Raw genomic sequence first — 72,089 nt, forward strand, 5'->3', positions numbered from 1 at the left:
CCAATTTAGGCGTATGCCGTACGGTCTTACGAATGCCCCTGCGACGTTCCAGCGAATGATGGACCAATTAATCCCGCCTGAATTCGATCCATACGTGTTTGTCTATCTGGACGATATAATAATCGTAACGAACACGTTCGCGGAACACCTAGGATGGTTAGAGCGTGTGTTGAATATTATTCGATTCGCGGGTCTAGAAATCAATCGCGAGAAAAGTAAATTTTGCAGGTCGGAGGTGCGGTTCCTTGGGTATCTGATAAATCGTAATGGTTTAGCCCCAGATCCCGAGCGAACCGCGCCATTAATGAATTATCCGCCGCCAAAAGACTTAAAAACACTACGCCGATTCCTAGGGATGGTTGGTTGGTATACACGCTTCTTACCCAACCTGTCGAAGGACAAAATTCCACTCGTCTTGTTATTGCATAAAGGCGTGCGCTGGCATTAGGATCAAGAGCAACAGACTTCCTTTGAGCGATTGAAGGAAGCGCTGTGCTCGGCCCCGGTCTTGGCAAGGCCCGATTTTTCGAGACCTTTCCAAGTACAGACAGATGCTAGCGACTATGCAATAGGAGCAGTATTAACTCAGCGACACGGAACTGAAGAGCATCCGATTGTATTCGCTAATCGAGTACTATCCAAAGAGGAGCGGAATTACACGACGACCGAGAAGGAGTGTCTCGCTGTCGTGTGGGCAATTCGGAAACTAAGACCGTATTTAGAAGGCTATCATTTTACGGTTGTCACGGATCACAGTAGTTTGCGTTGGCTACACAACTTGAAAGATCCAGTCGGGAGATTAGGTCGATGGGCCCTCGAATTACAACATCATTCGTTCGATGTGGTTCATCGTAAAGGCGCATTGCATCACGTACCCGATGCATTATCACGCGCCCTCCCAGTAGGCACCGAAAATGAATGCGTCTCCGCGGTTAACGAAGAAAATAGCGAAAATTCGAGCGAAAATTTGGTCACACAGTCGCGTATCGACTTCGAGAGCGACCCGTGGTATACAGCACGACGCGGAAAAGTAATTCAGCGACCGCGGGCTTACCCAGACTGGAAAGTTGAGGGAAACCGGCTGTATTGCCATCGGCCGGACGTGATACTCGAATCGATAGGTCGCGATTATGATGCGTGGAAGTTAGTCCTCCCGCGAGAGGCTCGACTTTTAGCCCTACAGGAAGCTCACAATAACACTTCCGCAGGACATGCTGGCGTTCAGAAAACTCACGCTAGAATCTGTAAAGATTACTATTGGCCGGGAGTTTTCAAAGACGCCGTAGCATTCGTCCGCGGGTGCAAAGTCTGTCAGTAACATAAAGCTGTACAGCTTGCCCCTGTAGGACTTATGGGAACTCGGGTAGTGGAGCGACCATGGACTGTGGTTGCGGGAGACATAATGGGCCCCTTTCCACCGAGTAAGGCCCAACAGCGTTACGTAGTAGTCTTCCTCGACAACTTCAGTCGTTACGTGGAAATGCGAGCGATCCGCACAGCTGACGCCAAAAGCATCTTGAAAGCTTTTAGCGAGCTGGTTATTTACCGTTGGGGATCACCGGAAATATTTCTTTGCGATAACGGTACCGAGTTCGTAAATAAGGAAGTGACCAAATTTCTAAATGAGCATCAGATTAGGCAATTTACTATTCCGCCGTATCACGCGCAAGCTAACCCGGTAGAACGCGTGAATCGGGTAATTAAAACGATGATTAGGATATTCGTAGAGAGCGACCACCGAGACTGGGACGTTCATCTTGCAGAATTCCGTTTCGCGATTAATTCCGCGATGCATTCGTCGACTGGAGTATCTCCCGCGTTACTTAACCTCGGTCGAGACCCAGTAATTACTCCGAATCTACGGCGAGAGATTGAGGGTTCTCGTACGATACTTAGGAGCGACCCCGAAAATTGGGTGGCGCGACTAAAACGTCTTCCTTTGATTCATGATATCGTGCAGGTAGAGATAGAAAAAGCGAGTGCTCGTCAAGCCCGCTATTACAATCGTGGCCGGCGCGATATCAGGTATCGGGTAGGAGACGTGGTATCGCGGCGCGGCAGACCATTATCGTCATCTGCTGATAATTTTGCTGCGAAGCTAGCACCATCGTACGAGGGCCCGTTTAAAGTAGTTCGCGTAATATCGCCGGTCGTCTACGAGCTAGAAAATCAAGGCCGTAGTAATCCGAAGGTCCACGTTTCGGATCTAAAACCGTTTGTCGCGTCGTTTTGCGTTCCGGACGTCGATGAACCGGGTGAGGAAACCGTTGCGGGGGAAGGGGACGACGACCCTGCACCTTCCCCAAAACCGACCGGTAAACGGAAAGGGACTCCGGGAAAACGGAAAATGTCGATCGTGAGCGATTCGTCGGATTCCGCCCCGTCTACGTGGACGGCACGCCTGCGTCCACGTCGAGACCCAACCTAACCCTCGCGAACCTGAGTGCGGACTTGTGTGTGTGAATGGATGAACGTGTGTGTCGCGTGATTTTTTATTTTTTTTGCGGAGAGATGACGGATGCCTCCTCCTGTTCCAGAAGATGGATCCGTACCTGCAGCAGGTGGTGACCCACTGCTGGCTTCAGGGGATTCCCCTGCCGGGCACCCTACCAGCAGTGGGCCCACCCACCGCCTACCCGCCACCCTCCCACCACCACCAGCCGGGGTACCCTCTCCCTCCGCCCCGCTATCCCGAGCGGGGTACCCCCTACCCTCCGGCCTACCCCGCAGCCCAGGCCTCTGGGTACACCGGTCCGCAGCCCGCCGGCTGGGAGGCGGAGATGAGCCGTCTGCGTAGGGAGAACGAGATGCTCCGGTGGGGAGCGGGCTACTCCCGCACCCGTTCGGACACTCGTCCTCCCGCGCAGGGGGCCTCTCGGCCACCAGCGACGGGAGTCGGACTGGCTGTACCCAAGCCTAAGAAAAAGGCGCATAGGGGCAGTCGGGGTGGCCGGAAGGGCCAGGGAAGGGCCCAGCAAAGGAGGCGGGCGGAGGAGAGAAAAAAGAAGGAGGAGGAAGAGGACGAGGCTCGACGACAACGCATCTGCGTTGCCGTCGAGCAACGAAAAAAGGAGGAGAGGGAGAAAAGGAGAAAGGAGGAGAAGGAGAAGAGGGAGAAGGAGACGAAGGAGAAGGAGCAGAAGGAGAAGAAGAGAGAGGAAGAGATGAGGGCGTGGAGGAAGGAGAAGGCGGAATGGGAGCAGGAGAGGAAAAGGAGGGAGGAGGCGATGGAGGAGGAGCTCCTCCAGTTATATTAATGTCCGTGTCCGCGTCTAGTGTTTAAGTTTTGTTTTGTATAGAGTCTTCTTTTTTTTTATTTTTTTTATATATTATATGTAGGCCGAATTGTTTTTTTTGTAATAAATGGATGTGTGTGTGAAGCGAGCGTTATTTTTTTTATTATTGTAGTATTGTAGGATTGCGCGCACCAGGAGGAATTAGATGGAGATAGGAACACCCCAGGGTCGACTTCAACCGGGAGGAAGTTGACCAACCCCCAAGTTGGTCCTAACGAGGGGGGAGTTGTAACGTTGCGTTCTCGCAACGTTACTATAGCTGCCATCTAGCGCTTTGCTAATCTCAAGCGCTAGATAGGCGGGTCGCGCACGAACTAGGGAGTCATCAACCGATAAGTATTGATCTAGGATCGATAACTTGTCGGCTCCCTAGTGCCGCGCGATGGGTGTAGTGGGGCAGCGGCGGGACAGGCGCAGGGCCTGACCTGCTCCCGCGGACTGCCCCGACACACGTAATTTAGATGTCAAAGGTGACACAGAGTGTACAAAAGTGCCCCGCCGCCGATATAGTGCGACCCCACTGACAGCCGCCACGCAAACGAGAGGGAAGAAAAAGGTGCAGCGACTGCCAGGGAGCCGCGAACCCATATCGGACGACAGGACATCCCAGCCCTTCGGGCCTGCCACCAAGGGCGAGAGCGAGAGAAGGAGAGAGAGAGAGAGAGAGAGAGAGAGAGCGGAGAGGAGAGCGAGATAGAGAGAGAGAGCCGAGAGGAGAGCGAGATAGAGAGAGAGGGAGATAGAAGAGAGCCAGCCCTTGTGAGCCGAAATTAGGGTGATTATTCGTGTATTGTTAAAGTCCTGTGACGTCCCGGGGTGTGCTAGAGCTTTAGGGCTCGTAGCACCGAACGGTTTTATAGGGAACCGCTGGCCCGGCTCACCTGTCAAGGGTAAGCGGGCAACTTAGCGGAGTGGTCATCCCGTCGGACCGATAACGCATGTCCTAAATTGTAAAAGCGCGACAGAGTAAAAGTGTTCGCGATTACTTCAATTCGTCGTGCGTTAGACCGTTGACAGGGACGTTCCCTTCAGTTAGTTCAAGGCCGCGGACTTAGTATCCTTATCGTGAGGACTCGCGACCTTAGGTTCGAGAGTAAACAAGCCGGGTCGTTGTTGTGTTCGAGTACGCGGGAACGGAGTGAGTGCGAATAACCGTCGCGTGACGCGCACGCGCGGGACGAGGGACTTATCCGCGTAGCGTCGCGCGGTAGTTAACTTAGGAATCCGCCGGTGGCGCGCGAGTACCGCGCGACTCGGTGGGATCGCCGCGAACGCCACTAGTGGCTCGAGCGCGAGGTTCTCTCGTACGTCATCGGGACTTCAGCCGCGTTCGCACCACTTAGGCCGCGTCCACACGTAGGACCTAGCGTGACTCCCCAATACCGTGTAACGCGAAGCGGAGAGTGTATTGAGAAGTAATTTTATAATAAAGAGAGTTTAATCAAAAATTAGCGAGTTATTATATTAGCACCCCATTCCCCACATTCGCGTACGAGGGTTAGAACCCCCTCTGGATAAATAAATATTCGGGTATTATCAAAAGTACATCGAAGGGGCCCGGGTCTAATAGGAAGTCGCCTATTGGGACGCGAACGCGATCGGTGAGGGATCACTCCTCCCTCCCCTTCTATACTATCCCTAGGGATAGCCAGTAGCGTCACAAGGTGTAGCATGGTAAATGGACCCGATACAGGAAGCATGGAAGGAAAGCAGAACTTGGGAAGAACCGTCTAGCACGTGGCAGTCCTTATAAAGGCCCCTGCATGGATCCCCATTTTGTCTGCATATATAGTTGATTCCAGGTAAAGCTGACTTCGAACTTGCGAAGTCAGGTTTCCTTAATCTTATACTCCTCTTTCCTTGAGTTTCGTCCGGCATTATTACTCGTATGATTCTTCTTATATTTGTATTCAGCGTATATCAGGTATTTTCTAATTAATTAATTTGGATATTGCTCCTTTTTATTAATTGTTACGTTTTCGGGAGCGGTTTAAGAGCAGTGGGCTAATGGACGGGTCGCGAATCGCGTAGGGATTGCCTGTATTCTAGGAATACGTTGTAGGACGGGGTGTAATCCCTCGTCGGAGAAAGGCGATCCAGAGCCTTCTCGAAGTTTTCCCGACGCGAGCCCGTTCGAATATCCTTGCCCTAGCCGTTTCCCCGTTATTTTAAGTAAAATTTACAAAGCGTCTTGGTTCCCGCATGAGACGAGTCTCAAGCCGGTCAGCCGCGGAGGGTCATATTAGCGGATTTAGCAAGCTGGCGCCCAACACCTTGTAAACGGTTTATTGTACGTGATCTCCTTTTCATTATGGTGTATTTAATATAAATAACAAGTTTATAAAATTAACTATTGTCATTTTAATACAACGTAGGGAATACCCTATTGTATCTATGAGAACGTTTGCTGATCCGTAATAATTAAAGTAAAACTGTATTTTTAGAAACTACTCATTTGCTTATTTGATTACCCGGCCAATAACTCCCTCCGTGTGCCTTGTGCGTCGGTTCTGGTCACTGCCTATCCCCTGGCAAACCAAGGCCCATAAGTGATACTTTTCGTTTCTAGGTAATAACCTTAGTGAAAGCACTTATTTGGCCAGGCCGCTAAATACGACGTTACACTGTATACAAGCTGGTACGAGTAGATTATTATGAATCAGTAGAAGAGATCCGTTTAGGTGATATGGCTACCATTCAGGAAATAATATATTTCTGGTTATTATGAGTCAATCTCTTTTAAAAAATCTCAACCTATCTAAATACATATATACTTATTATAGGTGTACAAGGGAACTAGTGGTGTGACTGTAGGGGATCGAGTGCTCAGAACAGCAAAGCTCTTGTCTGTTGAATTATGGCCTGATATTCTTGGCAGCATCTTCCATGGCATTCAGCACACACTCAAAGACATAAAAATAAGCTCACTAGCTCCATTTGTATTCCAAAGGGTGTTAATGTGTTTTGCTTGTCTCATATTACACATCCTGTGAATTGAAGCAATAAAATGTTAAAATTGGCAGCCACATCACTGCTCTTGATTTATTTGGAATTATTTACGAGAACACTCGTAAAGCACGGGATGTAATCTCCTGCAGTAAATATTTAACAGTCTCGAACAATTTCTACGACAAGGACTTTCCTGAATTTGTCCTACTGAGAGCAAAAGTTTATGAGATTCTTCAGGAAGAATAGAACATGTTTGAAATCGTGCAATTGATCGATAAAGCTTCCCCATTTCAAATAGACAGAATAACCTTGGAAATTGTCAAGTTGTTGAAGGACGACTTCTTGTAACAAAAAAGGTAATCGCAACGATTCGAGTATATAACGTGCATATTTTTTAAGAGTGTCAATTCGTAAATTTCACTTTCTTTTTTCTTTCTAGTTACTCGCCGTACGATCGTTTCTCCGTCCATTCTATAAAATCGTCGGAATATTTCGAAATATGATCGCTTTTTACGATATGTCTAGGCACGCCGTAGAATCAACAGCTCAGTTAAAGAAGAATAAAATTATGTGGAACGTGATTTGCGATAATATGGTAAATATTCTCCATCAGCTTAGCTCTATGAGGTTTAAGGTAAATTTATTACGACTATTTTCACATTACTGCATATCATATGCCTATCTAACTATCTATCTCTCTTAGGAGCCTATAAAAGACGGTGAAGCAAAGGGGTTTGGTCAGACTTCTATCAACGTCACGAAGACATACGACAGGCATTCATAAATCTGGAAAATTAATTCATTCGCATCATTTAAGAAATAAGTTGGTTCTACGGACTGATGGACCTCGACGATTTAAGAATGTGTCCTGGGTCATTTTCAAGATGGTAGAAAAATGAAGGAGGGTGAAAGATAACTCACTCTATCAAGAATGTCTCATCTAATTAAAAATTTTACTCGCTTAAGTTCAAACGCTTCTTTCAATTTTACATAAAGACAGTGTTCCCTATTCTTAAATTTCGTTTATAAAAAAAACACACAGGGCCTCTTATAACTGTTTTTATCCAATGAAGCTGGGACATCTTTGAACATTATTTCAGCTAGATAACAATCCTATATTGCACATTGCTGAAAAATCTTGCACGTAAAGATGGAACAATTTATAAGTAGCAAAATACATGTTGGAAAACGTTAAAACTTATTATTATGCCATTTAAAACTGTAGAATGAATCGTTTTAGTGCTTTCTTATCTGGGAGTCATTCGGGTATACGTGTAAATTGCGTATTTTACGCAGACAAAACAATCTATATATGTATGTATTATTTAACAGAAAAATCTGTAAAACTTTAAATTCGCGTGAAGCTTCGCTTACGAAGGTTGCATAGAATCGGAGTTTTGTTTTGCAGAAACAAAAATCGTGGGGAACAAACGATTATTGTATTATATAATATTATTGTATCGTGTAAAGGTGTGCGAGAAATTGTTGGTATTAAACAAAAATCTATTAATCTTACACGCGGATTGTGAGATCCTGACCTGCTCGAATCAGATGCAAGGGAGCTACAAATATGTGACGTCTTAGATCTATTTCCCGAGCAGTAAGGCCTAGAAAATGGGCTATATATGTATATACTTATATATAAATGAAATCAATAAAGCAATGAAAGTATTAAAGATTTTCAGTTGTACAAATTCATTCCTCCACATTTTGATGATCGTAGATATTGTTAAAGTAACGATAATAGTTCCTTCCTTCGGAATTCATCATAAAGGATTTGTGAACAAGTATTATGCCGTGGGCAGAGGTATATCATGGGAATGTTGAATAATGATAAATGTAAATCATTGTTTTAGAATCAACCAACGGCCTGTTACTAATGAATTGATGAAATAGATCTATCAAGGACAAGGATCTTTGAACAAAATGATAGAATTCACATAATCTCCTCCATTCCGATCGCTTCAATATCATTTCCATTGCAGAATATGTAAAAAAAAAAACAATAAAGAAGTTGTTCGCTTAAAAGTGGAATTTATTTAAAGAAGAAAACAATGAGTTTCTGAAATTTTGGTTTAATAAACATAAGCTATGATAATTATAATAATAATATAGTAACAATAAACTCCGCGGTATTTACATAAACGGTATATTACAGGTCAAGTATATTTCCATAGTTGTAATCCATAGACACTTTCCTGACTCACAGAATCTTACAATAGGAAAATATATGTTATTGCTATGTTTACATGTGTATGCGTACATACATGCAACTGTTTGCATAGATATATATACCTTTATGTATATAGGATTATGCATTGTTTAAATTATTTTACACCTTCAGTAAAAACTCACATTGCAACTATTTTATTTTACAATAAAAATTCGTCTTCCGAAACTTCGGCTTCTACTGATTGTGGCATTGCAGCATGTGCGCCTTCGCTTTCAGCGTCCCTTTCAAGTACATTCTGATTTCCTGAAACAGATACGAGTACCGTAGGGTTTAAATTTATTATAAAGAGAAAAGAAGAGGGTTATTTGTAATAAGTATGTACCTGATTCTCTTGATTCAATGTTGCTGAAAATTAAGGGAGTGAAATTTAGGGATTGTTGCAAGAATTCCAAAATTTTTCTTTGCACAAGTCTCTCATTCTTAGACAATACTGCTCTTTCCAAATTTTCCCACCCAATAGGCAGCCATTTATCCAGATCGGATGTGATTTGCTGTTTTCTACAAATACCATTTTCTAATTGCCTATATTTGGTATGGTAACTTCTGGTAATATCCAATGTTCCACCTATAAAAAAATTAATTTATTTAATGCTTTGTATAAGATCTTCACTGAATATTAATTGGGAAAAGTGAAATATCTTCATATTTATAGTTATGAAATGAACTATTTACTCACGAATAAAATTGTAGAAGGACGGTTTAATGCCTAAGAATTCCTGTGAAAACAGATGGTAGCGTTCTTGAGCGTTATTAGTCCTATTTGCTGCTTTGTACACGCAAAACACATTAGCGCCCCCTTTTGCTATCCACTCTCTATAAAAATACAGAGACAATGGAGAGACAAAACTAAATACTTCCTCATTATCTTCGATATCTTCTATTAGCATCGTATATGCAGGTTCGATGAGATCTACAGGTAGCAATGCCAAATTGATTAGCATCCTAATGAATTTCTCGCACTTGGTGCGATCGGTACTACTTAAATTGGAAATGCCGCTCTGCATTCTCATCTCACGTGCTTTTTTTCTAATGCTCTGAAAGATTAATATAAATGTAGTTTAAATTATGCCTAAACTATGATTAAGTAATATTGTAGTTGCACCAGACTTACATAGACAAAGTGAAAGTAACATCCCTGTGTATGGCAGTCAGGGAAGATTTCTTTAATGCTGCTGTACAAGCCGCATTCAAAATCTGTAATGAAAGTTTTCGGGTTCATTCCTGGAGCTAGATTAGCCTTGACAAGTTTGATCGTTTCCAAATACAGCTCTTTTGTCTTGTTAGACATCAAGGCCCACGCAAAAGGAAATACCTACAAAAAGATTAGTAAATTTAATGAATTAAAACAATAAAATATAATGTTATTATGTATTGCAGGCAATATTTAATTATTCTAGATTTCATTAAATATTATTAATAATAAAACTAACTTTGCCATATTTCTCTGTCATCATAGTAAAGAGCTGGTATACCCCTTTTACTTTCGGCTTCGTTTTGTATGTTGCGTCAGCAAAATAGTCCGTCGCACCTTCAGTGAGATATGTAGCAAAATTCTTGAAACCAAAAACCACGCATTTCGATTTATTAATTTGGTTGCAGTAGCTGAATACATCTAATTGAAACTTTATGTGTTCGCCGTCTTGATTGATGAAAAAATTCATCATTTTTTGCCACTGCTCCTGGTTTTTCAGTATGTGCTCCATATCATCTAGCCCATCCGGAACTTCAGGTTTGCTATTGGCGATCCAGTTTTCTAACGTTTTTTTAATGTCTTCAAATGACAAATATTGCGATTCTTCGGGATATCTGATATGAAATAATACAAACATTTCATAGAGTGTTAAAATGCTATTTAATTATAAGTTAATATTTATAATTATTTGTATGAAACTATAGTATCTGTCTATTACCTAATAAACTTATTTTACTGAAGTTTGAACTATTTTGTATTTATTACCTTCGAACGCATTCGTCATATATTTCCCGCGCAGTTGACATCGAACTTTTGAAAAGTTCAAAAGCTAATTTCCTCATGTTTGCTTTACATAAATAAGCAGGATCTGCACCGTGCATGTTGTGCTCGGACGTCATGCGAAAAGTGCCATTTGATTCAATCATTCCCTTACCGGAACAAAGACGGTCTTTACAAATTAAGTACCTTAAAAAAAATGAATATTAGTTTATAAATTACCAACAAAAATTAACGGGGCACTTGTTTTCATACAAAATTTAATGATTATGAGACTATTAAACTATTATAACTCTATTAAAGATTCTACATGTAGCCACCAATGTAAGAACCAAGATTATTAAAAAAGTTAAGAACAATATATTATCGCGATTTGTTACAATATTTGGAAAGCAATTATATGAAATTTATAATAAATAGGAACTTACTGCTTTATTTCTCCTCTGGCATTTACATATTTTTTGTTCACATGGTAGACAAAACCATCGTAAAATACGTTGTCTTGTTTTTTTATTTGAACATTAGTACTGGATACAAATTTACGTTTCCTCACCCTTCTTTGAATTGATTGAGACACGTTATTATTCGATTGATTCGACATTGTTGTTATTCACACCGTCAAGATTATACGAGAAATGGGTATAAAGTTTAAATAACAATATGGATATCAATAAATAATTTTCATTTGTTTCAAAATACATTGTTGCCAATAGGATGACAGTAATAAAAAGACAGCCGATTGAACGGAATAGTTACATAAAAAAAAAATGATGATTTTTATCCTGGTTCTTATCGTCCGGTTCCAAAAAAATTGACGGTCAAAGAATCTTAGCCTATAGAGACTCCCTAATTCTGGTCTAAGAAGTAAAATTGATGAAAGTCAGAGCGGTACATAATTAATTGCCATTTAATTATATAAAATATTTCTATGGATTACAACTATGGAAATATACTTGACCTGTAATATACCGTTTATGTAAATACCGCGGAGTTTATTGTTACTATATTATTATTATAATTATCATAGCTTATGTTTATTAAACCAAAATTTCAGAAACTCATTGTTTTCTTCTTTAAATAAATTCCACTTTTAAGCGAACAACTTCTTTATTGTTTTTTTTTTTACATATTCTGCAATGGAAATGATATTGAAGCGATCGGAATGGAGGAGATTATGTGAATTCTATCATTTTGTTCAAAGATCCTTGTCCTTGATAGATCTATTTCATCAATTCATTAGTAACAGGCCGTTGGTTGATTCTAAAACAATGATTTACATTTATCATTATTCAACATTCCCATGATATACCTCTGCCCACGGCATAATACTTGTTCACAAATCCTTTATGATGAATTCCGAAGGAAGGAACTATTATCGTTACTTTAACAATATCTACGATCATCAAAATGTGGAGGAATGAATTTGTACAACTGAAAATCTTTAATACTTTCATTGCTTTATTGATTTCATTTATATATAAGTATATACATATATAGCCCATTTTCTAGGCCTTACTGCTCGGGAAATAGATCTAAGACGTCACATATTTGTAGCTCCCTTGCATCTGATTCGAGCAGGTCAGGATCTCACAATCCGCGTGTAAGATTAATAGATTTTTGTTTAATACCAACAATTTCTCGCACACCTTTACACGATACAATAATATTATATAATACAATAATCGTTTGTTCCCCACGATTTTTGTTTCTGCAAAACAAAACTCCGATTCTATGCAACCTTCGTAAGCGAAGCTTCACGCGAATTTAAAGTTTTACAGATTTTTCTGTTAAATAATACATACATATATAGATTGTTTTGTCTGCGTAAAATACGCAATTTACACGTATACCCGAATGACTCCCAGATAAGAAAGCACTAAAACGATTCATTCTACAGTTTTAAATGGCATAATAATAAGTTTTAACGTTTTCCAACATGTATTTTGCTACTTATAAATTGTTCCATCTTTACGTGCAAGATTTTTCAGCAATGTGCAATATAGGATTGTTATCTAGCTGAAATAATGTTCAAAGATGTCCCAGCTTCATTGGATAAAAACAGTTATAAGAGGCCCTGTGTGTTTTTTTTATAAACGAAATTTAAGAATAGGGAACACTGTCTTTATGTAAAATTGAAAGAAGCGTTTGAACTTAAGCGAGTAAAATTTTTAATTAGATGAGACATTCTTGATAGAGTGAGTTATCTTTCACCCTCCTTCATTTTTCTACCATCTTGAAAATGACCCAGGACACATTCTTAAATCGTCGAGGTCCATCAGTCCGTAGAACCAACTTATTTCTTAAATGATGCGAATGAATTAATTTTCCAGATTTATGAATGCCTGTCGTATGTCTTCGTGACGTTGATAGAAGTCTGACCAAACCCCTTTGCTTCACCGTCTTTTATAGGCTCCTAAGAGAGATAGATAGTTAGATAGGCATATGATATGCAGTAATGTGAAAATAGTCGTAATAAATTTACCTTAAACCTCATAGAGCTAAGCTGATGGAGAATATTTACCATATTATCGCAAATCACGTTCCACATAATTTTATTCTTCTTTAACTGAGCTGTTGATTCTACGGCGTGCCTAGACATATCGTAAAAAGCGATCATATTTCGAAATATTCCGACGATTTTATAGAATGGACGGAGAAACGATCGTACGGCGAGTAACTAGAAAGAAAAAAGAAAGTGAAATTTACGAATTGACACTCTTAAAAAATATGCACGTTATATACTCGAATCGTTGCGATTACCTTTTTTGTTACAAGAAGTCGTCCTTCAACAACTTGACAATTTCCAAGGTTATTCTGTCTATTTGAACTGGGGAAGCTTTATCGATCAATTGCACGATTTCAAACATGTTCTATTCTTCCTGAAGAATCTCATAAACTTTTGCTCTCAGTAGGACAAATTCAGGAAAGTCCTTGTCGTAGAAATTGTTCGAGACTGTTAAATATTTACTGCAGGAGATTACATCCCGTGCTTTACGAGTGTTCTCGTAAATAATTCCAAATAAATCAAGAGCAGTGATGTGGCTGCCAATTTTAACATTTTATTGCTTCAATTCACAGGATGTGTAATATGAGACAAGCAAAACACATTAACACCCTTTGGAATACAAATGGAGCTAGTGAGCTTATTTTTATGTCTTTGAGTGTGTGCTGAATGCCATGGAAGATGCTGCCAAGAATATCAGGCCATAATTCAACAGACAAGAGCTTTGCTGTTCTGAGCACTCGATCCCCTACAGTCACACCACTAGTTCCCTTGTACACCTATAATAAGTATATATGTATTTAGATAGGTTGAGATTTTTTAAAAGAGATTGACTCATAATAACCAGAAATATATTATTTCCTGAATGGTAGCCATATCACCTAAACGGATCTCTTCTACTGATTCATAATAATCTACTCGTACCAGCTTGTATACAGTTGAACCAGAATCTTTTTTGCTATAACAACTAAATTTAAAAATGAAATATTATTATAACGATAGATTTCAATAAATAATTGTATTAATATAATGATAAAAATAATTAGCTAACCGGGGCTAGAAGCTGCATAGATATATCCAAACTTTTTATCTCTCACCCAATTTTCAAATTTTAACAGACCACGACCCGTCATTGCAAAATATTATCTGAAAATAAACATAAGATATATAAACATAATTCTTTATGAAGATGTTCTTAACCAGTTTTAGAAAAAATATACAGTCCCTGTGGTCTTGTGATGCATAGCTTTTAAAATAGCTTAAATAAAGTTTACTCACAAGTACTCGTAACAGCTTGCCATAATGCATCATCCATATTAACTAAAATCGCACATGCAACAATAATAAAGTTCCATCGTATAGCCAATATTTAGGTAATCTTGTGTCTTCTTGGACCTTTTCATTTCAAGTAATCCATTAAAACCTTCATGAATGAAGAAACTTATTTTGCTTTCTATATATTAAAATACAGGAAGCAATCTGTAACATACAAGACACAAAGAATCAATCTCTTTTAAAATAAAAGAATTATATAATTTCATATGATATACGAAATAGTCATCTGATATTTGTTCATCGTGACTTGTTTATGATTACAGTTCGCACTAGTAACAGCAAGTGCACTTTTATGCAACAAATTTGAGCTCTTTATTGTTCCTCCACAACTGATTATTTCTGCATTTTATTAATAACATAACCTTCCCCTGTCAAACTATTTTCTATACACCGTTTAAGCTAATATCAATCCGAGCACGCAAAATACCGACGTTACCGACATGCCGTTCCGACAATTTCTGCGGTTCAATTTACCCGGCCTGAAGTTAGCGTTTTTCTGCGAAAATCTCTTTCTGCGAAAATAGGTTTCTGCGATCTGCGGGTGGACCGGAAGCCTAAATCCAGAATACCGTTTCCCGCCAAACCACTACAATCCTGCCCCTCCTCGGACCCTGTCCCTCCCCTTCCTCAATAATCGGAATCCCCTAGGAGTGGACGCAAGGGAAACAATTAATACATAAAGACGCAAGAATTTCTTTTGGTTTACCATATATTGTTACAGGTTTTTCTCTTTATACAAATATTTCTTAATTCCTAAACTTAACCTACGCCAGCCCGTGCCACTCCAGCACCTCCTGCTCCGTGAGTTCTGGCTCCCACTCGCTCCAGGAATCTCCCATCTGGAGGTTGATCCTCCTCCATCCGCTGTCCTGGAGCCAGCGTAGCCCCAGGAAGTCGAAGTCCTCCCTGAAGGACCAGGTCTCCAACAATCGGTCAGCCAAGTCATCGTTGGCAGCCCGGGGGGACCTCCTTTCTTCCCGGATCCACCTGATCTCCTCCAGATCCAGGACCACCACTAAAACGAAGACAACAAATTATAACCTCAATAACCATTCACTGTAGCCTAATTTCAACCACCTATAATTATCACATTACTTACCAGAGCGAGTGTGTACCGCCACCCCTCCTGCAAACCGCCTTCCGCCAAAACTTAGGAGACTCGGATATCTTCTTCTTGCCATTTTCCCTTCTCAACGGAACAGTCCCTTTCTACTTTGTCAACACTGTAACCGGCTGGTCTGGAGTTAATCAGAGTACAATATCGTTCCTTACCAAAACCTCACTTTTATACCAAATTTCCCACTCCGCTTGAGATTGCAACACCAACTTCGTGACACACGAAATTCACTGCACTACACAACCGATATTACCATGACGACTATTATAAATATATTATTTATAATGATGCTAAGCCTCACGCAGATCTCCTGGACCCATGCATACAACATCACTCACCTGAAACACAATCCCGGTATCTTCTTCGAAAAAATCGCAACCCTACAGTACTATCCTGTGCTATGGAAGGTCGCCACAACCATTGACATCGCCAATTTGACTAGCCAAGCCCCTAATCTCGGACAATTCTACGACGCTCTCTTCTATGTGTGCAAGGGCAACATCTCTTGCATCAATGACAGTAAACTCGAGGAAATCGGACGCAAAATTGTTGACACTGAACTTTTTGCTTCAATACTTCGCCGAGGCTTACATCCTACGGACCTCAATCGGAACCGTAGAAGCGCTCCTCTAGGATTCGTAGGAGGACTCTCTAAAACCCTTTTTGGTACCTTGACTGAAGAAGATGGCGAATACTACACCAGCGAAATACTAAAGCTACAGGAAAAAGGAGCACACACCGCCCATTTGTTGGAAAAACAGACGCACGTGGTACAGTCGGAATCCTCCGCCTTGCACCTTTCTATCACTAGCCTAAATAACCATACCCAAGAGCTTCAAGAACAAACCAAGGCCTTGGCTGACGCTATCGCTCTCACCGATGACGCCCTTGAAAAAGAAAAACACGCGAGGGTACATCGAGATTATATCCGGCAAATGGAAATGTACACAGACCAATACAGGACCAGTATTTTATTCCTTGTGGATGCTGTTCTCTTCGCGCGTCGTGGAATTTTGCACCCCATGATACTTACACCAACCCGGTTACAACAAGCCTTGCAGGAAGCCACCCTCAAGACCGGATTTTCCCTGCCCTTCGATGAAGAAGAACTAATGATGGAGGACATCCAAGAACACTCTCACCTACACGTTAATCATTACAAAGGACAACTGATGGTCGTCATTGAAATTCCTCTCCTCAACAAGGAAGAATACCATCTGTACAAAACCTATCCTTACCCAACCCACTATAACCGTCCCGATAACCAAACTATCACTACCTTTATTCAACCTGCATATCCCTACCTGGCAGTCTCCTCTTCCCAACGCTTCTACACCCCCATTCCTTCCGAATCTCTCTCCCATTGCTTCCATCACCTGAAAACATACTACTGTGCTCCTGGAGCACCTCTTCATAAGATCGCGTATAACCAAGAATGTGAACTATCCATTCTCCAGCACCATGACACTACCCAATGGACTGGTTGCGACATCAGGGTCGCCTCATTCACCGGTCCCTTCTGGACACCTTTGGTACAACCTCGAACCTGGTTATATTCTCTACCAAAACCTGAACAAATCACCCTCATCTGCCAAGGAAACGTAAGAGGATCTGAAACCATCTTTGGAGATGGAATTATACAATTAGAAGCAGGATTCTTCGCGGACACTACATCTACTCAGCTACGATCACTGCAAACCCTGATGATGTCCGATGTTACTCACTTCGAAGCTCTAGAGCCGATGTCTCTCCCTGAACTTCTACCCGAAGGTCACATACCAGCTCTACAGAGATTGATAAAAATACAGCCTATTAAAAGTAAACCATTGGCAGACTGGAATCTGTCCAAAAACAGCGTAGCCCTCAAGGACATAGCCCGAGAAGCAAAAGACCTATAGAGTCAAGATTCTACCACCTTTAGAGCATCTATCATCTCATATGCTTCATCCGGATCTCTTTTTATATTCATTATATAAATTGCTGCGGCCCTGTGGTTCAAACGCAATCCGACACCTGCGCGTGCCAGCCCGACGTCAACCACCTCCATCCGAGTCAAAGCACTCCAACGATGGCAGCCGAGAGCATGCCAATGCTTCCTGTACGCACCGTCAGCATGCCATTTCCACAAACGATTCGCCACACGCAGAGTATGCCCTACATGGAACCAATATCAATGCCACGGGACTCGCTACCCTTTAGTTAATAAGCACCAAACTCTTCTAAAAAATTTTCGGCGGTTGGCCTACCCCATACTTCTTGTCCTGGAAACATTGACCCCCAAAGGACAATGTTTCAACTAAGGGGGGAGATGTAACGTAGGGGTCAGCCACCTCGCCGAACCAAAGTAGATCGCACGCGTCCGTGTGCAATACCGGTAGTATTGCACATTGCTGACGCCCGGAATTCTTTTCCGGAAATGCGTAAAACCTTGGGCGTCGGCCGTGGATGTGGAGATTTTTGGTTATCGTGTGCCGAAAGATCATGGCGCCACTGACAATGCATGACCTACTAAGCCTCCTACATATATGCGAGTTCCGCGACCCTCGAGTCGAGTCTTATTCTGTGTAAGCTTAGCCGCTGCCGTATAATCCGCGTTCCAAGGTCGCAACTCTAGTGTTCATTCCACGGGAGCAGAGTACTCCACCGTATTCTAACAAACCTCTTGCCCAGTCGCCGTGTACTGGTAGTTAAGTCTAATAATAGTAAATCCGAACCAAGTCGTGTAGAAATCATCGCGAGCGTGTATCTTTCAGTCGTGCCTAACACGTACCGTTCTGAAAGATAACAACAACTACTACGAACTGATCATAGTTAACTAGTGCGTGTAACCCACAACCATAAGAGAGTCTAGTCTCCCTAATAGTTGTGACGAATAGTCAATAAGCCTGCGTATGCTGCTACAGCATAATTAGCGTTTACTGTAAGTATAATTGTAATACCTGAAAATACAAAGTTTTGTGTCAAACTTGCTGTTCCAACGTATGTTTATACATACTATCATTCACCCCGAATCTTGCCAAATCATTACATTCTTACCGCTCGGAGTGTAATACTTTAGTATACTGTACTGTGAGTCGCAAAGCTCAGTCGGCGTTTCTACTGACCCAGACTCTAGTGTCAAGTCAGCCGAAACTCGACCGATAGGCGGCCACGACTACCCAGTACGTAACAAAGGTCAAGACCTCTTAGAAGAGTTGAACGTGGAATTGATACGCTGCGCTGGCTCAACTGTAAAAATGGTTGATAAGCTCGCGGATTCATTTGATTAGGTCAAGTCCTCTTAGGAGGGAGAATTCGCTTGTTTTAGCTGACCAGGCGCTAAGTACAACAGCTGTTCGGAGTTGATTGGCCCACGAGGCATCGGACCGCTCTGCACTTGTAAAATGTAGAAGTTTGTAGAAATTCCCCAGCTCGGATAAGTGTAAACACCTTTGTAATTGAAAAGTAAATAAAGATCAGTTTTCAAAAGTTAATGGTTGTTTATTGAACTTGATTTGGATGTGCTATAGCTATAATAAGGCCTTGACCTTGTTTTGATTCAGTTAAGTTTGGCACAGAAGGGGAACGATGGACAATATCTATGTACTGAACTATATAGTAGGTTAGCAGGTGCAGGAGAGGGGAGCTGGATTGGTAGCAGCGTTCATAGATCTGAGGGCGGCATTCTACACGGTGAACAGGAAGATATTATGTGAGGTTTTAGCGAAGGAAGGCAAAGTGAGAGACTGAGGTGGGGAATAAGGGATTTCTACAGGGAAACTAAGTGCGAGGTGAGGGTGGTTAGGGAAAGAAGTGGGCAGTTCTGGAAGGCGAGGGGAGTGAGGCAGGGATGTCCTTTAAGCGCGAAGTTGTTTATATTGTATACAGCAGAGTTAGAGAAGAGATTTAAAAGGAAAGGGAGAGGAGGGGTGGGAGTGGATAACATTAAGATATTTGAGCAACTATATGCAGATGACATAGCGCTGCTAGCGGTAGATGTGTGTGATCTGAAGCTGATGATAGAGGAGGTGGAGAGGTTTATGGCAGAAAGAGGGTTGGAAGTTAATGTAGATAAAACAAAGTTGATGAGAGATTTGGGAAGAGGATGAGGGGGGAGTTGAGAGTGGAGTGGGGAGGGAGAAGGTTAGAGGAGGTAAGAAAGTTTAAATACTTGGGTTGTGTATTTAGAAGAAACAAGGCGCAGGATGGGCATTTGGAGGAAAGAGTGAGGAGGGCAATGGTTGCACTGAGGGAAGTATGGGGAATAGGGGAAACGCTTTTTGGAAGGGACGTAGGGGGGCAGAAGGATGTGGCTCTTTGTCAGGCTGGTTTGGCCGGTGATGTCATACGGAGTGGTGATATGGGGTTGGAGGGAAAGGAGGGGAGTGGAGGGACTGAATGAGAGAGCGATAAGGTGGATACTGGAGGTGTAGGTGGAGACGCCGGGGTACATAGTGAGGGAGGATATGAAGAGAGAAAAAAGCAGGATCTAGGTGGGAATAGAAGAGGGCAGGTTTTCTGGAAAGGTATGAGGAAAGAGGGGAGGAAGGTGTGGGATGAAAAGGGGAAAAGGAAAGTGAGGGAAAGTGGATCAGGATGAAAGGAGTGATGAGGAAAGAGGAGAAGGAAGAAGTGCTGAAGAAAATTGTGATGAGCAGGTATAATAAGTGTTATAAGGAAGTGGTGGTGGAGGGGGTACCGAAGTATTTGAGGGAAAAAGAGGATGAAAAGAGGAAGAGGAGCATAGCGAGATACAGGCTGTGAAATGAGATGAGAGAGGAAAAATACTGGTTGGAAGAGGATGAAAGAAAGTGTAGAGTTTGTGGGTGGGGAGTAGAGAGTTGGGAACATATGTTAGAGGAATGCAGGGACGGACGGGATATAGGGATTGGAGGAATAAGAGGAAGGATTAGGGAGATATTAGAAGATGATGGGGAAGGTGAAAGCTGGATGAGGGAGGAAATAGATAGGAGGAAAAAGGTGGAAGAAGGAGCGAATGAGAGTGGAACAAAGTCAAGTATGAAGGGAACTTGAGAAGGAAGATGAATGGATGGAAAGAAGGAGTGAATGGTCCTCTCTCTCTAGAATGTGAGTAGATGAAAGGGGTGTAACGAGAAAGGTGGAGTGTGGGCCACGATGTCCAATATTAGTATTTAAGTATTAGATGTAAGGCAAATGTATTAGTTTAAGGAATATGTGGCGATTGTAATTTATTTTTATAATGTGACGAAGTGTGCATGGAAGATGGTCCACATGTACCCCGCAAGGGCGAAAAAAAACAACTGAACTGAACTGAATCAATTTATGACAATGGAGCTTGTGGATAGTTATGTACACTGCCGTTCAAAAGTTTAAAACCACTTGAGAAATGTAGTTCAAAATCAGTCACTTATTTAAACCCGCATAACTTCGTAATGAGGAAAGATACAATAAAATTCAAAAAACCGTTGGAAAACTGATAAAATTCTACATACAGTGGAATTAGCTCCATGCACGGAAAACGTGTAGTTATGGAATTACAATTAAATAAAAATGCTGCTAAATTTAAAATTTTTATTTTTTCGTTACGTCAATTCAACTTGTTGTAGCACTTGCAATAATTATGGTAATTATGTGAAACTTTGGTGACATAAAGTTCAAAGTTTCATCTATAATTTGAACTTTCAAACGACACGATATTCATTTTATTTTCTTATTTTCATAACTTTTTCTGAGTAATGTCGAGAAAAATTTTTGACCAAAAAACAACTGTCCAAGCATTTGAAACAATTTCAGATTGAAGAATCTGTCGCTATTAAACGACCTATTCTACTTGTTTCATATTGCACTTTTATTCAATTGACATAAAACACCATTAATTTTTAAATTAAATCAACAAAAGCAGAGTAATGATTAATCGAATCTATTTTATTAATTCTAATATTTACAATTATCATATTTCTTTTAACTGAATAAAAGTGCAATATGAAACAAGTAGAATAGGCGTTTAATACCGACGGATTCTTCAATCTGAATTTTTTTCAAATGTTTGGACAGTTGTTTTTTGGTCAAAAATTTTTCTCGACATTACTCTGAAAAAAGTTATGAAAATAAGGAAATACAATGATTATCGTATCGTTTGAAAGTTCAAATTATAGATGAAACTTTGAACTTTATGTCACCAAAGTTTCACATAATTACCATAATTATTGCAAGTGCTACAACAAGTTGAATTGACGTAACGAAAAAATAAAAATTTTAAATTTAGCAGCATTTTTATTTAATCGTAATTCCATAACTACACGTTTTCCGTGCATGGAGCTAATTCCACTGTATGTAGAATTTTATCAGTTTTCCAACGGTTTTTTGAATTTTATTGTATCTTTCCTCATTACGAAGTTATGCGGGTTTAAATAAGTGACTGATTTTGAACTAAATTTCTCAAGTGGTTTTAAACTTTTGAACGGCAGTTTACTTTCAGTATTGACCCTACAAAAAGAGCTAGGTAGAAGCCAATAAGAGTTATTTCAAGTGGACTCTATAAGCACTCTATGAGAATTTTATCATGGATTTTACCAACTAATTTCAATTAAAATCTGATGATGTGAAATCTTAATATAAATATTTTTTAACATCATAAATAAACCAATAAAATTGATATGCATTACTTATTTGTAAAAACTTATTAAATTCAAATAGAGTAATTCGGGGTAACTGTGCGCAGCGGGTAGGTGTGCGTATTCCCTGTTTATTTGAACGGGAGAACTGCGGTTTTAACATTATTATATCATGTAAACATGTATGAAGAATTGTTAGAATTAAATAAAAATCTTTTCTTTCTAGCATATATATATAAATTTGATTTATTTTTACAATCGATTAATAAATACATTTTGTTTGTGATATAATTAATAAAATTTTATACGATGTACCACCTAGTGGCTTTTAAAGGATGTACGCGAGTCTGAATAATATTAATATTAAAATATTAGGAGTATCTTAATCTTAAATGAAAACCGATAAACATCGAGTATTTAAAGAATACAATACTTGAAACATGAAATGTTATTTCATAGTTCCATATTGTTATCACTCAATATCGTGGATCAAATAACTTTACTGTAGGTTAATGTAAGCGAGCTGCATTTTTGCAGTCTACCGTGTTCTCTCATTCTGCAAACATAGATCATCGCCCGTATAATTTTGACATTGACAATAATATGGAACTTTCAAAAGATCACAGATATGTAAGTATTCCTTTTAGTGACTTGAAATTTGTCACGTAATTTTCATTCAATACAGGGTCTTTTCCTAACAGCGGAGCATAGGAGATTCGTGTTAGTTGACTATAGCACTTGGAATGATCGAATCTGAGAGCGCTGATTGGTCAATATTGCGTAGTACCAACATATAATAGGCCATTACCAATAGTTGGATACAAAAAATGAGGTTCATCCGCCATTTTGGTGTGGAGAAATGTTTATATGCTGATCGTAGCAGAAAGAGGTGTAAAATGGAAAAATGACAAATGTTGTCGTTACTAAAGTAAAAATTGAATGATTTGAATGAAAGTGAAGATTATTCGTACTTTCCATTCAATATTTTCAATTTTTACTTTAGTAACCTTACCATTTGACATTACTCCATTTTACACCTCTTTCTGCTAGGATTAGCATGTAAACATTCTCCACACCAATATGGCGGATGAATCTCATTTTTTGTATCCAACTATTGGTAACGGCCTATTATATGTTGGTACTACGCAATATTGACCAATCAGCGCTCTCAGATTCGATCATTCCGAGTGCTATAGTCAACTAACACGAATCTCCTATGCTCCGCTGTTAGGAAAAGACCCTGTATATCGCTTCTTCATTATTTTTTTTTCAATTACTTAAGAAAGTTATTGATCAATTTATGTGCTGTATATATTATATGCATTATATATTTGTATAAAAACACTTTAAGTTCGATTATTAATGATAATATGAATTATATTTTAGAAATATGAAGACGAAAAGAACGACTGGATCTACGATAAAATCAATAAACCGGATGCTTCTAGAAATAAAAAAGCAGAAAAAAAACTCATTTGATGAACCGAACTATTCAAAAGATCCCGCTAATTGCTGGAGAAACACGCGAGTAAGATATATCCCACAAAAAACAGACTTCGCCTGTAAAAAAAGGCGTCAAGTACATAAACCATTTAGCATAAATAATATAGTAAAATTATCCAATTAAAAAAAGTAGTGAAATCCAAATATTAGGCAAGTGTATTTTTTCAACTTAGCAAAAGTTAAATTTTTGAAAAAAAAAAGGAACAACAAAGTTACTTGCCGGGCCCGTAATGTCCATGCACAGTGGGAAATTGAATCGTGTGTGAGATTCAGCTATAGCGTAGCACAGCAAATTTCATGTTAAAATACCGAGTGAAGTTAGCCGAACCACATACGATTCTATTTCTCACTGTGCATGGATATTACGGACCCGGCAAGTAACATTTTTGTTCCTTTTTTGTCGAAAATTTAACTTTTGCTAAGGTGAAAAAATATACTTGCCTAATATTTGGATTTCACTACTTTTTTTAATTGGATAATTTTACTATATTATTTATGCTAGATGGTTTATGTACTTGCCGCCTTTTTTTACAGGCGAAGTCTGTTTTTTGTGGGATTTCATAACGTTTTGTAAGAGTATAATATTTAAAAAATTAAAAAATTCTTTTAATTTTTCTACAGAATTTAAAGAAAATTTCCACACTTCTCATTTTTTGAAACAGCAGCGCTTAACTAATAAAATAATATATATTAATATTGAAAAAATATCACAGTCAACACATTGAATTTATTGATATTTGTAATGCATTCTGCATAAATGAACTTCATAATTAATGCCCCGGCTACTTGTTTAATGTTTTCAGTTTCACTATAATAAAAGTTTGATTAAATTTTTCATAATCAATAAACATACTTTCAACATATAAAAATAATTAAGTAAAATGTATGTTTTAATTAATTTACATTTTCTGTTTATCAACATTTGACTTTTATCACCATCTGACCTTGCTAGACTTCACTAGTTTCATCAACTACTTGATTTGATATTGGGGCAAGACTGGACAAGCAATTCGCAAAGCTTTGAATAAACTACAATCAAGCATATATTCAAAGCTGACAAAGTCGTTTTGCATACCACGTTTCTTTTTAGCACCAATTACTATCACATTTATGCTGCTAATTCTTGACAAAGGTGATATAGGAGATAAATTGGCGAGTCGTCCTTATAACATTTCCTGTGCCAGAGTTTTTAAATGTTCGTTTCACTAATTTCTATACACTGTTGAAACTGGTCGGATTTCTGCTGCTGCAAAATGGAGTGGAAACCATTAATTTTTGGACTAAGTTTCAATTGAGAATAAACGTGCATTTTTTCATCCATACCAATGACCAGTATACTGCCTTTGGCCTAGAATACTAGCATAGGTAACAGAGGAAAACAATCAACAGTTATTAACTCAATTTTACAGAATTTCATCCAATGAGTCTCATCCTTAAATTATGGCTGAGCAATCGATGACGTTTTTCTGAATATTGGCTTATTCTTACTTTGCCATTCTTTCAATGCTTGCATCTTTGCCTGTTTTTAGTACCAGAATGCAGGAGTGAAAAGCCCAATTGTTGATTCAACTCCAATAGTCAGTATATGTGCGAACCTTCCTCCTTGGATTTTTAATTTAATTGTACCAAATGTATTTAAGTCAAAGCACAAGAGTAGATAGGCTAGGATGGTTCTATGACCGCGTGGCGAGGGGGTCGGGGTCCCGCGGGGACAAGGGAAGTAGGGGAATTGCCCCCTCTCCTCGTGTGGTTGTGCGCATGCGGTTGTGCGCATTATCGCGTTCCCCCGACGTTAAACTCGTAGGGTACACAAGTGGCCTCCCCCCTCTTACGGTAAGCAGTGAACGCCTTAGAGAGAGAAGGAGAGAAACCGCCATGTGCGAGCCAAGAGAAGCAGTTGGTTACTTTAAACGATAAGACGCGTTACTTAATACATTATCGCGCTCTGCAACAATGTATGCGAAATGGACTCGTACTGGAAAGAGAAAGAGAGAAAGAACATTCGTAGAGAGCGATGCAGTGATCGCTCCCCCTTATTTATGTTACAGTATCTTTGACGATCGTCATATTCATTTGTATATCTATCGTCGCAGATACTTACCATCCGCTCTGTAATAAGAGCGGAGCCTACGTGACCTTAACTTCAGAAAAGTGGTTGGGACGTATGTGAAAAACACGACAACATTCAGAACAGTTTTCAAGCTGTAGATCCCCCTGGAATATTTCAGTCGAAGCATCGTCCGATGTCGGTTGAATGGAAATCTTCAAGGGTTTTATGTTATGATTTACATTTTTTTTTTCTTTTTTATTTGCAATACTTATATATTACAGGGTACAGTGGATTGGTGGAGAGGTAATTGAAGAAACACCAATGTAAGGGAAAAAGCCTTTCGGCATAAAAAACCCTCTTTATTGAAATACAAATTTACTTATAAAAATATATAAATAAACCAGGAATTGTACGTCCTGTAGAATTCCAATAAAAACAGCAACAGCAACAGCAACAGCAACAGCATCTATAATTAAAAAAAATTATTTAAGTAGCTTCTATACTACATTAAAAGCACTCTTTGTCGAACAAAAGTAGTACTACGATTTAATAAATCGCTGCGAGAGAAAAAGTGAATGCGAGATTCCTTCGCTATTAAGCCATTTTTTTTTTTTTTTTTTATATTTTATTAGTCTTTGACTTTTATTAACTCTTACCGATTTGGTGGTGGTGACTGTCTGTCATACAACCCACAAGCTCACATAGGCTGCATATTACGTAACCGTAATAACAATTGCCTCCTACGCGAGACTGCAGGTTGCTCCCCTGCAGGTTGCTCCGCTGCAGGTTGGTCCGCTGCAGGTTGGTCCGCTGCAGGTTGCACCGCTGCGGGCGGCATCTGCAGGGCTACGGGCAGCGAATGTGGTCGCCGCAGTGGCTGCTGGTGCTGCTGCTGTTCAAGTATCAAGCGATACCCTCTTAGAACTGATTGCTGCTGCTGCTGCTGCTGCGGCTGCTGCTGCTGTTCTTCATTATGCCGAAATGGCCTTACTATTGCAACTGGTTTGCAATATTTTTTTTCTAAATCCTTTAATGTTAGTTTCTTGTCAGGTAAGCTTATTGGTCGTGTGGAACTCATGATGTCTCACTGAAGACTGAAGTGAAGAGTGCTCTCCTCTACGTATTCCAGATGAAGTTTACATATCTTTATCAATACATATTAGCTTTCTCTCTCCACTTCGGATGAAGTTTACATCTCATTATCAATGCGGAGAGAAGTTTATATCCATTTCTCAATACGTATTAGGTTTCTTTCCGTTAACTCCAGATGAATTAGTAAAAGGTATATTTACAATAATATTTTTCAATTTATTTGATAAAAGAAATAGTAGAGGTTAATTTACAATGATATTTTTTCAATTTGTTAGATAAAATAATTTAATAGTAAAAGAAAAAGAAATGTGGTGGTTCCTCTTCTTCTTCTCTCTTAGTCTGCTTTGAAGCAATATCTTTTTCCTCCTCCTCCTTCTCCACTACTTTTTTCTCCTCTTCCTTCTTCGTTTGCTTTGACTCAATATCTTTCTCCTCCTCCTCCTCCATTTTTTTCTCCTCTTCTTCTTCCTTCTTCATATCCTTTGACTCAATATCTTCCCTAGTCTCTTTCTCTTCGTCTTTCTTCACTTTATTTTAAAAATACAAACAGGTAATAATAATAATTATGAAAAGGTAAAAAAAAAAGATAAAATAAATACTTACATTCTTCCTCCTCTACTTTTTTCTCCTCTTCCTTCTTCGTCTGCTTTGACTCAATATCTTTTTCCTCCTCCTCTTCCTTCTTCGTCTCCTTTAACTCAATATCTTTTTCCTCAGCCTGTTTTTCTTCGTCTTTCTTCACTTTATTTAAAAAAAAAACAAAGAAACAAACAATAATTATGAAAAAAATGTAAAAATAAATACTTACAGTTTTTATGCAAATAAAGATGCAGTTTCCGTTCATACTCTTCGAAGTAACGATTGAAAAAATCGTTAATTCGATTGACGTATTCCTCTGTCAATTCTCTGGGAAGAGTGGGTGAAAGAGGAACAATATCCTCTTGAATCATGATTAATTTACACTTTTCGCAGCTCATTTTTTTTTCCTGTGTGCAGCACCGACAACGGTATAAGATTGAATGAAGAATTGAGGACTTGTGTTCTCCTCTTTATTTGTCTAAATAGTTTTTAAAGAATCACATATTTGCTTTTATCCACTTGGCAGAAACTGACACCTCCTCGTAAGGACAGTGGATACGTTCATTGTCCAAGTTCTTCTCTCGAACGTGTAAATTGCACGGAGTTTTTTCAAAATCATATAATTTAATTAAATCCTTAAACTTAGGACAACCATACACTTCTAAATTAATATTATCCACATTCATCCTATTCAATAGATTTTTTTCAATGTTCCCTCCCTTGTAGGCTACTACGGGATTCTCGCACGTTAGGCAACCTCTAATAAAATATTCCACATCCTCCTGCTCGTATTTCTCGAATCCCGTATCACTATATTTTATACCATGAACCATATTGAGCAAATACCACACAGTTTTTTTGTCTTTCTCACTAAGATTTTTCATACTGTCACGCAAACGAAACGATGCGTAAGAAATTTGGTTACTTTTTAAATCAATTATAGCTATATCTTTATATTTAAGTTCTTTTTTATAAACTAAGAAACCTTCTACATCCATTATGTGAGTTATTCTATACATTGTTGCGCTCGTGCTATTCTCGATGAAGAAAAAAACTGAAATGAAACATTCGAAGAAATATCTCCGTAGAGAGAAAGATTTTATCGTTTCTTTAAAATATAAAGTTACATTTGATAAGAAGTCCTTTCTTTCTTAATCTCTAGAAGATATTTTTTTTCCTATTGTATTATACTGTGAAGAAACTATAGGTAACAATGGGGAAAAAATTTTCTTAGAAATTATCCCCTCCTTTTAAAAACATTAAATTTTAATACGTTATTTGTTCCCCTGTTGGAGGGGGAAAAAAATTTTCTTAAATGCGACAAAAAAAAGATCGTTCATTCTTGCATCGAGCGATTGACGACGACGACGACGACGACGACGACGACGACGATAATGACACCGACATTCGTTGATTTTCAAGGTTTTGTATTGACCGACAAGAGTTTTATAGTTAAAGAATTTGCGGTGTTGCGTGATAATGAAGTGTATCACAATGTATTTTCACCATCATTTCAAGAAGCTTGGTTGAGCGATCTCGAGAGAGAACAGAATGAGTAAGTATTTTTTTTTTTAAAAATGTAATGTTTTGTATATAATTTTTTCTTTTTTAAAGTTGGCTTTATTTTAATCGACATGGATTCAATTGGACCGACGGTCATTCACCTTATTACAAGCATAAAGATGTAGTAAGAAAGTATGTAACGTCGTACGAGGGAGAGGATTGGATTTTCGTGAAAGGACGGGAGAAATATGATTGGTTGAGAAAAATTTGCAACTTAGAAAATATATACAATGCGAAGGAGTGTGAGTGGGGTAAATTTAGTCTTGGATGGAGTAAAAATTTCGAACCACCGTTACCCAAGTGTATGAATCATTATGGTATATGTTCACTGCAAAATGTTTACATTATGAAATCTGTATATGATCAATATATAAAGGAATAAAAGACTTCTGAAAAAAAAAAAAAAAAACAATGTATATCAATGTCAGTATGCATCTCGGACGAAACAATGGGATGTGTAGATACCCCTACTTCCATTCTCTATTCGATATATATAAGCGTTACTCTTCGCGAGAGACGCATTCGCAATTATTAATTTATTGTTGTTGTTGTTCACCGTATGACATAGTCATTTCTTTAAGAAACACACAAAATGTCGACGGAATTGCGAAGAAAATTTTTTACAATTAATAGTGCGAATGAGTACGACGCGTGGGTACTGGAATGTCGCGAGCATATTCGACGATTGAGCAGCGCGGATCAAACTTTACCCGTTGGAACGCGTCAGAAGAATTTCGCCGAAATCGCGTGTATAAAGTGTCTGTTGCTACGAGCGCAGAGAGAATTGAATTATATTAAATCAGGGGCTGGTTGTAGCAATGACGTACAAGGACTTACCTGGGAGGAGCTTGATTCAGCGTTTCGAAGTCGAATATGCAGCGGCATGGTAGTTAATAGTAATTATATAGAGCCTAAGGATCTTTTAGTAGACGCGGAAGTATTAGTGCGTACGCGTATAGATAAGGTATTTGTTAGTGCAAATAGTGTTAAGGTTAATTGTGTATTTAACGGACAATTCATCTCTAAGGACCAGAGTGATGATAAAAACATTAGTACGACTAATGCTACATTGTATAAGACTGATAATTTTAGTGATTGGTATAGGAAAAACATTTTAGACGTTATTATACAAAAATTAAGTGAATTTCAAGAGCGTGATAGTGGATGGACTTTGCACAAAATTAATTATTTACTAGTTAACATTAATCGTTTTAACCCGTTCCACGCGGGTTGTAAAATTAATCTGCCATCCGCTATCACGAGTAGGAAAGCTCTGATAAATTTAGAAACCAGTGATAATGCACTTTTCGCGTGGTCCGTGACGGCGGCACTCTATCCGGCAAAACCTACGGCTAATCCAAAGCGCACGTCCTCTTATCCACATTTTCGGACGGTTTTAGACGTCGGTAGCCTAACCTTTCCGACTACGCTAAAACAGATTCCGAAATTCGAGGTGGATAACGACGTGTCGGTGAACATCTTCACCTTGGAGAATGAAGAGCAAAATAGCGACGCAAAAAGCAGAATTGTGCCTCTTCAGGTGACGAAGAAGAAGAGATCGAGGCATGCTAATCTTCTTCTCGTCAACGATGAACAGGGAGCTGCACATTTTATGTGCATAAGGAATCTCTCGAGACTGGTGCGAAGCCAATTCACCAAGAGAGAAAATGCTCATTATGTATGCGATCGGTATGTATTAATAATAATAATAATAATACTGAAAAAATACAAATATAACTGCATATGTTTTATATTAAATTTTTTAGATGTCTCCACTACTTCCGCACAGTGGAGAGGCTCGAGTCGCACGAGCAGGATTGCGCGCAGCTCAACGATAATCTCCGCTTGATGTTGCCGAGCAAAGCCGAGGATCGCTGGGTTTCCTTCAAGAACATCAAAAATGGGGAACGAGCGCCATTCGTCGTATACGCGGATCTCGAGTGCATATTATTGAAAGTTGAACAATCGAACAGTAGTAGTAGTAGTGATATTTATCAGAGACATGAACCTATTAGTGTAGGCTATTATTTAAAAAGTGCTCGCGATGCGTCACTCTCGAGGTACGACGCTCGTCGGGGTGCCGACTGCATCGAATGGTTCGTACGCGAGCTCGAGAACATTGCGCGCATCGCGAGCGAGACGCTAAGTACTATCGTGCCCATGCATAATCTTAGTCTTAGCGAACAATTGCGTCACTATAATGACCCCAATTGTCATATATGCAAAAAGCCGTTTCTTCCGAATCAACTACGAATTCGCGATCACGATCATCTGACCGGCAGATACAGAGGACCGGCTCACAATAATTGTAATTTAAATTTCAAAGATTCGCATGTCATTCCAGTAATTTTTCACAATTTATCCGGCTATAATTCGCATTTTATCTTCGAGACGATCGCTAATTTGTACGAGGGATCGGTATATCTGCTGCCTGTACATAAGGAAAAATACATTTCATTTACCAAATATTTGCGAAAATATAATATACAGTTGAGATTTATCGATTCGTTCAAATTTATGGCCTCCAGTTTGAACAAATTGAGCTCGTACTTGGCGGAATCTCAGCTGACAAATTTGAGGTCACAATTTTCGGAATTGAGCGTCGAGCAGTTCGACTTGCTTACGAGGAAAGGTATTTTTCCTTACGACTATGTAGATAGTGCGGCTAGATTGGAAGAGACGGCTTTACCACCGCGCCAGTCGTTTCACAACAGACTGACCGACAGCCATATCAGCGAGGAAGCATACAATCATGCCGTAGAGGTATGGACCAAATTCCACATGCGCACACTTGGGGAGTACAGTGACCTGTACCTGAAGACCGATGTCCTATTGTTGGCCGATGTTTTCGAAAGTTTTCGCGATAGTTGCATGCTAAATTATGAGTTGGATCCAGCCCATTATTATACGCTACCGGGCTTCACCTGGGACGCGATGTTGAAGCATACGGGAATCAGGCTGGAGCTTTTCACGGACGTGGATATGTTGCTGTTCGTAGAGCGCGGTATACGCGGTGGTTTGAGTCAGTGCTCCCATCGTTACGAGAGGGCCAACAATCGGTACATGCGGGACTACGATCCGGCGGAACCGTCGAAATATCTCATGTATTACGACGTAAACAATCTGTATGGGTGGGCAATGTGTCAGCCGCTGCCCACCCATGGATTCCTATGGATCGAGGACGCTGCCAATCTCGATGTCTCCGCTATACCCACGGATCATTCCGAGGGTTATATTTTGGAGGTCGATTTGGAGTATCCGCGCGAGCTTCACGACAAACACGCGGACCTACCGTTCTGCATGGTGCGCGAGAAACCGCCGGGCGCTAGCCAGGAGAAGCTGCTGGCCACTTTAAACGATAAGACCCGTTACGTAATACATTATCGCGCTCTGCAACAATGTATGCGTAATGGACTGGTACTGAAGCGTATACATCGTGGTTTAAAGTTTCAACAGTCCACCTGGCTACGCGATTACATCGAGCTGAACACGCGTTTGCGCACCGCGTCCACCAATGAATTTGAGAAGAATCTCTTCAAATTGATGAACAACGCGGTTTTCGGTAAAACAATGGAGAACGTGAGGAATAGAGTTGACGTGAGGCTCGCAACCAAGTGGGAGGGAAGATACGGGGCGGAAAGCCTGATTTCCAAACCGAATTTTCACAGTCTCGCGATTTTCAAGGAGAATTTGGTCGCGATTCAATTATCGAAATTGTCCGCGAAATTTGATAAACCCATTTACGTGGGAATGAGTATTTTAGATATTTCAAAAATTTGCTTGTATGAATTTCACTATGACTATATGCTTCCTACATTCGGCGGTAAATGTAGAGCGATGTATACCGACACGGACAGTCTGATATACAGTGTCGAGTGCGACGACGTTTACTCGGTCATGAAACGCGATCTCGCGCGATTCGACATCAGCGATTATCCTGACGATAATCGGTATGACTTGCCACGCGTCAACAAAAAGATACCCGGTCTGATGAAGGACGAGAACAATGGTCGTATCATGACCGAGTTCGTAGGACTGAGGGCAAAAATGTATACTTTCAAGGTGCAGGACTGTGCGAGAATTACCAAAAAAGCCAAAGGTGTCAAAGGTTACGTTATCGATAGAAATATAACATTTGACGACTACAAGGATTGTTTGAACAATTTCACCGTACAGTCTCGCAGTCAAAATTTAATAAGATCGAAGCTGCACCGAGTTTTCTCGATCAGTCAGCGGAAGGTCGCCCTCAGTCCGTACGACGACAAGCGTTTCGTTACACCCGACACCGCGGCGACTCTACCCTGGGGACATTATAGTCTAAAATTATAATTTATTTATTGTTTTTATTTATTCGCTTTATTTAGTTATTTATGTATTTATTCTATATTTTGATACATCTTAATAAAAGTTTTTATAAAACATTGCTCTTATTTATCCAGGAATTGTGCGTACTGTCGAATCCCAGCCACTTAACGAACACTTTTTCGCCCTTTCTGCGCAATACTCTCTCCACCAGATACACATCGGGATTGATGGTTTTCGAAAGCTCGTATTCGTAAAATCCACCCAACAGTTGCGTGCCCCTGGAATCCTTGAGGAGATACGTAGCGGGATTGGTACTCTGCACTTTCGCCACCTCGAATATTTCGGTCGTCCAATTTGGCGTGTAGCCTTTGGCGAACATCTGCTTGTATTTACTGATTCGTACGAAATCGCCGACTTTGAACTTGGCACGACCTGCGACCTTGATGTTACTGTATACTGTCTTGAGTAGCTTATCTGCATGCTCGAGTTTCACATCCACGGGACGCATTCCCGTGGTACGATGCTTTCGCGCATTGTACGCGTCCACCAACTCTTGCAGCATAGCGCGCCACTTGTAATTACCGTTCAACGTAAATCGTTTCCACATTTCCGTCTTCAACGTACGATTCCAGCGCTCGACTATCGACGCTTTCATCACGCTGTAGGTCGAGTAGTGATTTATCCCGCGTTTCCTCATCAACGCCCGAAAGTCACTGTTGTAAAACTCCTTGCCGTTGTCGGTCTGTAAATTTTTCGGACATCTGCCGTCCTTCAGTAGGATTCTCGTCATTGCCGTCGTCACTTCTCCGCCGCTCTTGGTCTTCAATGCCACCGCCCAAGCGTATTTTGAGAGGGTATCGATTACAGTGAGAATGTACTGGTGACCCGCATCGACGTAATTGCGCATATCAACAAGATCGGCCTGCCAGAGATCGTCGAAGCCGCGCACGATGACTCTTCTGCGTGGAAAATTTATCCTCGCCGGTGCGTGGAGCTCCTCCACCAACTGTATCTTTTCTTTGCTCATTTTTTCAAAAATAGACAGATTCTTCGAAATTCCTAATGAAAAGTGTTGCTAAGTATTGCTCTTTCCAGATCTCTTTTACTCACTTTATCATCCAATTTTTCACAAATTGTTTGAAAAATTTGGTCCATCTTTTTCTCAAATTGTTCATTATGTTTATTCAATGCCATTGTCAGATATTGCTTGAATTCAAGCAGTAAATGCTCTAAATTTGGTTCGTGTTTCCTACTCTCACCATCCAGTCCAATTCCAAATTTATTTATCGACATTTCAAAAATCAGTCTCCTGTTCCTCGTTATTATTATTATTCCTCTTTTTGATGGCTCGTAATGTCGAGAGTATACAGTCTACGATGTATGTTAAACAAATGCAAATTTCACAGCAGCAGGAGTCAGACATTTTTTTACCTCGTACTACCGAAAGACGTTGATATTACACTGAGGTAAGAGTGTAACGTGCAACTTTCTTTATACGATGAGATCCTCGTCGCGCAACTCCTCGATTATCGACTGTATCTCGTTGTGATGACTCGTATTACCGGCAGCCACCGACGCGATCAAAAGTCTCAAACGTTCGATCAATTCATTCGGATCGTTCCAATGTACGTAGTTGATTGGTCCCTCGGTGACACGCATAAAACCTTTACCCTTTTTTTTCGATGATGCTGATGACGGTTTACTTGCGCTCGACGGTTTACTTGCGCCCGACGGTTTACTTGCGCCCGACGGTTTACTTGCGCCCGATGTTGACGCGTCAGAAGTTGACGATTTTCTTGCGCGTGATGTTGATGGTAACCGATAAGGCGGTAAAATAGGTTTTCCCAATAGCAATGGTTTCATAATTTCTGTATATTTTGCACCTCTATTACCTTTGATTTGTTTTAGACTATCGTTTAACAGTTTATGCGCTTTAGTTTGATTGAGAATACTCTTGTATTGTTCCAAATCGTCGGGTTTTATAATGGCTCGATTGGGTTCTCTCATGAAAATTAGTTCATAAGTACCTCTTGTACCGGTGTATAACGTCTTATCAAGAATAATATCTCCTTCATGACTTATTTCAAATTTACATTTACCAAGCGTCAGTTGATCATCTTCATAACGAGGTCCAAAAGCACGATCAATCAAGTTATCCCTATCAGTCAGAAGTAATTTAATATACTTGCCAGGGACCGGATGTAATTGAATATGTTGAAAGACATGTTGAAACAAGCCTGGTTCCTGTTTTTCATCAACATTTAATTTTTCTAGCAAACTTTTTTTTGAATCGGGCGACGGTTGATCGGTTATAGAAGACTCGTCGTCGTCGTCGGTCATGAAATCCAATGGATTCGTAATAGTTTCACTAATATTACTACTACTAAGATTCTTTGCTCGTTTATGCGGTGTCGATGTGAAGTAGGCTCCCCTCTTCAATTTATCGTTGTATTTGACAAACGAACTATTATTATTATTATTTGTGTTATCCTCCGTTTGCGAAACGAGTTTCTTCAATGGTTCGACTATCGGCTTGAATGTCTCGTTCAAACTGCTCTCCATTATCGCCTTCTCCGATTTCAAGGCACGATGCTTGTCGCGAATGACCTCGCTCGTCTTGGCGATCCTCTTCAGAAGCGATTTTTCATCCATCGCGATGCTGTATAAAACAGCTTTCCCCCGAATTGAACGGTTTTTAACCGACCTGTTGCGATGCTGTATTCTCCCCGAACCGACACGGGTTTTAACCGACCTGACACGGTGATCCGAACAGCCTGCGCTCCAGTATCAAACTGACACTCAAGGCCGTGATCGTGAAACCTTACCGGCATGATTATCGACATTCACAAGGCCGAAACCTTACCGGCAAGGTCGAAACCTTACCGGCCTGACAAGACCGTTCACTCGATCGTGGCGTACTCGTTGAAACCTTTGCGATAACGACCGTTCCTCAGAGAGCTATCCTTGTCTATTACTAGGAAACCGTAATCGCGACTCCAACAGGTCGAACACAATGTGAGAAATTTCTCATACGACATATCACTGTTGACGTGATCGTTGAAAATATGCTTCAGATTAGTTCCATCCTGCTTAAATATTATTAGCAAGTTTGCGTTATCTCGTATCAGATGCTTCGGTATTTTCGCATAAGTCTGACAGAGGTAGAAACAATCGATGTTGGAATGTCTACCCATGCAAAAGTAGTCCCTTATATTGTCCTGCTTGTCGTTGGCCACATCGTCGAATATGAAAATGGAATTCGGCTTTGCATCCGCGACGTTCACAACCTCGCAATTGTTGGAAAATTGAAAGTAACCGATTTCCTCCGTTTCCTGCAGAAGCTGCTCCAGATATCGATACTTCGGTTGCTGCAGCGATTTCGAGTAGACGTACAGGTTCTCGAATCTCACACCGTGCGGACTCTCTATGAGGCTCAGCAGCACGTTTGTCTTACCGCAATTCGACGGACCGCAAACTATGCAGCGTATCGTAGATGGTAATAGCGATCCGTGACGTTTTTTTTTTATTTGCGCGGTAGCATTGTGAGCATCCAAATTTGTCACGCGAATAGTCGGCACGTGCTTCACGAAATGCATCCTCGCTATTGACCTTCGGCAACAGCCGTATCGTTCATTTATATTTCGCGATTCACGGAACTATTCGGTCAGTTGCCATTACGATGGCGTTCATGCTAGTCGTCGTCGATTCCCTGCATAACTTGACGAATCATCAGCTCGAACACATACCGAAGATCGTATTGCTCGAGTACTTTCCAGACAGTATCGCGAGTGTGTGGGAAAGATTACCTCGGCACATTCGCGCGGACTCGGATGTGCAGCAATATCAATATTGTTTGCAACACTACAATCTACCTGATACCACTCACCACGACGGACCACCGAGACGGATAAAAGACTGTTACGTTTGTCAGCAAGAGAAGCAGTTGCTCTAAATGTCTGGATCGTTCTTCAATAAAGTCTTGAAAAAATTGCCATTTGAGCTGCACGTGCCCGGTTACAATTATTGCGGACCCGGCACTCGACTTCGCGAAAGATTGGAGCGCGGCGATCGTGGTATAAATCCGCTGGACGAGGCCTGCCTCGATCACGACTTAGCATATTGGCACAACGAGGATCTACCGGAGCGTCATCAGGCCGATAAAGTGCTAGCGAGGAGAGCGCGTGAACGTATTAACGCAAGAGACGCGACCTTGGGTGAACGCGCGGTCGCCGCAGCCGTATGGGCATCGATGAATGCTAAGCGTAAACTTGGCTTGGGATTACATAATAATAATATTGTTGCGATGAAGAAAGCAGTAGCGGCTAAAAAAAAGAACAACAACAAGAAAAAAATTGGTATTACGAGGAAGAGAAGAATTCGAATGCCGAGGAAACGGGGTGGTATAATACCTATACTTCCACTACTAGGTGCAGTCGGAGCATTGGCAGGTGGAGCATCGGGTATAGCGAGTGCTGTAAACCGTGCAAAAGCTGAGAGAGAACGATTGCGGGAAATGCAACGTCACAATCGCGCGATGGAAGCGTCGCGCGAGAGAGGCCGAGGTCTTTATCTGAAACCGTACAAGCGAGTCGTCGGAGCGGGTATCCGTGGAAAAAAAAAAAAAAAAAACAACAAAAAAAACGGTCGAGGAAGAAAATGAATGAGGGAAAATTTCGTCGTCGTCGCGATGCTCTCCCGGATTCAGGTCCTACTAGTAACGTACAATTGGCACTCATCTGCCGACGCATACCATACTTCCGTGGAGTCTTTATGCGCACATCTCTGCCGCTAGACGGACCGCGGTGCAACGAGTGCGCGATCGTGAATCTCGACGATCAATGCGGTCCTGGTACCCACTGGGTAGCCTACGTCAAGCGTAACGACATCGTCCTATACTTTGATTCCTTCGGAAATTTGAAACCGCCGAAAGAATGTGTGCGTTACTTTGGCCCTAATGTTACAATCTACTACAATCATGATCGATATCAATCGTACGATAAAAGCAATTGCGGTCAGTTGTGCGTGAAATTCCTGCGAGAACAGATACTTTGAAACAAAAATGTCTTTCACCGTGACATTATCGGATCGTAAATCAGTATTAAATTCAGATTTCTTCCCCCCCATCAATCTGCAAGACGATCGCTACGAGATCGGTCTCGTGGACATGCAAACGTTCAACTCGATAGCCAATGTGGACGAGACGAATAATAAGTTTTACTACGATAACGATAAGGTACTGACGATACCCAGAGGCTGTTACGAGTTGAGTGCCATAAATGAATTTTTCCAGTCTGAAATTTCTGCGAGACATGAAATTAAAGACAACATTGACAGCGTCATTCTTCTACGAGCGAATAACAATACACTGAAGAGTGAAATATTCTGTAAATATTCGATTGACTTTGGAAAACCGAATAACATTGGCTCGCTACTGGGCTTCTCGTCGAATCGCGTGATCGAGCCGAACGTCCAGGCTGAATCCGACGATACCGTGGACATTGTGAAAACAAATATTCTACGCATCGAGTGCAACATTGCGGGTGGTGCGTACACCAACGGTAGACCACGACACATTATTCACGAGTTCTTTCCCAGCGTACCACCGGGCTATAAAATCTCGGAGGCACCGAAAACCGTCATTTATCTACCGGTCATCGTCAGAGTAATCGACCGTCTCACGTTACGTATCCTCGATCAGGACGATCGTCTCGTAGACTTTGGACGTGAAGAAATTACCATAAGATTACACATTAAGAAATGTTAATTTACAAAAGTAGTAGTAGTAACGAGGATTATAAAGCGGTGAAACTGGATGAAACGTTCGCTAGTCGTTCGTCCTACGTGGAGTCGAATACACCGGCTCGGAGTGAAAATCGCGACAAGAGGAGCTTCCTGCTAACGAGAAGAAATATCGAATTTTTACAATCATTGGGATTCACCGTGAAGAGATTGGGCGAAGGTAGTACATAGTGGAACAATGGCAGATCCCTTGAACGTCACCGCACCGCTGACCTACGACAATCGCATCACGAAAATGGAGATGCATGCCTATAATCCGTATGCGAACGCCTCGTTGGCGAACAGCGACGAGATTCGCATTCCCATACAGCAGCAAGATTTGATACTCCTGCCGTGCGAGAGTTATCTCTACGTCGAGGGCCAGCTGGTGGAGGGTACGCGTGACGCGAGCGCCACCAACGATGATACAGTTACGCTCGACTGCAATTCCGCGGCTTTCCTCTTCGACGAGATTCGTTATGAATTGAACGGTATCGAGATCGACCGATGCAGAAACGTCGGTATTACCAGCACTCTGAAGAATCTCGTTTCCCTGAGCACCGAGGAGAGCGCCAGTCTACGTCATTCCGGATGGTTCGTCGCTACGGCCAGAGACCGGCTCAAAAAGGAGGCGGCTGTTAAGAATTTCAGCTTTTGCGTGCCCCTGAAAATGCTGCTGGGATTCTGCGAGGATTATCGGCGAGTCGTCGTTAACGCGCGTCACGAGCTCGTTCTCATTCGCGCGCGCGACGATACAAACGCCATTTACTCGGCGGTGAAAATCACCGATTCGTCGATCAAGCTGCTACGAGTGCAATGGAGAATACCCCATGTGACTCTGAACGAAATTACGAAACTCCAATTTCTCGGTATCGTCGAGCAGGACAAGAGTCTGTCACTCGCTTTTCGCGCCTGGGAACTTTACGAGTATCCCCTTCTGCCCAAGTCGCAGCGACACACGTGGTCCGTGAAAGCGTCCACGCAATTGGAGAAGCCGCGATACGTCATTCTGGCGTTCAGAACGAACAAGAAGAGTAATCAGCACGAGGATGTGCTGAGATTTAATCATTGCAAAGTCCTCGATGTCAAACTCTATCTGAATTCCGAATCCTATCCGTACGATCGTCTCGACACTGATTTCACGAAATCCCGCTACTCCGTCCTCTACGACATGTATGTAAAGTTTTTCACCTCCTATTACGCTGGTGAGAAACTCGGGAGACCCATGCTCGACTATACGGACTTTTTGACGTACGGGCCGCTCTTCGTCATCGACTGCTCGCATCAGAACGAGTCCATAAAAACCGGCACGGTCGACGTTAAACTCGAGATCGAGTGTATGGAAATCATTCCGGATAATACTACAGCCTATTGTTTAATCATACACGATAAAATTGTACAATATAATCCTCTTACGAATATTGTTAGAAATGTAAGTTAAAAAAAAATAAGAAAACAATTTTTATTAAATAAATATATAATAAACAACAAATTTATTCATTATTTTTTGATACAAAATACCTATCAAACTTTAGACTTAAATTCCACGTTGTGATATTTTCCTCCTTTATATAACATTATTAAATTATTGGATGCTGCAGCCTTTTGTAGGTGCTGCAACTGCTCCGTATCTTCCGCCAATTTTGCCATTCTCCCTGGCAAGAATACCCAATCGGTTGTTGACAGCTTTACAATGATTTTCATTCCATATTTTGTCATAATTTTGTCCACTTCGGAAATATCGTACTCTTGATTTTCCGTCAAGCTATTTAATTTCACAAAATTTTTTGGAATGACGCTTCCCAATTCATTGATTTTATTGAAATTCATTTTTATCTCTATGAAAAAAAAAAAAAAAAAAATGATTAGTCTCATTAAAGTTAAAAACTCAATTAAATAATGCATGTACTAATCGAATGAAAAAAAATATCCTTACCTTTTTTATGTAACAAACAAGTTTCTTTTTAATGCGTTCAAACACACACAAACTTATTTTTTCTTAATAGTTCAAGCACGCGTGGTACGACTATGCAGCTCTCGTTTAACAGACTGACTTTTTATATGAACGATATTATCATATATTAAGCGTATGCAATGTTTGGAAGGGGTAATTTTTGTTTATTTTTTTTCTTTTTTACTTGCGATGAATTTCCATTGTGATTGATCTATAGGTTTATCACAGTATAACACAATAGGAAAAAATATCTATGGATATCACTATACGGGGATTATTCAGAGGGTATAGTGTATCCTTCTTAATTAAGAAAGAAATAATGGAAGGGGTAATTTTTTTTTTTTTTTTTTTACTTGCGATAAATTTCCATTGTGATTGACCTGTAGGTTTATCACAGTATAACACAATAGGGAAAAATATCTATGATTAAACAATATTATTATTATTATTATTATTAACGTTCGTCGTATCAGGTCTCTATTGAAATTCTCTTTGACTGCGTTCCGCTTCTCGGATAGGAGGCTAATACGTTTTGATAAAGAGTAGACTAATATGTATGTATTGATAAAGAAGAAAGAAAGGTATCAGATTAACTACAAAATACGTGTGTAATCAGTAAGTTCATATTTCATTGGAAGATCGTTTTGCATCTGAGCGACTAGTGACGAAAAATCTTGAGATCATTTTAACGCTAGCAACGACAGTGACAATGTTCTGTGATACACCTAAAAAACGAGACATTTTTGAGGATAATCCTGATTTTGATGCCTTGATTGAAGACCTTGTGGGGATAATAAGTGAAATAGAGGAACAAATAGAGGAAGAGGACGAAGATTTGTTGAGGAATCCGGAGGATAATCCTGAATTTAGCGCCTTGGTTAAAGAACTTGTGGAAATAATGGGTAAAATGGGGGAAGAAGTGCAAGAGGACGAAGATTTGTTGGGTGACGATCCTGATTTGATAGTACTAGTTGAAAAACTAGTGGAGCTCAGAAATCGAATACAAGAAGGGCTACAGCAAGCGGAGCAAGAGCAGGTGGAATAAGAGGAAGAAGAAGAAGAAGAAGAGCATGAGGAGGAGGAGGAGGAGGAGGAGGAGGAGGAAAACGAAGGAGAAGCAGCGAAAGCCTAAAAATCTTTTTGTGATTTTTGTAAGTATATTTGCTTTGTTAAAATAGTTATTACAATATCAAAAAAAAAAAAAAATAACAAAATGTTTTTCAAATATGTCCCAGGTGAAAAATATGGCCACACAAACGGAGTCCATTGCTACAAGAACTGAGGCTACGCAAATGGAGCCTCAGATAGATCTCACACCACATTACTGGTGTACAAATTGTACAAAATATGGTCACCTACGCATCAATTGTTCACTACCAGAGTGATGTAGCATTTGTCATAAATATATACATCATGCAATTGAATGTAAAAAAAATTTCTAAAAAAAGCATTGTAAATAAAACCTTTTTAATACTTCAATAAATTATAATTTAAAAAAAAAAAAAAAAAAAAAAAAGATTCCCTTTTTTCTAACTTACGAAAAAAAAAAATATGGGGGAGCGATCACTGGATCGCTCTCTACGAGTATTCTCTCTCTCTCTCTTTCTCCAAAGCGTCTACACTATTCGCCTTAAAAGAAGTCGGTCGCGCGGGCACCCAGGAGCGTAAAGACTCGGTTGGGCACCCCCCCAACTCTCATCCCAGGAGCGTCAAGATTCGCTTAGGCACCGCTCTTTAAGGAATTTAAGGTAAAAGGGGGAGGCCACATTTGTACCCCCCCCCCCCCCCCACCAAAGGAGTCAGAGGGGGGATACACGCGACAACTATCGGTAGTTAGCGATACCGACAATCATCGATGGAATCTCTCTCTCTCTCTTTCTCTCTTTCTCTCTTTCTCTACGTCCACTGCTTAACGTAAGAGGGGGGAGGCCACTTGTGTACCCTACGAGTTTAACGTCGGGGGAACGCGATAATGCGCACAACCGCATGCGCACAACCACACGAGGAGAGGGGGCAATTCCCCTACTTCCCTTGTCCCCGCGGGACCCCGACCCCCTCGCCACGCGGTCATAGAACCATCCTAGCCTATCTACTCACAAGTATTACTATTTGCTATAATACACTTGCACATTGACTGTAAAATACTAAATGATAACATCTGAGTAAACCTAAAATCAAATTCATCATTTAAAAATCTCAATTTTTCAAAGAAAATAATATTTTAAAGAAACAAGTAATCATTCCATTTGACTTTTTACCAACATCTGATTTTGCGAAACTTCAGTAACTCCATCAGCTGCTTGGGGTGATACAGGGGCATGACTGGACAAGCAATTCGCAAAGCTTTAAATAAACTACAATCAAGCATATAATTAAAGCTGACATTGTCGTTTTGCATACCACATTTCTTTTTAGCACCAAATACTGTCACATTTATGCTGCTAATTCTTGACGAAGGTATAACCTATCGGACAGTTGAAACCCACATCAGTTTAAAGAGAAGAAACAACTAAAACTGTATTTTGTTAATGATTTCAATACCTGGAAGTTTAGCATATGGTTTTCAAATACTTTAACAATTTCTTGCAATTAATATACTCTTGATAATCACCGATGCACATAAATTTTGACAGTATACTTCTTCTTGGCAGTGTTAAAAATATATAAATATTAATCTTACTTCATCCAGTCAGCTCTATCCTCAGAAACTCAATCCACGTAGTTTCATCCTCAGCAATCAAGAGACACGGTGTATATTATATTTTAATCTTTCACTCCACACAGCTCGACCCTTAGCAGTCAGATAATAAACACATCACTATTTAATCTGCAATAAAATCACACAAAGTACCAGAAAATATATTACATTTTATATCATAAAATTCATTTTTATACTTATCTAATCTGTTGATTACTTTATGTAATTAAAAATTCTTTTAATGAGTATAACCTTATCAAATTTAAATAAGAACAGCCTAATCATATTTTTTCATTTATTTATTTCATAATTAGGTTCAAATTGTTTTAAGGTTAATACTGTCAATCTTGCAGCTTAACCTGATTTACCGTAATAAACGAAGTAAAACATATATCTAGGAGATACACACAGACACACTGTTTACGATTGTGTGCAACTATAATTACGTTTACGTCTACTGACGTCACTAAACCTACGTTAAGCAGCCAACTTCAGCCCGAGACATACACTCTGGCTGGAGAAGAAGAAGAAGAAGAAGATTATGAAGGAGAAGAATCTCAATTCTCGATATATATATAGCTAACTCAGTATGAGATCTCTGGATTGCATGAACCGTTTTTAATGTTCATGGTCTTAAATGAAAGCTTGTTCCAAACTAGTTTAAGGAAAGCTTTACTTAAATCATGACAGTGGATCATTCACGGAAAAAATTCGGTTTGAAAATTGAGGCGGCCAAACCTACTGTATAAGTTAACGGTAGTGCTCGGCGGTATAGACATGTCATTATCTACTTTTATATGTACTTGCCGTCGAGACACTACCGTGTCTCTTGAAAACACGCGAGTAAGATATATATATATATTGATTTTATTTTATATAGTCTTTTATAATTATCTTACACCAATATTATATTTCATATTAAAAAAATTTTATTTGTTTCAGCACGATAGAGAGGTCCAAAAACAAAGGAAACAGCTGATGAAGGAGGAAAAAAAGTCTCCCAATAAAACGAATTAATATACCGGAAGGTAATAGTAATGTTGAAGCATATTTTTTAACGCCATATATATATTAATATATTTCGAATATTTTTATAGGAGTTTGGACGTTTAATTTCGAATTAGGGTCTTCAGATGGATCACAATAATAATTAACATACATGATTTCTTTTTCTTATTGTTACTAAAAAATAAGAAAAATGGTGCGTGAGATTTTATAACATATCATTTTCTAGTATAAATAAAACAATTACAATAGAAATCAAATTCTACATGTATTTTTATCAAATATTAATTATTTTCAAATATGTCATATTCTTAAGTAGCATATGTATAATATGTATAATTTTTTACCAGCCACCTGTAACAAAAAATTTGTGCATTATGCGATTATTTTATAGTTATAATAAAGATAAATTTAATGTATAATCTATATATGTAATATCTTTTTAAAATTTATTTCAAATTTTAGTTGAGTCATTGGTCAGAAATATTCCTATAATATATACTATTAAAATCTTTTAAAGTCGTGTTTGTATAATATACTGAATAATTTATTTTTTATCAGATGAAATAGTGATGTTCTTTTAACAAGAACATTTAATATAATTGAATTACGAAAACATCATTTCAAAAGTTTCGTTGCTAGCCATTTTATGCAATTTATCACCGCTATTCCAAATGGACCAATCACAATAATTCACTACCTATAGTGTGGTATTGCTGAAATCTGTGAAATACTGTCAGAAGTAGTCCGAAAGCACTGAGAGCTTAATATACTTAAAACATTATACTTCGTTTCTTCTCTGTGAATCACACTTACTATACATTTTGCGTGGTAATATTCAATTCTCGCCAACAAACTATACAGCGTAGTATCTTCCAACATGGCGGACTTGGCAACGCTGTACCAGAAGCAAAACAGCCTTTTAAAGACTGACTACAATTCTTTTACTAACTCGTCATAAACGATCAAGAATTAGCTGCAATAATAAATACATTTATCTCCACAGCATTATTGCACTAAATTTATTATGTTCTTAATTTGAAGCATACATTTTACATGAAGATACGATACATTAAGGGTGTTCATGCAGTACTCTAAATACAAAACTATTCATATGCTCAACTATCATAAATTAATTAAGTAATATTATAATATATGTTATATGTAGTCGAATAACTATGATAATCGAGCATATAAATAGATTTGTATTTAGAGTATTGCATGAACACCCTTAAGGGGGTGCATTGAGCGACTCAAACACTCATTCAAGTTTATCTTCCAAATTATTAGGAATATGAACTTTTTTGTAGAGATTAAATTTACTGTTTTGACTGTACTGAAGCGCGCTACCAACTCGGTTTCTCATAATTATAAAAAATAATTTTCATAAAAATTATAAATACTTGTAATTTTGTTGGTCATAATAATATTGAAAATTAGGCCTTGTAGCGCGCTAAAGAAAAAGTTCTATGACTAATTTGAGACCAAGAAGAAACAAATATACCTAAAAATGTGGAGGATTTTTTTGAAAAACTAAATTAGCTATTGAAAGACAAGTTTTACACTGTTTTACCGACAGAGAAGTTTCACAGTGCGTTAGACAAAGACAGGCCTATTAGCTCTTTCACTTTAGAAGGGGTTCCTACTCTCTCCACACCATTCCTCGCTAAACTAACCAACTCTCCTACACACAGCAAGATGGCTGGCTAACGCTGCCTTTCGGTGTGAATCTGTAGCGGAATGGAAGAACAAATAATTATTTGTGGATTTCAGGGTTAGGTTTTCCCATATCCGGCGTTGCACCACTCTTCCATATCATTTCGGGAGGCTACAGTAAAATTTTCAAAATATTTTATCATCTACAAATCTCAAAAAACTTGAATTAGTTGACGAAAGCGTGACTCGTAGCAGCCGACGCTGATCGCTAAGTTGTGTAGCGCATCACCTACGAGCACCAACACACAGCAAGACGGCTAACGCTGCCTGTCGGTGTGAATTCGTAGCGTAATGCAAGAATAAATCATTACTTCTAGGATTTAGGGTTAGGTTTTCGCAAAACCGACCTTATACCGCCCTTCCATATCATTTCAGGAGGCTACAGTAAAATTTTCAAAGTATTTTGTCATCTACAAGTCTCAAAAAACTTGAATTAGTTGACGAAAGCTTGACTTGTATCAGCCGACGCTGATGCGCTACAAAACTTAGCGATCAGCGTCGGCTGCTACGAGTTACGCTTTAGTCAACTAATTCAAGTTTTTTGAGACTTGTAGATGACAAAATGATTTGAGAAAATTATAGTAGCTGCCCGAAATGATATGGAAAGGCGGTACAACGCCGGATTTGCGAAAACCTAACCCTGAAATCCACAAATAATTATTTGTTCTTCCATTCCGCTACGGATTCACACCGACAGGCAGCGTTAGCTAGCCATCTTGCTGTGTGTAGGAGAGCTGGTATGTATAGCGGGGAATGATGTGGAGAGAGTAGGTACCCCTTCTAAAGTGAAAGAGCTAATAGGCCTGTCTTTGTCTAACGCACTGTGAAACTTCTCTGTCGGTAAAACAGTGTATAAATTGTCTTTCAATAGCTAATTTAGTTTTTCAAAAAAATCTTCCACATTTTTAGGTATATTTGTTTCTTCTTGGTCTCAAATCAGTCATAGAACTTTTCTTTAGCGCGCTACAAGGCCTAATTTCAATATTATTATGACTAACAAAATTACAAATATTTATAAGTTTTATGAAAAAATTTTTTTATAATTTTGAGAAACCGAATTTGTAGCGCGCTTCAGTACAGTCAAAAGAATAAATTTAATCTCTATAAAAAAGTTCATATTCCTAATAGTTTGGAAGATAAACTTGAATGAGTGTTTGAGTCGCTCAATGCATCCCCTTAAAAGGCTGTTTTGCATCTGATATAACAAATGAGCTCTGTAGCACAGTCCGTAAAGTTGCCATTTGTCAAACGGCGGGCTCGTGTTCGAGTCTTGGCGAAGTTTAAAATTGTTTAATTTTTTTTCATTACACTTGGAATTATTTTTTAATAACTATTAACTAATTGGACTAAATAATATATAAAAAAAATTATTTGTGTTAGTAGGTTAATATAAAAACGTTAAGTTTACTGTACCTCAACTGCTTATTTATTATTTTAAGAACGCATTTGTTGCATTTATTACCAAATCTACTAAATTAATGGCTACATATAAGCATTTTATAATAATTAAAAACTAATTTAGGAAAAGGATTTTTATTTGCTTCAACTTTTTGGGTAAACGCAGCATTTAAGGTATACACAGAGAGGCAAGATCTGGCTTCACTCAACTTCACTACTTCTCAGCAGTGCTCAGCAGAATGCTGATGACACGAATATGGCCTAAAGTAGTGTGAGTAACCCCTACCTTCTCCTCTTGACTGGCGCAGTAGCCACTTCACACTCATAGGGGCTTGCGGCTTTGTGTGTTTGCCCTCCCTGTTCAACTGTTTTTGTTGCAAAAAAGCTCATTTCTGGCAACTCTAATCCAGCTAAGGCAGCCGAGACACGCACGCATCGCTGTAATGGTGTGCGTGACTAGCGAGTAGCGGGATGAGTGGGGATGCCTCACCGTTAAACTACCGGCTGACTGTGTGTTAGTAACACTACGGTAAGCATGGTGGGGAGAGAATTCCGCCACGATCTAACAGCACTGCTGACAGCTAAGGCGAAGGAGGTGTCATCTATAGCTACTGAATAGATTTCTTGACACAATTTTTCTAAAGTATCGCCTTTGATATTTTCCGCGGGACCCTCATGGAGTACATTATAGTAGGAGCACTTACATTGATCCGGCTGAATTACATCCCAATATGTGTTACCACCTTCTGTATCTAGGCAGTGACCTTCAAGATAGATACAACGACCTCCGTGAAGTTGGCCCCCCGACTATTGAATTTTTAATTTCTAATAATTCATATCGTTTGAGAATCGTTTGAGAGAGTTTGAGAGTCCAAGAGTAGCATTTGAGAGTTAATAGTTTTCTTAAAAAATAAAAATGAATGTTGACCGTCAAGTTAGCCTCCACTTTTTTATTTTTCATCAAAATTAAGTTTTAATGAGCCTAATCGATAGAAAATCGTTTGAGAGAAAGAAATATATCCAGTTTTTCGTTTGAGAGTAGATGGATTTGATAGAAAAAGAAAAATACAATTGCATCATTTTGGCGGTATATGTATATGCATTGCAAGCTTCCGCCGTACTTTTGAACATATAGCTTTTAGACAAAAATTAATATTTCGTAACTCTGATAAGAGCCTAATCGATTGAGAATAGTCCGAGAGAGTTTGAGAGTTCAAGATTAACGTTTGAGAGTTAATAGTTTTCTTAAAAAATTAAAATGAAAATTGAGCGCCTAGTTAGCCCTACTTTTTTATTTTTCATCAAAATTAAGTTTTAATGAGCCTAATCGATAGAGAATCGTTTGAGAGAAAGAAATATATCCAGTTTTTCGTTTGAGAGTAGATGGATTTGATAGAAAATGAAAAATAAAATTGCATCATTTTGGCGGTATATGTATATGCATTGCAAGCTTCCGCCGTACTTTTGAACATATAGTTTTTAGATAAAAACGAATATTTCGTAACTCTGATAAGCCTAATCGATTGAGAATCGTTTGAGAGAGAGAGAGAGAGAGAGAGAGAGAGAGAAATATATCCAGTTTTTCATTTGGGAGTGCATAGATTTTATAAAAAATGGGTCGTAGACTAAATCGCAGAAAGATATTTTCGCAGAAAGATATTTTCGCAGAAAGATATTTTCGCAGAAAAACGCTAACTTCAGGTCAAGAAAATTAATCCGCACAATTGTCGGTAATGCATGCCGGTATTGTCGGTATTTTACGTACTAAGATTGAAGAAAGCTTAAATGGAATATACAAATATTTTGACAGGAGGAGAAGAGGTTAGTGTCAGGAATAAATTGCGAAAGTAATCATCTGTAATGTAATTACAGACAAATTGAGAGAACAAATATCAGATAAGTATTTCGTATGTCATATAAAAGTATATAATTATTTTAATTTAAAAGAGATTGATTCTTTGTTAATATATATGTTACAGATCTTTTCCTGAACTCTAATATAAGGAGAGTGATTGAAGACACAATGGTACGCAAAAATATTGGTTATAAGATGGAACTTTGTTATTGCTGCATGTGCGTTTACTCAATATGGATGATACATTATGGCAGGCTATTACGAGTACTTGTGAGTAAACTTGATTTAAGCTATTTTAAAAGCTTTGCATCACAAGAACTAAAGGGGCTGTATGTTTCTTCCAAAACTGTCTAAGAACATTTTCATAAAAAATTATGCTTATATATCTTATTTTTATTTTCAGTTAATATTTCGTAATGACGGGTCTTGGTCTGCCAAAAATGGAAAATGGGGAGAGAGAAAAATTTTTGGATATGTCTATGCTGCTTCTAGACCCGGTTAGTTAATTATTTTTATCATTATATTAATACAATTATTTCTTGAAATTTATCATTATAGTAATACTTCATTTTTAATTTTAGTTATTCCTGCAGAAAAGATGTCTGATTCAGCTATATAAGAGTTGGTACGATTAGGTTATCGTGAATTAATACAAGGAGTTATATTCGTTTAGGTAATATGGTTACCACATTCAGGAAACAATATATTTTTAGTTTTTATAAGTCAATCTCTCTTTTAAAAAATCTCCACATACCCAAATACTTATATATTTATTATAGGTGTACAAGGAAACCAGTGGTATAACTGTAGGAAATCCAGTGCTCAAACCAGGAAAACCCTTGTCTGTGTTGAATTGTGGCCTGATATTCTTGGCAGCATCTTCCATGGTATTTAGTATGCACTCGAAAGACATCAATGAGCTCACTAGCTCCATTTGTATTCCAAAGGGTGTTAGGGTGTCTTGCTTGTTCCATAATACACATCCTCGGAATTCAATCTATAAAATGTTAAAAGTGGCAGCCACATCACTGCTGCTGATTTATTTGGAATTATTTACGAGAACACGCTGGTAAAGCACAGTATGTTACCTCCCTCAGTAAATATTGAAGAGCCTTGAACCAGTTCTACGAGAGTGAAGTTTCCTGAATTTGTCCAACTCACAGCAAAATTTAAACAGATTCTTCAGGAAGAATAGGATTTGTCTACAAACAAGTTGTTAAAGGACGACTTCTTGTAACAAAGCAGATAATTGCAATGATTCGAATGTATAACGTGCAAATTATTAGTGTTTATCCGTAAATTGCATTTTCTTTTTTCTCTCTAGCTACACGAAATATAATTGTTACTGTCCACTTAACAGAACCATCGGAATATTAAGAATTATGATCGCTTTCTACATTATGGCTATAGGGACATTGCACAATCGACAGCTCAGCCAGACATTGAAATTACGTGGATCGTAATATGCGAAAGTATGGGAAATATTTTCTATCAGTTCAGCTTCGTAAAGATTAATGTAGATATTTTGCAATTATTCATATTATTACGCATATCGTCTTCCTATATAACGGTCTATTTCTTTTAGGAGCCGGTGAAGTACGGTGAACCAATGATCAGGTCAGACTTCGAGCAGCTTCACGAAGGCATGCAGAAGGCATTCAGATATCAAGAAGTTTAATTCACTCGCATCATCGAAAACATAAGTTGGTTGCACGGAATGTTAGAATTGTTAATATAAAACATCCTGCGAATTGAGTCTCAACACGAAATAATTATGTAAAAAGTTTTCTATTTCATGTTTTAACGTTTATATTATCTGTATATTACTTCGGAAAATCAAAATGTTTTTCGATTATTATGTATATCGACGAAAGTATCCACATCTCATCAATCAGTTCTAACGAATGTTTTATTTTATAATTTATTTGAATTATTGCAATTATTGTAATTGGTAATTTTTTAATAAAAAGTTAAAAAGGATTTTGTTTTAATCATAATTAATGACTATATTTATTTCATAATTATTTAAAAGTATCAAAAGTTTTTAACAAAATAAATAACAAAAATCTTGTATCCTATATGAATAACTTAAAAATAGTCCCGTCAGCCACTTTTCTATCCAAATTGATTGCGTTTTTGCACAAGGTTTGCTCTCAGCTACTCGCCACCAGGGTCAGCTATATCTATGCATCGACTTTTGCACCAAATTAAGCCAATGATTACGCTAAATTCTGGAAATCTCCATTTTAACAGTTGCAGATTTGTATATAGACATTATTTTTTGTAAAATTTTGAATTGGTTTGCTTGTAAAGGCTGACAATGCTTTATCCTCTTCCTTTACCCTCATTACTATTTCAGCCATTCAAAAAACACTAGAAATGATATGACGTGGTCGTGAACATCACTGCTAATTCTATTAAAATAATTAAGTTGCAAGTGCTTTTGTATGTGTATTTCACTTACCACATAAACAGATATATTAAAAAATATTTTGTATATACATAAGTAAATGAGGTTCCACTTCCTTATTTGAAGAGCAAATACATACATCCTTTTTTAAATCGTCATAAATTTCCCAGTCACCGGTATTTCTTCTGTTATATGTAATAAAATGTCCTATTTCATATGCTACAATACCAACAAGTCTGTAAACAACAAATCCTTTATAAACATTGCATTAATAAACTTTAAATAACTGGGTAAAATAAATCAATTACTTGTAAGAAATGAAATTTTGCTCCTCTCCCTGAAAGTACAATAGATTTGGAACTTGTTTTAATTTACATAGGATTCCATGTAAATCGCTTAAGTTTTTTCGAATGTCAGCTTCGATAAAGATGTGAGGGCCTAATTTTGTGACTCTACTGCATGTTCCAGAGCACCCATTTCGACATTTTATTTTATTTAAATTAGGCCAGTAATCTAGCGCCTTTTCCAATGCATTAAATCCTTCATTTAAAATTATACTATGATTTGGAAACATTAATGTGGATATAATTTCTTTTTCTCCACATATGGTACATCATTCATACATTCTTGTACTAGGCTCTGATATCATAGATTTTTCTACAATACCCGCAATACTATCCCAAGCATTTATGGCATATGAAATAATACGTGAGCTAGTCTGTATTTCTGGTTTTGAAGCGTACCAGTTTATTAATAATAAAGCACGTTCAATTAAAGTTGCATTACTGATTCCAGTATTAATAACTTTTAGTACAAATTGAAGAACTGAATTTTCAGATATTAATACAGTAGAACAATAATGTGGATTATCAATAATACTTGTAAGGAACAAATGAATTAATGAATCAAATGCACACGTAGCTTTAACAAAATAATTACAATTATTTATATTTATTGGTGAAGACTGAAGTTGACCGTTAGGAAGCAACAAGCATTTTTTCTTAACATTACTATTTTCATCAATAAAATTGTTTATATATCCAATTTCTGGGTAATGCTTAAAATATTTACTCCTTGTTGTTTGAGTAACTTCCGGCACTGATAAGGTGCTTGCAATTTTTACAATTGCATTGATCGGGCTCATATTACAATTTGGTTTTTTGGTCACGAATTCATCCAATAAATTATACGAATGATCTATCTTAGTACTATTTAAATTTGCATCAAGCATTTTATTTATAACACTTTCATCTAATTGAATTGAGCAATCTTCGTCTTCTAATTTGTTTATAAAAACATTAGATATTAAATTATATTGCTCTGATTCTGTTTTTACAGCTTTGCCACGCCAATTTTCTTGGGCTTTCAAATCTGAGTCATCAAAATTTTGTAATTTTCTATTAAATATTTTTAAGTCAGATATAGCTCCTTCATCAATGTATGCCGTGTCTTCACATTCATTTACAGTATCTAAAACCTCTTTCTGTAAAGGCTTATCGACTCTTTGCTGTTTCATTTTGGACATGAAAAGATTACTAGCTCCTAGTATATCTTGTAAATGTGCAGTTAAAAATGTGTCAACGCGATGCAATGATTCCTTAAATACTCGAGTCTTGAGGTCATTAAAATATCCCTCTACATAACTGGATGAGGCATGTTTGCTTAAATTTTTAGTGGTAACGGCAGTCCATAAAGGAAACTCAACTGCTATTCTTTTTAGCGATACAATAAAATCAGGCAAATAGAAAGCATTCATTTCTATTCCTTCTTTTTCATAGAGACTTGCCTTAGTTATTATGTCTCTCTCTCATTTATCCAATTATATATATCATCAGTCTCATTTTCAATCTCTTCATTAGAATCACAGTTAGCAGGTCGAATGTGTTCAGAATTTTCTCTCGAGGAATTAAAATCATAATGTTTTTTGTTACTTATAAGGCATTCAAGCTTGTTTCTGGCACTTTTAGTCGTTAGCGTATCATAAGTGTTAATCAGTATAGAATCAGTATATTTTTGTAAAGCCACTGTACATATTAGGGTGAATAAATACTTAAAGTTCTCCATAGTTGAACTTTCGATCATTAGAGTAAAGCAATGGAGATAAAAATGTTTTATCTCTTTATGAGTTAAATTTTTGAAGCATTTCCATCTTGACACAAGATGAACAAGGTGAGAAACGTCAATCCGTATTCTCGTGGCTAAAATGATCTGTTTATTCTCACGTAATTGTGTAAAACAATACTGTACATAATTTTTTATTGTTTCATTATTATAGGCTAAACATAAAGCAGACAGTAATGCTTTGGAGTAATCGCATATTGCTTCGTTTGGTTTTGGAGCAGATTGTCTAAGCCAATTCTTGAGCCAATACTCAATAAATTCAGTCTCGTGCTTTTCAGATAACATCTGATTCACTGCGATTGTTGAACCTTCAAAATTAATGACAATGGAATACAAAAATATGTGACCTGATGTTATATTGTCATCACGTTTAAATTTTCGAATAAGGCTCCCTGTCGCATCTACACATATAAAATTTCTATTTCTATTTAGTTTGCAATATTCTTTAAAGGTATGCAATTGAGCCGAGGTGTTATAGAAGACATGAAACGGCATCGAACCTACAGAACGAATACTGCCACGAAATTCTGGCCGAAACGAAATTTTTTCTATTCCGCGAATGAGGTCTCTTCGATCTAAGGGATCTATACCTAAATCTTGATCGATTCTTTCTTTTTTTGCTTGGCGAAGAACATGTAAGCTAGGCAGATAAGTAGGCTCCATACTTCCCAGCTTCATATCTTCCCTCGCAATCTTTTTTCGATAGTTACTGCATCCCGTTTTCAATAACTCTTCTTGCACTAATCGTCGATATTCTCCATTTAATGGACGCTTGACGCTTTTATGATTTTTATAGGACATAGCTCTTGTTTTTACATTCAGAACTAAACCTGCAGTGTTACTGGATGGCATTTCTTCAGCAATGCCAAGAAATGTATTGTTACAAGATTGTAATTTACATTTACCTCGTATAACAATAAATGGTGTAGATGTCGATGGCTGATTACACACTTTAGCTCGTTTGAACACAAATGCACAAGGCATCTTAGTCTTCTTCGCAAATGCTTGTGCAATAATATTGGTCCATGCCATTGGTTTTAATTTTGGCTTGCCATCTGCGGAGTCTATAAACAGTTTTAACAAAATTTAATTTCCATCTTTATTAACAAAAAATATTATAGTATATAAATTATATTACAACATCTTCAATCTTACCATCAGGTTTAATTGCTTGCCATTCTGCAGGAGTTAAAATTAAATTTGTCACCACATAATTAAATTCTAGGTCACTACTTATGGACTTATTTGAGCAATCCGATAACTCAGATTCTGGTGAATCCCAATCTTCATATTCTTCATTTAGTCTTTCTAAGCTTTCTTCGATACCTAATTCAGCTTTGGCTACAGAAAGAATTGATCTACGATTTTGTTTTACATTATTGTAAACACTATGAGCTGACCATTTATAATTTAACTCCTTGCTTAGAGTGTTCCAGATATCTGAAGAATATGAAGGTAACTCATTAGTTTTAAAATGAACCATATATTTTTTTATAACATCAACAGCTTCTGTCACTGATACATTCGCTGGTCGTGGCATATTATAGATGATGAAAACTGAATGTGTAAAAGCACTAATAAAAGTTATATTTAATTTAATTTTAGTATGCACTTGCCAGTTAAGACTCCTCTCTTCAGGACAGACAATGAAAAACTAATAGGTGGAAGGAATCGTGTTATTGTAGTTAACTCCGAGCATACAGCACCAGCCGCATAACAAAAGAGAATGCAAAAAAAACGTAACAGGATACACTTTTTATATTTTTTCTAAAATGAAAGCTAAACTTATGCGTTTTTAATTGAATAAATATAATATTATTGGCATAAAATTGGTAATATTTTCACGATTATAATAAGACGAAACATATAAATCGGTTGATTTTTAATGTTTTTATTATAATCAAATTTTTGGTAAATGAATCTTTACTTTCTTCTAATAGCAGAAAAATGTCTACAAATCTGCAACTGTTAAAATGGAGATTTCCAGAATTTAGCGTAATCATTGGCTTAATTTGGTGCAAAAGTCGATGCATAGATATAGCTGACCCTGGTGGCGAGTAGCTGAGAGCAAACCTTGTGCAAAAACGCAATCAATTTGGATAGAAAAGTGGCTGACGGGACTATTTTTAAGTTATTCATATAGGATACAAGATTTTTGTTATTTATTTTGTTAAAAACTTTTGATACTTTTAAATAATTATGAAATAAATATAGTCATTAATTATGATTAAAACAAAATCCTTTTTAACTTTTTATTAAAAAATTACCAATTACAATAATTGCAATAATTCAAATAAATTATAAAATAAAACATTCGTTAGAACTGATTGATGAGATGTGGATACTTTCGTCGATATACATAATAATCGAAAAACATTTTGATTTTCCGAAGTAATATACAGATAATATAAACGTTAAAACATGAAATAGAAAACTTTTTACATAATTATTTCGTGTTGAGACTCAATTCGCAGGATGTTTTATATTAACAATTCTAACATTCCGTGCAACCAACTTATGTTTTCGATGATGCGAGTGAATTAAACTTCTTGATATCTGAAAGCCTTCTGCATGCCTTCGTGAAGCTGCTCGAAGTCTGACCTGATCATTGGTTCACCGTACTTCACCGGCTCCTAAAAGAAATAGACCGTTATATAGGAAGACGATATGCGTAATAATATGAATAATTGCAAAATATCTACATTAATCTTTACGAAGCTGAACTGATAGAAAATATTTCCCATACTTTCGCATATTACGTTCCACGTAATTTCAATGTCTGGCTGAGCTGTCGATTGTGCAATGTCCCTATAGCCATAATGTAGAAAGCGATCATAATTCTTAATATTCCGATGGTTCTGTTAAGTGGACAGTAACAATTATATTTCGTGTAGCTAGAGAGAAAAAAGAAAATGCAATTTACGGATAAACACTAATAATTTGCACGTTATACATTCGAATCATTGCAATTATCTGCTTTGTTACAAGAAGTCGTCCTTTAACAACTTGTTTGTAGACAAATCCTATTCTTCCTGAAGAATCTGTTTAAATTTTGCTGTGAGTTGGACAAATTCAGGAAACTTCACTCTCGTAGAACTGGTTCAAGGCTCTTCAATATTTACTGAGGGAGGTAACATACTGTGCTTTACCAGCGTGTTCTCGTAAATAATTCCAAATAAATCAGCAGCAGTGATGTGGCTGCCACTTTTAACATTTTATAGATTGAATTCCGAGGATGTGTATTATGGAACAAGCAAGACACCCTAACACCCTTTGGAATACAAATGGAGCTAGTGAGCTCATTGATGTCTTTCGAGTGCATACTAAATACCATGGAAGATGCTGCCAAGAATATCAGGCCACAATTCAACACAGACAAGGGTTTTCCTGGTTTGAGCACTGGATTTCCTACAGTTATACCACTGGTTTCCTTGTACACCTATAATAAATATATAAGTATTTGGGTATGTGGAGATTTTTTAAAAGAGAGATTGACTTATAAAAACTAAAAATATATTGTTTCCTGAATGTGGTAACCATATTACCTAAACGAATATAACTCCTTGTATTAATTCACGATAACCTAATCGTACCAACTCTTATATAGCTGAATCAGACATCTTTTCTGCAGGAATAACTAAAATTAAAAATGAAGTATTACTATAATGATAAATTTCAAGAAATAATTGTATTAATATAATGATAAAAATAATTAACTAACCGGGTCTAGAAGCAGCATAGACATATCCAAAAATTTTTCTCTCTCCCCATTTTCCATTTTTGGCAGACCAAGACCCGTCATTACGAAATATTAACTGAAAATAAAAATAAGATATATAAGCATAATTTTTTATGAAAATGTTCTTAGACAGTTTTGGAAGAAACATACAGCCCCTTTAGTTCTTGTGATGCAAAGCTTTTAAAATAGCTTAAATCAAGTTTACTCACAAGTACTCGTAATAGCCTGCCATAATGTATCATCCATATTGAGTAAACGCACATGCAGCAATAACAAAGTTCCATCTTATAACCAATATTTTTGCGTACCATTGTGTCTTCAATCACTCTCCTTATATTAGAGTTCAGGAAAAGATCTGTAACATATATATTAACAAAGAATCAATCTCTTTTAAATTAAAATAATTATATACTTTTATATGACATACGAAATACTTATCTGATATTTGTTCTCTCAATTTGTCTGTAATTACATTACAGATGATTACTTTCGCAATTTATTCCTGACACTAACCTCTTCTCCTCCTGTCAAAGTATTTGTATATTCCATTTAAGCTTTCTTCAATCTTAGTACGTAAAATACCGACAATACCGGCATGCATTACCGACAATTGTGCGGATTAATTTTCTTGACCTGAAGTTAGCGTTTTTCTGCGAAAATATCTTTCTGCGATTTAGTCTACGACCCATTTTTTATAAAATCTATGCACTCCCAAATGAAAAACTGGATATATTTCTCTCTCTCTCTCTCTCTCTCTCAAACGATTCTCAATCGATTAGGCTTATCAGAGTTACGAAATATTCGTTTTTATCTAAAAACTATATGTTCAAAAGTACGGCGGAAGCTTGCAATGCATATACATATACCGCCAAAATGATGCAATTTTATTTTTCATTTTCTATCAAATCCATCTACTCTCAAACGAAAAACTGGATATATTTCTTTCTCTCAAACGATTCTCTATCGATTAGGCTCATTAAAACTTAATTTTGATGAAAAATAAAAAAGTAGGGCTAACTAGGCGCTCAATTTTCATTTTAATTTTTTAAGAAAACTATTAACTCTCAAACGTTAATCTTGAACTCTCAAACTCTCTCGGACTATTCTCAATCGATTAGGCTCTTATCAGAGTTACGAAATATTAATTTTTGTCTAAAAGCTATATGTTCAAAAGTACGGCGGAAGCTTGCAATGCATATACATATACCGCCAAAATGATGCAATTGTATTTTTCTTTTTCTATCAAATCCATCTACTCTCAAACGAAAAACTGGATATATTTCTTTCTCTCAAACGATTTTCTATCGATTAGGCTCATTAAAACTTAATTTTGATGAAAAATAAAAAAGTGGAGGCTAACTTGACGGTCAACTTTCATTTTTATTTTTTAAGAAAACTATTAACTCTCAAACGTTAATCTTGAACTCTCAAACTCTCTCGGACTATTCTCAATCGATTAGGCTCTTATCAGAGTTACGAAATATTAATTTTTGTCTAAAAGCTATATGTTCAAAAGTACGGCGGAAGCTTGCAATGCATATACATATACCGCCAAAATGATGCAATTGTATTTTTCTTTTTCTATCAAATCCATCTACTCTCAAACGAAAAACTGGATATATTTCTTTCTCTCAAACGATTTTCTATCGATTAGGCTCATTAAAACTTAATTTTGATGAAAAATAAAAAAGTGGAGGCTAACTTGACGGTCAACTTTCATTTTTATTTTTTAAGAAAACTATTAACTCTCAAATGTTACTCTTGGACTCTCAAACTCTCTCAAACGATTCTCAAACGATATGAATTATTAGAAATTAAAAATTCAATAGTCGGGGGGCCAACTTCACGGAGGTGATACAACGGACTCCAGAGCACAGTATGATTTGATTCGACAGTAAATTCATATGACTATCAGTAGAGGAGCTATGCGGTTCCGATGACAGGGAGTGGGGGAAGCTGTTTTGTGGTGTGGAAGGGGGATGGGTGGGGATAAGACTCTCTTAGTATGGTAGTGGTGGGGATGAGGAAGGAAAGGGTCTTATAGTGGGATCGCGTTTGGTTAGGGAGGGTGGGGGTATTTTTCACCCTATGTCACAGTTGGAAGGTCTTATAGTGGGACCGAGTTTGGTTAGGTAGGGGGTATTTTTCACCCTATGTCACAGTTGGAAGGTCTTATAGTGGGACCGGGTTTGGTTAGGGAGGGGGTATTTTTCACCCTATGGTACCGTTGGTTAGTTATCCTACGGGGACCTAAGTTATCCTACGGGGCCCTAGTTGAGGGAAGGTTTTTTCACCCTTCGAAGTCGATGGTTAGTTACCTTACGTAGCCTAACTATTTCCGACTCTGCTACACAGATAAACTAGGTTGAGTTAATTGCTAGTTCCAGTAGTCACCGCTAGGTGACTGCCTTCCTTAATCTTCTTTCGCGCTAATGGTATTTTAATATTACGTAATTACACACACGGGTGAACTAGTTCAATTTAATTGATAGTACCAGTAATTGCCGCTAGGTGGCTACCGCAATCCCCCCTTTTCTCGTTAGTTAAATTGTAGATAGCTATTGTGATAAGTTGCTGATATCGTGCAAGGAATTAACTTTCCATCGAGCATGGAATTATAACTTTGCATGGCTTTAACTAAACCTATGAAGCGAATAACGAAATATCCTCTAAATGAAAGGGTATAGTTTTAATAGTCTCCCCTATTGGGGAGAATAACAATTTAACATCAATTTCAGGAATATTAATATTTTGATAGGGCAACTTATTAAGTCCTAGCTGTTACTATACCCAGGTCAGGTTCACCAATTTATTAGGCCTTACAGCTCCTCACTTATAGTATGTCCTTAGAGGGTACTATTTGACCATTCAGAACCAATCCTAGATCCTCCCACTATTCTCTCCTTCTATGGACCCTCTCTAGACTTTCATTCAAGAAATCATTTACCTTTCTACGAGCGAATTAGTTAAAGTGATAAAAAGATGTTTGACTAAAATTATACATTCGCGGTACCACGGGATACGGCTATAGAGAAGCTAACCTTCAAGAGGAGGATGTGGATGAAAAAGGAGGAGGAGGAGGAGGATGAGACATGGAGACTGGATGAGTAACTGATAGTAAAACTTTAGTTATTGAATAAAAAAACAGTTTTAAGAATTTTTATAGCCTTCCCTGACTTATCTTTTAGCCATTTTTAGCTTTTCAGGTAAGCATATCATACGATCCATCTAACAAGCAGGCTAGGTATTAGAAAGGGAAAGAGTTGTCAGTGCACTTCATTTTTTTTGAAGGGTAAAGCAAAACATAACTTTTACCTAGACATTAAGAAGCTGTATTGGCACCATTCTAGCGATTGGAGAACTGATTGCTGAGTGTGCTGATATCTTCTAGAACGGATATGCTCGAGTACCTGACGCCTGAGATCATGTCATGTCATGACTTGTTACTTGATTTATGACCTTTTAAATCCTCGATTTTTTCATATTCTCTCAATTTTTTATATGCCTAGCTATCGAGAGGAATGTGCTCGTAAATTTTACCGTTTCACTTAAGAAAAGTCTGCAACACGTTTATGCAAATAAAAGAATTCTGGAGAAACCACTGGTAACGTGTCATGACCTGTTTGACGCAAATTTTCCCCAGTTCACTTTAGAAAAGTCTACAACATGATTATGCAATTAAAAGAATTCAGGAGAAACCGCTTGTAACGTGTTACGACTTGTTTGACGCAAATTTCGTAGGCGGGAAAGAATACCCAACCACCCAAATATTAACTTCCAATAAGAATGCATCTCATCCCCTTCCATGAATGCATCTCATCCCTTCCACTATTTTTAAAACCCTTGTTGTCAGCAATCGGGAAATTTCAGTCAGTCAGTTTTCATTAGAAGCTTCAAGGAGGTGAAAGATCCAGTGCAAAGCTATATTCCGAATATTTTCCTTGCTGTACCACAGAAACTCTTTTGGGTGGTAAGAATTATTCTTTTATTATTATTCTCTTTTCTTGCTATTCTATTTCAATATTTTTCTTTTCTCAATTTCTATGTTTTTTCACAGAAAAATGGATTTAACCAAGATCAATGCACTTGCAAGTGTAACTTACGAACCTAAGACTTTCGTAAAGCTGAATACTTTTGAGGAGAATAAGGAGTATCAAATCACTGAATTAGTGAAAATTAAGACCAAATATGGAGAGAAATTAATAGCGAAGCTGGCTACCGACGAATGGTTCTTCCTACCCTCAAGGATGATGAAATTACTGGAGTCGCCTGAACTAATCAAAGAACTTCAAAATGCTGCATCAGCGAATACATTAAAAATCTTATATGTTGGAGGACGATACAATAATTTAGAATTTAAAGTTACCCAATGATAATCATAAGATAAATTTTGGAAATGTTTGTAAGGAATGTTTTTAAGGAATGACATCAATAAATGTTTATTATATCTTATTTATTTATTTTTTCTTTATCCCTCACTACATTAGTAAGATACATATAAATCTAGTCTATTAACTTACATTTCTAACAATACTAGTAAGCGGGTTATATTCAACGATTTTATCATGTATAATTAAACAAAACGCAGTAGTATTACTTGGAATATTTCTAGTACAATCAATCTCAATTTTAACATCAACAGTGCCTGACTTTATAGATTCATTTTGATACGAACAATCGATGACGAAGAGAGGACCGTATTCCACAAAGTTTTTGTAATTAAGCATTGGTTTCGACTCTTTTTCTCCTGCATAATATGAATGGATAAATTTAACATACATATCATATAGTACAGAATAACGGTTTTTTTCGCTATCACTATCAATTCGGTCATATGGATAAAATTCTGAATTCAGATAGACTTTAACATCACGAACAGAACTGTCATTGAATCTAAGCACCTCCATATGCTGCGTACTCTTCTTATTTTGTCTAAATGCTAGTATAACATATCGAGGTTTCTCCAATTGTGTTGCAGCTTTTACGGCCCATGTATGCCTCTGTGTTTCAGGTAGAAGTGGATATTCGTAGAATTCCCAGGAACGAAAAGCCATGATTAAACTTTTGTTTTGCTCAATCAAACGTAGAAATTTAAGTTTTGTATAATCATTCAGTGATACATGAGGAATCCTCCATTGCACTTTTTGCAAATCAATTTTGGAGTTGATGATTTTTCTCGAAGAATGTAGTGAATTTATATCATCACGTGCTCGAATAAGAACGAGTTCATGACGTGCATTTATTATAACTCTTCTGTAGTCTTCACAAAAACCCAACAGCATTTGCAATGGTACACAAAAGTTGAAATGATTCGTAGACCTGTGATCTGTTAGAAACCATCCTGAATGACGTAGACTTGCACTTTCCTCAGCAGTTAAGGAGATGAGATTCTTCATGGAGCTAGTAATACCCACATTCTTACAGCGATCAATCTCAATACCATTCAATTCATAACGAATTTCATCAAACAAGAATGCCATGGAATTACAGTCAAGTCCTACGACATCTTGGGCTGTTGCATCTGGAGCACGGGTTCCAACGATTATCTTTCCCTCAATGTAGAGATAACTTTCACAGGGTAGAAGAATTAAATCTTGCTGTTGTATAGGAATTCGAATTTCATCACTATTTCCCATATGAGGCATTTGCATAAGGATTGTATGCATGCATTTCCATTTTAGTGATGCGATTGTCGAACACCGGTTGAGCGGTTACATCTAATGGATCCATTTTTATTTCTAACGTTGAAACCCAGTGATTGTAGAAAGGTGATATTTCTTCTTGTTAATGATGCGCCAACGTTACCTTCGCTCAATGTATTTTGTCCTCCAGCGTTACCTTCACTCAATGTATTCTGTCCTGCTGCAGCAGTTGGACTGATAGGCTCATCGAGTATCGGTGATTTATAAGTATTCTTGTAAATCAACATTTTCTAATATGTAAACGAATTGTGATTTCTTCACCTCCGAAATTTACTATACGATCTTCCTGATCGAGAATACGCAAGGTGAGACGGTCAATTACTTTCGCAATGACTTGCAAGTAAATGACGTTCTTCGGTGTTTCTGCGATTTTATAACCTGGCAGAACACTCGGAAAAAATTCATGTATAACATGTCGAGGTCTACCGTTTATGTACGCACCAGCTGTAATGTTGCATTCAATTCGTAGAATATTTACTCTTATAATGTTTACGGGCTCGTCTGATTCAGCTAGTGTGTTCGGTGGAATAACACGATCTGATGAAAAACCCAACAAAGAGCCTATATTGTTAGGTTGTGTAAAATCAATCTGATATTTACACTTAATTTCACTTTTTAATGTATTATTATTAGCACGTAGAAAAATTACTTCTTCTTCATCACCTTCGAACATCTGAGCACGTAAAAAGTCATTTATAGCATTGAGCTCATAACAACCTGTAGGTATAGTTAGCTCCTGATCATCAACGTAAAATATATTGTTTGTCTCATCGACATTAGAGATTGAATTGAAGCTCTGAAAGTCTACCAGACCGAGTTCATAATGTCCATCTCGAAGATCGATCGGGGGGAAAAAATCTGACCCCAATACCGAGTCACGGCCAGAGAGTGTAACTGTTAAAGACATTGTTCACGTAGAAACTTGACACACAACTGACCGCATATGCTTAAATCATACGATTGATATTGGTCGTGGTTGTAGTAGATTATAGCAGAAGGTCCAAAATATTCCACAAGTTCAATTGGTGGTTTTAAATTTCCGAAGGAATCGAAATACTTAACGTGCTTATTACGTTTAACGTAAGCGACCCAATGTGTTCCAGGACCTTGTTCGTCATCAAGATTCACAATTGCGCACTCATTGCGTTGCGCATTTTGAGGTAGAGATGTACGCATAAAGACTCCCCGAAAATGCGGTATTTTACGGCAGACGTTTGATAATTGCATATTACTAGTAGGTCCAGATTTTGGAAGTCCATTTATTTTCTTTTCCTTTTCCTTTTCACTCCCTCTCCTATTCGACTGTATGGTGCGAGGTATAAACCTTGTCCCCGTCTCGCTTCCATTAAGCGATTGTGTCGATGCATTTCTTCCAATTGTTTTTTGGCTGCTTTGGTGTCGTTTACAGCCTTTGCTATACCTGCTGCACCGCCAGCTAATGCGCCCACCGCACTCAGCAGCGGAAGCAATGGTAATAAACCCCCCCGTTTTGTTTTAGTAAGTGACTTTTTCCTCAATAAACCACCTCGTTTTTTCGGTACACGAATTTTTCTTTTCTTCGTACTTTTTCTAGGCACTCGCAGTCCTAAGCCGAGTTTCCGGTTTGCATTCATTGATGCCCAGACAGCAGTCGCTGTCGCTCGTTCACCTACGGATGAGTCACTAGCTATGATACGTTGTCGTGCACGGCGTGCAAGTACTTTATCAGCATGATGACGCGAGGGCAGGTCCTTATATACTGAATATGTGATATCATGCTCACGGCAAGCATCATCCAGAGGGTTTATTCCTCGATCACCACGTGCTAACCGTTCATGAAGGCGAGTACCTGGACCGCAATAATTGTAGCCAGGTACATGCAGCTCGAAGGGTAGTTTATTTAGCAGCTTATTGAAAAAAGATCCACAACCATATCTCATCATGTCATGCTTTCCTAACGGGTTCGTTGGCACATCCAGCAATTTTTTATTGAAGGCGGTATTCCATCAAACTGATCTTGATTAGGTAAATTATAATGTTCCGTACAGGCACGATATTGTTGCACTTCAGGATCTGCACGAATGTGCTCAGGTAATTTACACCAAATAAGTCGAATACTGTTTGGAAAGCGCTTCAATAGTAAAATTTTTGGAATGTATTCAAGCTGCTCAATAGTTAAATCCTCCAAACGTAGCACATCTAACATTAACAACGACATAATGAGAACTGATGAGATAATCTGCTTCGAGCCTATAAATAGCTTGCACGATCATAGAGTTTTACAGTTATGGATTTCGTAAAGCAACCACTGCACATTCGTGTCTCCAACGCCGATCGTTTTATTGTCGGTGGGGGTTGTGGAGGAAGGAGTAAACGTCATGGATCCCTACTTCCATCTACAATTCGTAGTATAATTTGCGGACCCTCGAATTGCGGTAAAACAAACGTACTGCTTAGTCTCGTAGAAAGTCCTAACGGTGTGAGATTTGAAAATATTTATGTATACTCAAAGTCGCTTCAACAACCCAAGTATCAATACCTTGAACGGTTATTAAAAGGACTAAAAGGTATTGGATATTTTAAATTTTCAAACAATAGCGACGTTGTAAAGGTAACTGAGGCGTTACCCAATTCTATTTTCATATTTGATGATGTTGCTAACGATAAGCAGGATAATATCAGAGACTACTTCTCCATGGGTAGACATTCAAATATTGACTGCTCCTACCTCTGCCAGACTTATGCTAAAATTCCTAAACACATGATTCGTGATAATGCAAACCTTCTCATAATCTTTAAGCAAGATGGTACTAATTTAAAACATATTTATAACGATCATGTAAACACGGATATGTCATTTGAAAAATTCAATGAATTGTGTTCAAAGTGCTGGCACCATGATTATGGATTTCTAGTGATCGACAAGGATAGTACAATTCAAAATGGTAGATATCGGAAAGGTTTCGATTAGTATGCTAAGATTAAATAGTATACCGTTTGCTTAAGATTGTTCAGTTTAGAGCTAAGTGTCCATCAAAACACACACATCAAATGAGCATGGAATAAACCTAGTATAAACGTGGAAATAAAAACGTGGACTGAATCTAAATTGAACGTGGATTGAATGTGGATTTGAACGTGGATTGAACGTGGATTGAACGTGGATTGAACGTGGATTGAACGTGGATTGAACATGGAAAGCAGGAAAATGGAAGAAAAGATGCTGCTAAAGAAGATTGCCGCGAAAAGTAAAGTAATTCGTGAAAAATATCGTGCACTCAAATCAGGAAGAGAAATGATGGAAACCAATTTAAATGAAACTTTTAAACCAATTGTTGAGCCATTGAAGAAGCTCACTGAACATAATGAGATGACCTTCGTGTCCCCGAAATATGAGTATAAACAGGAACCGCTACAGAAGACTACTGTAAGCGATAATTCTTTGATTATTCCATCGGAACGTAAAAGAACTTATTTCTCATCGACTCCACAACGTAAATATTTCGCATACAACTCTAGAATTAAAATTCCAACCCCTTCATCTGATGATGATGATGATGAGCAAGGAAATTCACGACCTAATGAAACATTATACCTTTCTCTGGAAGAGGATGGGGACCCCGGTAGCAAAATTGGCTCAAATGACGTAAAAATGACTGGATTTCTGGTCATAATGACGTCATCTCGACCAATTTTGCTACTTGGGGAGGAGGAGGAGGAGGAGGGAGTGAAAGTGGAAAAGGATGTTAATGATTTAGCAATACCATCACCAATGCAAGCAGAAACTCCATCATCACCATTGCAAAGATCCTTAGATTTAAATAGTTCTTTGTCAGAATAAGCACCAATTGGACGTAAATATATAGAGATGTTTCTGCGTAAAAATAAGGATTTAATTGATGATAATTTTGGAATTGAACGAGATGTTAGACTTAAGAAAATGAGACTTGGAAAATGTTCTTTTAAAGTAAATCGTAAAGATTTTATTATTATTGATGATGAGTATTATCAGGGTACTATTGGTCTATTTGAATTGATCTTCATGAAAGAGCCACATGATTATACTGAAGATGATTTAAAAACATATAAGAATATTCTTTCTCAAACTAATGTACACAGAGCAGATTACAGTAGCGAGGGAAAGCTTCGTGGGAATAAGGGTCATAAATGGAAGAAAATAATTAGCCCATTATTTCCTCCAAAGAATCTTGTAAAAGGTAGCGGTTATATGTGTGTTAATGATAAACCAGTGAACTATGTACATTGGAATGATCCGAACGAATTAGTTGAACGTTTGAGACTTTTGATTGCATCATCTGCTGCAGGACATACGAATCATCATAATGAGATACAATCAATAATTGAGGAGCTTCATGAAGAACGTATTATCCTATAAAAGAGATTACACTTTCCATAATTTCCCAGTTGATTGTGTTACTTCACAATGTCGATAAATAAATTTGGAGGTATTTCCACTGCCAGTAATGTGAGAAAATATTTCCGCAAAACTGAAGATGAAACATTAAAATTTGATAAACGTATGAATGCATTTAATGCTAAGGGGAATATTATTTCAAATTTAGGATTTGATGCTACTGATGAGAAATGTGCTGTGAATATGCGTGTTCTGCTGGATAATATGAATGCTGTACGTGAGAACCTTAAAAATGAAATGCAAGAAAACAGTGATATTTTAGGAAGTATTGCGTTAAGACTGGATGAAACCGAGTTAAGGCTGAATGATTTTCAAGTGAAATTGAGTAATTTCATGCAGAAACATGCTGAAGATAATGCAGATTTAAAGAAATATGTATCAATTTTCATGGAGAATCAGACTAAAGAGGATGCTGAATCAAAGAAACATATAATGAAGATAATGCGGAATTAAAAAAAAAAAAAGTGCTATTTTTCATGGGGAGAATCATGCTAAGGAGAATTCTTCTTGAAATAATTCGACAAAGAGTTTTATTAGGAAAAAGAAAGTTTTACTACCATCAGTGCTCGTTGTACCCCTGTAAACCCAACACATACCTGAAGAGTTATGGATAGTGAAGAAAAGAAAAAATTGGTCGAAGAACTGCATGTACCTGCAAGACGGAATTTTCAACGTAGAAGAGTTATAATACGAGGCTTCGATGACCTCTGGCAAGCAGATCTGGTTGATATGAAGAATTATACTGACGGAGGTTACCACTATATTCTCACAGTTATTGATGCATTGTCGAAATTTGGATGGGCAGTAGCACTAAAAACCAAAACTGGCAAGGAAGTGACAGACGCATTTACGAAGATTCTGAAAAGTGGGAGATGTCCCAAAAATTTGCAGACAGATGATGGCAAGGAGTTTTATAATAGTGATTTCAAATCGCTTATAAAAAAACGTAGAATAAATCATTACTCAACATACAGCGTATTGAAAGCTACGATAGTTGAGCGCTGGAATCGCACGCTGAAGACTGAAATGTGGAAACGATTTACGTTGAATGGAAATTATAAGTGGCGAGGCATACTGCAGCGACTAGTTGAAGACTACAACGCAAGAAAACATCGTACTATAGGAATGCGACCAGTTGATGTGACGCCAGATCATGCTAATATGCTCCTGACTACAGTATACAATAATATAAAGATTGTTGGTCGTGCCAAGTTCAAAGTAGGTGATTTTGTACGAATCAGTAAATACAAGAATGTATTCGCAAAGGGATACACACCAAATTGGACAACTGAAATATTTGAAATTATAAAAGTGCAGAAAACAAATCCTGTTACATATTTACTTAGAGACTCTAGTGGTACTGATATATACGGAGGATTCTACGAATATGAACTTTTAAAAACTGCTAATCCTAATGTATATCTAGTGGAGAAGGTATTACGTAAGAAGGGTGATAAGGTCTTTGTGAAGTGGTTAGGATTCGATAATAAACATAATTCATGGATAAATAAAGATAATATTTTGTAAAAACAATATTTATTAATAAAATTATTCAATTTAAATATAATTAATTTATTCTATAATGACCCCATGGTAGAGTCGATACAGTTCCGTGCACGATATAACGCTTATCATCGTATGGGCTGAGAGCTACTTTCCGTTGCGTAATCGAATAAACATTATGCAATTTTGAGCGAATTAAATTTTGATTGCGGACTTGTACAGTAAAATTTGTTAAACAGTCCTTATAGTCCTCGAAGGTTATGTTTCTAGCAACAACGTAAGTCTTAATACCTTTAGCTTTTTTGATAATTTTATTTTGTACTTTAAATGTGTACATTTTTGATCTCAGTTCAATAAACTCTGTCATTATCTGCCCATTATTCTCATCTTTCATCAGCCCAGGGACTTTTTTATTTACTAGAGGTAAATTGTACTGATTGTTGGGAGAATAATCGCTTGTATCGAATCTAGCAAGATTCTCCCTCATAATAGTGTAAATATCATCACACTCAATGCTGTATATTAGACTATCCGTATCGGTATATAACGCTTTAAATTTGCTACCGAACGTAGGAAGCATATAATCATAATGAAAATCATACAAACATGTTTTCGAAATATCAAGAATGCTCATACCTACGTATATAGGCTTATCGAATTTAGCTGCTAATTTTGTTAATTCAATCGTGACCAAATTCTCACTGAATATAGTGCGACTGTGAAAATTAGGCTTAGCAATCATTGCTTCAGCACCATATCTTCCTTCCCACCTACTCACGAGTCTCACATCAACTCTATTTCTAACATTCTCCATAGTCTTACCGAACACCGCATTGTTCATTAATTTGAAAAGATTTTTCTCAAACTCATTTTTAGATGCTGCACGCAAACTAGTGTTCAGATCGATATATTTACGTAACCAGGTGGACTGCTGAAATCCTAAAACGCGATGAATGTGTTTTAAGACAACACCATTACGCATACATTGCTGTAAAGCACGATAGTGTATAACATAGCGCTCCTTATTTTCTAAAGTTGCAAGTAGCTTCTTCTGACGTGTACCCGGTGGTGCATCACGTACGGGACAAAATGGAAGGTCGGAATGTTTATCGTGAAGCACGCTTGGATACTCTAAGTCAACCTATAAAATATAACCCTCGGGTGAATCTATCGGTATATTAGAGATATCCAAATTATTAACATTTTCAATCCAGCGAAATCCGTGAGTAGGTAGCGGTTGGGACATTGCCCACCCATACAAATTATTTACATCGTAGTACATTAAATACTTAGAAGGTTCCTCGGGATTGTAGTTTTGCATGTACCGATTGTTAGCCTTTTCATAGCGGTGCGAGCATTGGCTTAAACCACCACGTATGCCTCGTTCTACGAAAAGCAGCATTTCTACGTCAGTAAAAAGTTCTAATCTTATTCCTGTATGTTTGAGCATTGCATCCCAAGTGAAGCCTGGGAGTGTATAATAATGAGCAGGATCCAAATTATAAGTTTGCATGCAGCTATCACGAAAATTTTCGAAAACGTCAGCCAACAATAGTACATCAGTTTTCAAATAGAGATCGCTATACTCCCCAAGTGTTCGTATTTGAAATTTGGTCCATACCTCCTTAGCGTGATTATACGCACCCTCACTAATATCACTATCGGATAATCTATTATAGAATATCTCGCGTGGAGGTAAAGCAGTTTCTTCCAGACGGTTCAGACTATCTATGTAATCGTAAGGAAAAATACCTTTCCTTGTCAGAAGGTTAAATTGTTCTATGTTTAAATATGAGAATTCTGACTCTAAATTTTTTAACTGTGATCTCGTTAAATATGAACTCAATTTGTCTAAACTAGATGCCATAAATTTGAAAGAATCGATAAACCTTAGTTGTATATTATATTTACGGATGAATTTAGTGAATGAAATATACTTCTCCTTATGTACAGGTAACAAGTGTACTGAACCTTCACACAAGTTAGCGATTGTACCGAAAATAAAATGTGCGTCATAACCTGATAAATTATGAAAAATTACAGGTATTACATGCGAATCGTTAAAGTTTAAATTACAATTATTATGAGCAGGTCCCCTATATTTACCAGTTAAATGATCATGATCGCGAACACGTATTTGATCTGGAAGAAACGGCTTTTTACATATACGACAGTTGGGCTCAGTATAATGCCTTGAATTTTCACTAATACTTAGCGTTCTCATAGGCACTACAGTCTTTAGTTTTTCGCTCGCTATGCTAGCAATTTTATCGAGTTCTCGCACAAACCATTCTATACACTCGAGTCCACGATATGATTTGTAAGTTGAGAGCGATGAATCACGAACGCTTTTAAAATAATAACCTATACTAAAAGGTATGTGTTTTTGATAAATACCAATTTCGTCATCCGTTTGCTCAACTTTTTCAAGCAAGCATTCAATGTCAGCGTATATGACAAATGGCACCCTCTCACTGTTCTTCATGTTATTGAAGGAAACCCAACGGTCCTTGTCAGGTAGCACAATTCTGATGTTTTTATTGAGTTGCGCACAATCACGTTCATGCGATTTTAGTTTCTCATCATTGTGGAAATAGTGTAAGCAACTATAGGAGGGAAAAAGTAATATTAGAATATAGAAGCAGTAATTATATATATATATATATATATATATATAGTAAAACATACCGATCACAAATAAGATGGGAGCGTTTTCCTCTAGTAAGC

The 72,089-nt window shown here is 38.0% G+C and overlaps 1 pseudogene; it reads right to left on the reverse strand.

Annotated features, from left to right (window-relative positions):
• Window positions 1-12,765: 12,765 nt before the first annotated feature.
• On the reverse strand, window positions 12,766-14,083 carry LOC136778024 (V-type proton ATPase catalytic subunit A-like; annotated as a pseudogene).
• Between the last annotated feature and the right edge of the window lie 58,006 nt (window positions 14,084-72,089).

Source organism: Prorops nasuta, unplaced genomic scaffold (assembly GCF_024137725.1).
Source record: "Prorops nasuta isolate Cenicafe-Biocafe unplaced genomic scaffold, Cenicafe_Pnas_1.2 PNAS00013, whole genome shotgun sequence".
Taxonomy (NCBI): domain Eukaryota; kingdom Metazoa; phylum Arthropoda; class Insecta; order Hymenoptera; family Bethylidae; genus Prorops; species Prorops nasuta.